The sequence below is a fragment of the Clarias gariepinus genome, chromosome 21 (genome assembly GCF_024256425.1).
Source record: "Clarias gariepinus isolate MV-2021 ecotype Netherlands chromosome 21, CGAR_prim_01v2, whole genome shotgun sequence".
In the NCBI taxonomy this organism is placed as follows: domain Eukaryota; kingdom Metazoa; phylum Chordata; class Actinopteri; order Siluriformes; family Clariidae; genus Clarias; species Clarias gariepinus.
Genome location: NC_071120.1, coordinates 12,512,702 through 12,584,790, shown reverse-complemented (window position 1 = coordinate 12,584,790; position 72,089 = coordinate 12,512,702).

The window sequence follows — 72,089 nt, the reverse complement described above, 5'->3', positions numbered from 1 at the left end:
GACAATTGAGAGGAGTGAGGCAAGGTAGAGGGAGAGGAGTTAGAATGCATTGTGACGCTCAAAGAAGGACCAGAGCTAGGGTAACTGATCAAATAAGAGCTACTATCATTGACCATGTCATAAACCATGGGCTAGAGAGTCTGGTGAACGAGTACAGCCAAATCTCAGCCGGGACACCGTGGCATCCATTGCCCGTATTTTAAGAAAAACCAACAGGTAGGATATTGCTTCTCCTACAGCAAAATCTAAATAATTTTACCATTTACTGTATTAGAGTGACTGTATGCCTTTAATATGTAACTGCATTTTGTCCTTCTAAGGATTTAACGCCTACCTCCCTCTTGGGGCAGAGGAAAGCTTTTGAATGAAGAACAGGAACTTGCTGTTGTCAACATGGTGATTGCTGGCAATGAAATAAAATAGAAGGACATTCACTCCAGAGTTGTAGAGGACAACCTTCTCTTTGGGAACATTGCAGCAATTAGCATAACATCCATTTCTCGGACTCTAGCTAAACACAGAGTCAAGATGAAACAACTATACAAAGTTCTCAAAGAACTCTGCCACCAATATGTCCAGGTAAGGTTATGCCATACAGTCATTACTGTACTATACACAGTGTGTTTTGCAGTAAACTACTCTATAAACCTGGAGTGCATTAGTACTTACAGTAGATATATAGTACAGCACAGCATTTACATACATTGTGTGTAATTACTTTCAGAGAGTCATGGAGTTGGAGTCTAATCAAGTCCCACATGAAATTATCTATGTTGACAAGGCTGGCTTCAACTTGGCAAAAAGGCGTCACCGTGGGAGAAACATAATATGCCAAAGGGCCACAGGGTGCACTCCTGCATAAATGTCAGATTGGCCCTTACAACACCGACCGTCTTCTCCTGTTTTTAGAAGACCTGCACGAAAGACGCTAGAGGTAGAAAAAGGACAGGTGAGAGACCACCTGCCACGATATGTTATCACGTGGGACAATGTGGCATTCCACCATTCCTGTGCAGTCACAGCCTGGTTTGACATCCAGCCAAAGAATGATGTTCCATTTCCTTGCCCCTTACTCACCTTTTCTCAACCCTTTTGAGGAGTTTTTCTCAGCCTGGAGATGGAAGGTTTTTGACCATGGTTCACATGACCAAATGTCCCTCCTGGATGCAATGGATGCTGCAGGCCAAGACATCACAGATGAACACTGCCAGTGGTGGATAAGGCATGCCAAAAAATTCTTCCCACGATGCCTCACCAGAGAAGATATCAGGTGTGATGTGGATGAGAACATGTGGCCAAATGCAGAAGACCAGGCAAAATAAAAAATTACTTTTTTTTTATTTATTATAATTCCAGTGCTTTTTCTGTTTGTATATCTTGCAGTAATGTCTTTTTGTACTGTACATTTTATAAATATATATTTATGAAGCTACTTTGAGATGGTCATTCGCTTTTTTGTATTGAATTTCTGCAGCAAAAGAAACAAAATGCATGCATTTTACTAAACCCAACAAAACAAAATGTAAAAGGGATCAAATATAAGGGCAGACCTGACATAAAATAATGCAGTTTCTGTAATTTTAGCTGATGATAGTGTTTTGTGTTATGATTGACTACAGTTTTTCTCATTTGCTAAGACACGCTCAGTGAAACTGGGAATCACTTGATCTTCATCATCACATTCTTAGCACAGGAGAAGTTTTCTTTTTCAAATGCCTTAACACTTTTTCATTTGTTTCACACATTTTTTACAAAAGGAAAACATCTATTAACAGCTGATAGAAAGTACTTGCATAATTATGAATATCCAATGCACCTGTGTGAAACTTGTTTGCACAACTTTTCAATCAGCAATCAATCCTCACCCCTCTACAAAAGATGTCACCTCTGTATTGCTATTTGCAAGCATGGATCAAAGAGGCCATGAGCACGAAAGGAGAGTAAGAGGCCATGGAATGAGAACAGGTAATTCATACTGCAATGTATACCACTGTGTAATTCAGCTTTACTGCATTGCCCTGTTAGCAGAACAAACTGTGTCTACAGTAATGCAGATGTTTTATCAATCCTATTTATGTGACTGTCATACAGTAATGTCAATTTTGACATGCTTTTTGCTTTTACTTTATAGAATCCACACATTACCACACACTGGTGGCAGAGGAAAGATATTTGGTATTCAACAGGAGTCTGCCATTGTAGATATGGTAGTGGCAAACAATGCAATCAGACTGCGTGGAATCCAGGCAGCAGTAATTCCAGATCAGAAAGTATTTAGAAAGATAAACCGTGTGAGTTTAGCAACTATAGATCAAGTCCTTAAACGAAACCATGTCAGAATGAAGCAGCTGTACAGAATTTCATTTCAAAGAAACTCTGACATCGTAAAGGAGGCACGATTCCAGTATGTGCAGGTACAGATTTTTTATTGTAATACCTTGTTTACCATAGTTACATGCAACTAGAATAATTTGCTTCGTGAATTTGCTCTTTTTCTTAGAGAATAATGGAGTTTGAAGCAGAAGGGGCACATCACAAATTCATTTTTGTGGATGAATCCAGCTTCAACCTCTGTAAAGTGAGAAGGAACATCATTGGGCAGAGGGCCACTGTCACAGTGCCAGGTCAGAGGGGTGCCAATATCAATATGTGTGCTGCCATCTCCAATGATGAGGTCCTTTGCCACATACCAACTATTGGCCCATACAATACAGAACGCCTCATCAAGCCTGGCATGACTCTGTATGTCATAATTTGGGACAATGTGGCTTTCCACCACTCTCGCCTTGTGAATGAATGGTTTGCAGCACAGCCTCGTATTATGATGCAATTCCTCCCTGCATACTCACCTTTTCTGAACTCAATCGAGGAGTTCTTCTCTGCTTGGAGGAAGGAAGGTGTATGATCACCGACCATATGAGCAGATGCCCCTCCTGGAGGCAATGAAGGCTGGTTGCCTGGCAATAGGTGCAGAGGACTGCCAGGGATGGATACGCCATGCAAGGAGGTATTTCCCTTGGTGCATTGCAAGGGAAAACATTCAATGCGATGTTGATGAGAACCTGTGGCATAATCGACAAGAACGAATGGACTTAATGTGAAAGATAAAATATATATATAATTTTTTTTTTTTTTTTTTTTTTAAAGGTATTTTCCCCATAAGTTTCCTTTGGTATTTTTTTTTCAGTATGCATTTGAGTTTATATAGTATTATCTTGCATATTGATGGCTGTATTTTGTTATCCATCGTGTAATAATTGATTGAAAGAATAAATTAATTTGACCACAAGTTGTGGTGTTTGATGGAAATATTTGCTTATGTTGCATGCTTTTAATGTTTTGTGAGTGTTAGAGCATTTTGCTAACAAAATTAGTCATTTTGGCCATTTACCTTTAGTTTTATCCTGTGTGTTAACTGTTTTGAAAATGAGTGGGCAAATGTGTTTAAGCAATTGAGAAAAACTGTAAATGTTCCTGTTGGAAGAGAACATGTGTTACTGTTTTAAATAATTATTTGATTTTAAAACATGTTTGTAGTATTTTGCTAGATATAGTGTACTGTGGTAGTTTATTATTGTATTTTAAAAATTAGTTTTAGGGTTTAGTTTACAATGTGTGATTTTGAGCATATAATTAACCGTTTTGTTATGGTGCGTTAAGAGTTTAGAAAACTTGGTAAATGTTTTTAAAAAACTGTCATAGCGATTGTAAAAAACTGAAAGACACAACAAGGACTCATTTTAGTTGCGTACCACCGGTCACAATCTGGTGGATGAAGATAAACTCCAAATATCATGATGGGGCTTCCACATGCACGGTCAGGCGAGGAACCGGTCCTTGTGGGTCACAGGCCGGCACATACTATACCACGGTCTGTTAGTCCATCAAGAAGCTCTTGCAGAAGATGAAAGGCAAGATGTTGGCCCTGCAGCTTTAAAAATAAGAAAAGAAATATAGTTGCAAGTAACGATAAGCGGGCCCAAGCACCAGTGCCATCGGCACCAGGCGCACTGCACAACCAGTGTGCCTTTTGAACATGCTAAGACCCCTAAAACAGTGGTTCTCAAACTGGGGGTCACGACCCTTCTCTGGGTCGAGGAATAATTTCAAAGGGTCATGAGAGGGATTAAAAAATTATGTCATTTTGTGTGATTATTATACACACTTTTCAGTATTACAAGTAAATGCTATAAATAAATATTTTCTGATTTGTAAAGATATTACTGATTGAGTGTGAGTGTTTAAATTGAGTGTTTAAAAATAAATAAATTGATATGACATCACTGTGCGGTGACTGGCTCACTAGTTATTGCTACAGCGCACGTAAAACCGCAACTGCTGAGATGAATAAATTTGTTATTTGTTAAATGTTGAGGAAATTGTGGACAGTTTGCCTGAGTCATGGGAACCATGTACATCGACCAAGCATAAGAGCAAGACCCAGTCAGACCAAAATAGGAAACGTCGAAAATATCAAAAAGAAATTCATAAAGTGCAGTATCGGTATTCACTAAGTTTTGGATCTACATATTTGTGTGAGCAGTCTTTTTCCACTGCTACATATATAAAAAATAAATACCGATCACGTGAAAGTTTGAGAACCACTACCCTAAAACACCCCGGAAAATGATGTCACAATATATGGCACAAGTTTAAGGCATCTTCATTGTTGGACATGTCTTTCCTTGCATCATTGCAAGTCATCATTTTTGTAGGAGGCGTAGGGTGTGTGTAGGATGTGTACTGTGTGTGTGTCTGTATGTGTGTGTGTGTAGGATGTGTACTTTTTGTGTGGAATAAGTAGTTTCTTTGTCTGTTTCAAGATGGTGGTGGTGAGGTCGGCTGCCGTCACAACTGCTCTGACCCCTTTTTCTTTGTTTTTGATTTTACAGTTAGTTTTCAGTGATCTAAAACCGGCAAAACCATTGAGTTTATTAGGTATGATAGAGACACTCTTGTTCCTATCACCGCATGGACAGGACATGGAATTCGGGGTAGTCAAGGGGAGGCGGCATATAATAGTTTAATAGTAAACAACAGCTGGTGCAACACCGCTAGCATTGTGCCTCTCACACGCTCCTGCACACCCAACCTGGAACTACTGTCCATCATGTGTCGTTCTTTTTACCTTCTCTGGGAGTTATAAACAGTGCCGTTTATATCCCGCCTCAAGCGGACACGGACACTGCCTTAGGCACTCACACAGCACCAGACACAACACTCAGTTTAACAGTACCATCCTTAAACACGCATCAGCAAACTTTCATCAACACATCACCTGCCCCACCAGGGGCAAAAGGACACTGGATCATTGCTATACTACAATCAAGGAGAGCTACAGGGCAAAATCTCGCCCTCCGTTTGAAAAATCTGACCACGCCGCCATCTTCATGCCAAAATGCAAACAAAGACTCAAACAGGAAGTACTGGTCCAAAGGGAGGTCGCGCGCGCGACGTACTAATCGGTGGCCAAACTAGCGGATGATACCGTCGAAAAAAACAAACATTAAAACGTTTCCCAATCAGAAGCCATGGGTGAATAAAACTATCCGCGACGCTGTGAGATCTCGCAGCGCTCCCTACAACGCAAGTCTTGCGTCGGGGAACATAGACCCGTACAAGGCAGCATCAGACAACGTCTGGAAGGTGGTGAAGGAGGCAAAGCAACGGTACGGGAGAAAACTCGAGTCACAACTCTAACAGAGTGACTCTAGGAGCCTGTGGCAGGGATAAAGAACAATAACGAACTACAAAGCACCAACGAACGCGGATGACAAACGCAGATGTGACCCTGGCAGACGAGCTGAACACATTCTATGCTCGCTTCGAAGCTGCAGCTAAAAATGCTAGCGATGCTAATGCTAGTGGCGCTAACGGCTGCAGACAGGAAGACACTGCCGGTACTGGAAATGCGTTCATCATCGCCGAGCATGACTTCCGAGCCTTTAGGGGAGTGGACACCAGGGAAGCAGCAGGACCAGATGGCATGTTAGGTCAGAGCCTGCGCAGACCAGCTAGCACCTGTATTCACAGAGATATTTAATCTCTCCTTATCTCAGTCGGTGATCCCCACATGCTTCGAAGAGTCCGTCATTGTTACTGTTCTGAAGAAACCCCATCCTGCTTCCCTCAATGACTATCGCCCTGTAGCCCTGACCTCAGTAGTGATGAAGTGCTTTGAACGGCTGGTCAGAGACATTTCTTCACTACTTGACACACTGGATTCAATCCAGTTTGCATACCACCCGAAACGCATCTCCTCCATACATCTCTCAATCACCTGGACACTCGAAGGGGGAATTATGTTAAAATGCTCTTCATCGACTAGAGCTCATGATTTAATAACATAATCCCTCCACACTCACCACTAAGCTGGAGCGCCGGGGACTTTGCTCATCTATTTGTCAGTGTATCTCCATTTTCCTAACTGGCAGAGCACAGGCAGTAAGGATGGGCGGACATGTCTCAGCCTCCCTCAGTCTCAGCACTGGAGCCCCCCAGGTTTGTGTGAGACAATGAGACAGTCTACCTAGTGGAGATTGGAAATCTGGAGAAATGGTGCCAGAGGAAAAATTTCCTCCTGAATGTCAGCAAGAAAAAAGTGTTGATAGTGGACTTTAGTACAAAGCAGAAAAGAAACTACCAGACCCCCGTCATCAACAGGAGCCCAGTGGCGCCTGTTGCCACTCATCTGGAGCCCAGACAAGCTCTACAGAGTGTGGTGCGACCAGCTGAGCGCATTATCCGCAACAAGCTCCCTGACCTGCACTCAATCTACAGCAAGCGGTGCTGGACCAAGGCCAGGAAGATCGTGAAGGTCCTCAGCCGCCCCAGAAATGGAATGTTCTGTCTGTTGTAGAGATGGCACGAGAAACCCAAGCATTTTATGTGCACGCAGAGTTTGTGTGTGCGTCTCATAGGTGTGCACACGCACTTCATATGTAGTTGTTTGAGCAGTTAGTAATATAAATGTAAGTATGTGTGACAGTTTCATATATGTGTATGCTAGTGTTTCATGTGTGTGCATGAATGAAGTTTGATTTAAGCCGTATATGGCTCCTTGAAATTGTAATTCATGCGTTAATTTCTTCTCGTCTAGATTACTGTAACTCTCTGTATGTTGGCCTACCTCAATCTACACTCTCTCGGTTACAGATGGTTCAAAATGCGGCAGCCAGATTCTTAACAGGTACTAAGAAAAGGGATCACATCACCCCAATTCTTGCTTCATTGCACTGGCTTCCTGTAAAATTCAGAGTTGATTTTAAGATTTTTGCATATAAGGCATTGCATAATTCTGCTCCAGACTATATCTGCAATCTTATCACACCCTATGTAGCTTCTAGGTCTTTAATATCAAATGATCAGCTACTATTATCTGTCCCCTGTTCACGTTGTAAAATGAAGGGTGATCGGGCCTTTTTAGTAGTTGCCCCAAAAATCTGGAAAACAGTTTACCACTACATATCAGAGCTTCTACATCATTGGACGTTTTTAAATCAAGCTTAAAGACACATTTTTACTCATTAGCGTTTGGGTGATGTTGTGCATGTATTTTGCATAATAAATTTGTGTTTTGTGAATTTTCTTTTTAATTCCTTTTATATTTGTTTTATTTTTTTGCTGTTTATTTCTATTGTAAAGCACTTTGGATCAACTACGGTTGTGTTAAACCTGTGCTCTATAAATAAATTAGACTTGACTTGAGCTGTACGAGCTCAAGAAAGCATTCTTCTCACACAACTACGTGTCTTTATATAGTTATGTAAGACATACAAAAAAGATTTATAGGCATTTTTAAGCATGACTAATGTGAAAAAGAATATGCCAAAATGTATAAATAATTGTATGAATAAAATGTATGCCAAAATGCATGCATAATTTGGAAATAATCATTTATTTGTTTGGGTATGCTAAGATTAAAGCATTTGCTGCTTTCTTATCACTGTACAAGCTCAGGAAAGGGGTTTTCTCACACAACTAACGCATAGTTTTGGGCCAGGGGTTGCTTAGTGGTTAAGGCATTGGACTACAGTTCCGAAGATCCCAGGTTTAAACCCCACAACCACCAAGTTACCACTGTTGGGCCCTTGAGCAGGGCCCTTAACCCTCAACTGCTCAGATGTATAATGGATAAAAGCGTCTGCGAAAGCCTAAATGTAAATAGTTATGTAAGACATACAAAATGAGTTTCTATGGTCAAAGTTTTAAAAACAATAACGAAAAAGTTGTTTCTCAACATGTACGCCAAAATGCATGAATGATTTGGAAATAATAATTAATTTGTTTAGGTATGCTGAGATTAAAGCGTTTGCTGCGTTCGTACAAGCTCATGAAAGCGGTTCTCTCATACAACTAATGCATAGTCATTGAAAAGCAACAAAACGAGTTTATATACAGTTTTTATGGTCATGGTGTATAAAAAAGCTTAACAAAAAGTTGTATATAAACATGTATGCCAAAATGCATGAACGATTTGGAAATTATAATTTATTTGATTCTTTGCTTAGGTACTGTATGCTGAGAAAAAGCGTTTGCTGCGTTCTTAGCGTTGTACGCGCTAAGAAAAGTGGTTTTCTCACACAACTAATGCATGGTCATTAAAAAGCATACAAAACGAGTTTACTGTATATAGGCCTACAGTTTTTATGGTCAAGATGTATAAAAAAAGCATAATAAGTCATTAAAGTCATGGTCATTGAAAAGCAACAAAACGAGTTTATATAAAGTGCTTATGGTCAGAGTCTTAAAAACAATAACGAAAAAGTTGTTTTTTAACATGTATGCCAAAATGCATGAATGATTGAAAATGATCATTTATTTGATTCTTTGCTTAAGGATGTTGAGAAATGCGTTTCCTGCGTACTTAGCGTTGTACGCGCTAAGGAAAGTGGTTTTCTCACACAACTAATGCATGGTCATTGAAAAGCATACAAAACGAGTTTATATACAGTTTTTATGGTCAAGATGTATAAAAAAGCATAACTAAAAAGTTGTATTACATGTATGCCAAAATGCATGAATGATTGGAAATGATAATTTATTTGATTCTTTGCTTAGGTATGCTGAGAAAAAGCGTTTGCTGCGTTCTTAGCGTTGTACGCGCTAAGAAAAGTGGTTTTCTCACAACTAATGCATGGTCATTAAAAAGCATACAAAACGAGTTTACTGTATATAGGCCTACAGTTTTTATGGTCAAGATGTATAAAAAAGCATAATAAGTCATTGAAGTCTTGGTCATTGTAAAGCAACAAAACGAGTTTATATAAAGTTTTTATGGTCAGAGTCTTAAAAACAATAACGAAAAAGTTGTTTTTTAACATGTATGCCAAAATGCATGAATGATTGGAAATGATCATTTATTTGATTCTTTGCTTAAGGATGTTGAGAAATGCGTTTGCTACGTACATAGCGTTGTACGCGCTAAGGAAAGTGGTTTTCTCACACAACTAATGCATGGTCATTGAAAAGCATACAAAACAAGTTCATATACAGTTTTTATGGTCAAGATGTATAAAAAATCATAACTAAAAAGTTGTATTACAACATGTATGCCAAAATGCATGAATAATTTGGAAATGATCATTTATTTGATTCTTTGCTTAAGTATGTTGAGAAAAAGCGTTTGCTGCATTCTTAGCGCTGTACGCGCTGAGGAAAGCGGTTTTCTTACACAACTACTGTAATGCATGGTCATGTAAAACATAGAAAAACAGTTTATATTCATTTTTTAGCAACGAAATGTGAAAAAGTTCAACAGTTGTTATTTATAATATAATAATATTAAAGGGTTTTTAAAATGTTTGCCAAAATGCATGAATGTATTGGAAATGATCATTCCTTTGACCTTTAGCTTGCTGAGGCTAACATAAAGCGTATGCATTGCTTTTGTCATTTTAATGTTTTTCAACATTTATGCTAGATTTCATTATTTTGATTTTTTGGCTGCTGATGCTGAAATTATACTTGATGTTGAAACAATGCCAATAATGAATGACGAATTGTCTGAAAGACATTTTTAACATACATTAAATTAACATTTTTGTGATTTTGTGAACATGGATTAAGGAATTCTTTCTATTGACACATCATGTTGTAGTAATTTAAACACGTTCATGACATTTTTATTATTGTTTAATGTGCCATCAAATTTGTTGTGACAAATTGTCAACAAAGTAAAAAAAGAATGTTTAAAAATGTACATTCTTTTAATTTAAAGTATAATAAATTAGAATGAAAGAATTTTTATTTATAATAATTATTATAATTGAATATTATTGGTAAACAGACGCTCAAACCATTCTACACATTGTTGAAGCTCAGAATCCTAGAGATCTTGCAACACTTGTACATCGTTAAGTAAAATAAAGTTCTGAAAAATATTGTTTGACACACTAATAATGAATTAGAATTACACACCTCAATTGTTTACAAAACAATCAGTAAACCACCTCGGTCAGATAATCCAAAAGTTTCCATTACATAGGGGACTATGTGAGAGACACATCGAACTGCACCCCAGCATCCCAGGAATAGGGCGTGCCACAATTTCTAGGTGTAGGCTTTCACATGCGGGTCAAAACAAATCATGGATCTTTAGCTTGTTATTTGCATTATGTGTGGTACCAAGTTTAAGTGGGATTTTCTTTTCATTTTAACCATATACAGTTTAGTACAGTGAAACGAAGCCACTTTCCTCCAGGACCAAGGTCCTACATCCAACATAAATTAACAACATAAACGAACAAAAACTAACTAGCTTACTAAGCATTCTTAGTTAGCTAACTAGTGGAGACAAGACAGGTTAACATTTTTAAGTTAGCAGAATACTAAATTCTATACTATAAAAAAGAGACAACATAAAGATTGACAAAGTCACAACGCAACAACGTAACACATTTCAATACCTTTGGATGATGACATAATGAGGTAATGAGTTGAGGTAGTGGGAGGAGCAACAGTAAACAGAACACATTCCTTTGAAGTAGCAGCAAAGATCAAGTAGGCTTGTGCAAATAAGTAATGGATATGCAAAGCGCAATTACAGATTGGTGTGAAAACTTTTTAGATGTTGATCAGTGTGTTTGCACATATGTCATTTATCAGTCCAGACTCAATGTTTTGAGGTACTTGAGTTATCTGAGTTATTGTGTGTGTCACACACCCGCACCCACACTCACACACACACACACACACACACACAATAACTTACACACAATAACACAATAATTTGTGTTTGTTCATCAGTCCAGTTCCTTTTTGTTGAGGAGACAAATGGCTTGGTAGACGGAGCTGTTGCAAAGTCTGGATGTGAGTGCTTAAATGTTTCTGGTAGGTCGTGAGATGATGTTCTTGTCACGGAACGCCAGGTAATGCCCGCTTCTCGGGACAAGTCCTGATCTCCCGCAACTCCCTTCCACACTCCATTCCGCGGCTTCTATTTTGCCACCTGAGTTACTCATGCTCGCGCACACCTGCGCCTCATCACCACTACTCTATATAACTCTCCCTCAAGCAGCAAACCCTTGCCGAAATATTGCGTGATAATTCTCTATTGTCTCGTGCCTTTTTGTCAAGTATATCTGCCTGTTTTTCACGTTGTTGATTCTCTTTTCTGCTCCCCAGGATTACGCTCTTGCCTCTCGGATTAAACTCGTTTGCTACGCTGACTGCTCTACCGGCTTTGATTCTCTGCTTTCACTTTCGACTACGGCTTGTCTCGATCCCCCTGGATCATTCTAGTTTGGACTACAGGTGTGTGCTGTCCTTATTCAGTTGTTGGTCAGTGCCTCTGCTCTCTACCCTGACTCCTTTTGGCTGCTCTTATTCAGTGAGTCTAAGACTGCAAGCGCTTTGCTTTTTGATCTTTCACTGTTGCTCTCTCGCCCGTGTTGTATGGGCTCTGGATCTCACATCTTTTAGACCTCTGCCTTCAGCCACTTCTAACCTACCCTGCTGCCCATTCCTAGTGGCATTTTGAGTAAACCGCATATGTTGCCTAACTTTCCTCTGTATCTACTTCCAGCATAATCTCATCTGCTATAGCTCTGCCCACAGCCACTTCCAACCTGCCCTGCTGCCTACTCCTGACCGCCTCTAAACTAAATATATATTAAATATAAAAGAACAAAACTATACATATCTATATATGTATACATACTATATATATATATATACTGCCTAATTTTCCCTTTATCTGCTTCCAGCATATTTTCCAATTAAATACTTTTTTCCATTAGATCTGTCTGCTTGTGGGTCCTTTTAGCCTGCTGACGCAGGTCGGCGTGTGACAGAATAATTCGGCCAAGCATGGACCCAGCAGAGTTAGGACAACTTAGGACCGCCGTAGAGGCACAGGGCTCCCTCCTCGGTACACACCAAGGGGAGATTCAGCAGGTTAATCAGAATCTAAGTTCTATGGCGGACACCCTCAGTGCACTTACCTCTCATATCGAAAGAACTGCAGACTCCATCTCCCTTAGTTCCAGATCCACTCCCTCTTTCCCGGGAACCTCGCCTGCCCCCTCCTCAGTCATACAATGGAGAACCTGGCACCTGCCGATCTTTTCTCTCGCAATGTTCCCTTTCTCTAGAGTTACAGGCTTCAACATTTCCCACAGAACGCTCTAAAATAGCTTATATTATTACCCTCCTCTCGGGAAAAGCACGTGAGTGGGGAACAGCGCTGTGGGACGCTGATGACCCATGCTGCACCAACTACAATGCGTTCACCAATGAAATGAGGAGGGTCTTTGACCATTCCCTTTCAGGCCGGGAGGCAGCTGGGCAGATGCTAAGACTCCGTCAGGGAACACGATCAGCCTATGATTATGCCATTGAGTTTCGCACCCTGGCGGCCTCCTGTGGATGGAATTAGTGTGCCATGTTTGATGTTTTTTTTCATGGACTAAGCGAAACCGTCAAGGATGAGCTGGTCTCTCAAGAGCTCCCCTCTGGCCTAAATAAGCTCATGGATTTAGCGGGGCGCGTCGATGCACGTCTTCGGCTCAGGCGCAGAGAACGCACACCACCCCTGGTGAGGACCAGACCATTGTCCCCCCCACAAACTGCTGATTCACCTGACTAGCCTATGCAGGTCGACCAAGCCCGAATTTCTCCCGAGGAACGCCAACGTCGGCGGGATAGACAGGCCTGCTTCTACTGTGGACAAACAGGCCATTTTCGCCTCCAATGCCCGGTAAAAGGAGGGGGCCCACATTGAAACTGGGAGCCTTGGAGGGCCCTTCTCACACAAATCTCCCAAGCCAACGCCCCTTACTACCGGTTATGATCATCTGGAGTAACAAGGTTCAACCACTAAAAGCCCTCATTGACTCTGGATCAGACCAGGACTTGATCTGTGCTGCAACAGTCAGGAAATTGAACATCCCTTCTTTACCCCTAGATAACCCCCTATCTGTCCATGCCCTCGACGGAAGTTTCCTTCCATCAATCACTCACCGTACACCTCCAGTCACTCTTAGAATCTCTGGCAATCACGTTGAAACCATCTCCTTCCTTATTATGGAGGATTCTCATGCCCCTGTCGTTCTTGGCACCCCATGGCTAATTAGACATAACCCCAACATTGACTGGGCCAAGAGCACTATCCTTGATTGGAGTCCTGCCTGTCTCTCCTCGTGCCTTCATGCTGCTAGAACCCACTCGTTGCTCTCTGCCACTGAGGAGGTTATTGAGCTCTCTGACCTTTCCAATGTCCCACCTGAATACAGTGACCTCCAACAGGTGTTCAGTAAGGCACGTGCTCTTTCTCTACCACCGCACAGACCCTACGATTGCTCCATTGATCTCCTTCCAGGATGGATCTACCCCCCCCCCCCCCCCCCCAAGGGACGTCTGTACTCCCTAACGGCTCCAGAAAGGGGAGCCATGAACAAATACATCACCGAATCACTGGCGGCAGGAATTATCCGACCTTCCTCCTCGCCCGCAGGAGCCGGCTTTTTTTTTGTGGATAAGAAGGACAAGTCCCTTTGCCCCTGCATTGACTATCTTGGGCTTAATGCCATTACCATCAAGAACCGTTATCCCCTTCCTTTTGTGTTTTCACAAAGTTGGACTTACGAAATGCATATCATCTGGTGAGGATAAGGGAGGGGGACGAGTGGAAGACCGCCTTTAAGACACCAACGGGTCACTACGAATACCTAGTAGTTCCTTTCGGACTAACTAATGCCCCTGCCGTTTTTCAGGCCCTCGTTAATGATGTCCTGAGAGACTTTTTGAACATCTCTGTCTTTGTTACTCTAGACGATATCCTGGTATTCTCTCGTTCCTTGGAAGAGCATAAGCGGCACGTCCGACAGGTCCTGCAAAGACTCCTGGAGAACAAACTGTGCGTAAAAGCAGAGAAATGTGAATTTCACCGCAGCTCTGTGGCCTTTCATGGGTTCATTATTGCTCCCTCTAGCCTACAGATGGAGCCATCCAAGCTAACGGCCGTCACAAACTGGCCGACTCCCAATTCAAGGTGAGACCTCCAAAGATTCCTAGGGTTTGCCAACTTCTACAGGCATTTCATCAGGAATTATAGTTCAGTGGCAGCTCCCCTCACCGCACTAACCTCCACAAGAGTCCCCTTCCGCTGGAACAAACAGGCCGAGAATGCATTCTCTGACCTCAAGCACCGATTCACTTCTGCGCCCATTCTAACAATCCCAGAGCCTTCCCTTCAGTTTGTGGTGGAGGTAGATGCCTCCGAGTCCGGAGTTGGGGCTATCTTATCACAACGATCACCCAAGGACGAAAAGCTACAACCCTGCTTGTACTTCTCCCGCCATCTCACCTCAGCAGAGAGAAATTATGACATAGGAGATCGAGAACTGTTGGCAGTAAAGCTTGCTGGAAGGTACTGCTACCCCATTTTTAGTCTGGACTGACCACAAAAACTTAGAGTACCTCAAATCAGCCAAGAGGCTCAACGCCCGCCAGGCAAGGTGGAGCTTATTCTTTTCACGTTTTAATTTCATGCTCTCGTACCACCCTGGCTCCAAGAATGCCAAACCTGACGCCCTGTCTCGACAGTTCTCCACACCTCAACAACCAACGACGAGTAAGTCAATCCTGCCCTCCCGCTGCCTAGTAGCAGCCGCACTCCTGAATGTCGAGAGGCAGGTTAAGAAGGCACTCAATCAGGAACCAGGCCCTAGCAACGTTCCCCCCGATTGTCTCTTCGTCCCGGCCTCTGTGCGAACTCAAGTGTTGAAATGGGGACATAGCTCTCGATTTGCCTGCCACCCGGGGGGGCCCGCACCCTATACCTACTCCAGCAACGATTCTGGTGGCCCTCTATGAAGGATGATGTCCTGAGATTTGTGGCAGCCTGTGACACCTGTGCTAGGAGTAAGTCAATCAATAAACCCCCTACCGGACTCTTGAGACCCTTCCCTGTTCCACGTCGGCCATGGTCACATATCGCCCTGGACTTTGTTACTGGTCTCCCCAACTCTGATGGCAACACTTGCATCCTGACTGTGGTGGATCGCTTCTCCAAGTCTGCTCATTTTATCCCCTTGCCCAAGCTCCCGTCAGCCAAGAAAACGGCGGAACTGATGATTCTCCACATTTTCCGTCTGCATGGCCTCCCAACTGACATTGTCTCTGACCGTGGGCCCCAATTCTCAGCTGAGTTCTGGAGGGACTTCTGCAAATCAATTGAAGCGACACCCAGCCTATCTTCTGGCTATCACCCCCAGTCAAACGGGCAGACAGAGAGACTCAACCAGGAATTGGAGAAAGCCCTGTGATGCATGGTGTATCGTGATCCAACTACATGGAGCAAGGCGCTTCCCTGGATAGAGTATGCACACAATTCATTACCGACCTCCTCCAGAGGTCTCTCCCCCTTCCAGTGCTGCTTTGGCTATCAGCCCCCCCTGTTCCCAGCACAAGAAAGAAAGATGATGGTACCCTCAACCAGTTCTTTTGTACGCCGCTGCAGGAGGATTTGGTCCCAGGCCAGAACTCGTCTCCTACACACCGTTAGCACCTTCAAGAGGCAAGCGGACCGAGGCCGCGCAACAGCCCCCAGATACCGAGTAGGTCAGAGAATGATGCTATCCACCCGAAATATCCCAATTAAGACAACCTCCAGCAAACTGTCACCCAGATTCATCGGACCATTCACAATCACCTATGTAATCAATCCTGTCCCCGTCAGGCTTTCCCTACCACTCACTATGCGCCGCATCAACCCGACCTTTCATGGCTCACAACTCAGACGACTAGTACACAGTTTGTTAACCCCTCTACCGGCTTTGATTCTCTGCTTTCACTTTCGACTACGGCTTGTCTCGATCCCCCTGGATCATTCTAGTTTGGACTACAGGTGTGTGCTGTCCTTATTCAGTTGTTGGTCAGTGCCTCTGCTCTCTACCCTGACTCCTTTTGGCTGCTCTTATTCAGTGAGTCTAAGACTGCAAGCGCTCTGCTTTTTGATCTTTCACTGTTGCTCTCTCGCCCGTGTTGTATGGGCTCTGGATCTCACATCTTCTAGACCTCTGCCTTCAGCCACTTCTAACCTACCCTGCTGCCCATTCCTAGTGGCATTTTGAGTGAACCGCATATTTTGCCTAACTTTCCTCTGTATCTACTTTCAGCATAATCTCATCTGCTATAGCTCTGCCCACAGCCACTTCCAACCTGCCCTGCTGCCTACTCCTGACCGCCTCTAGAGTAAACTAAATATATATTAAATATAAAAGAACTAAACTATACATATCTATCTATCTATCTATCTATCTATATCCATCTATCTATCTATATATATATATATATATATATATATATATATATATATATATATATACTGCCTAATTTTCCCTTTATCTGCTTCCACAATATATTTTCCAATTAAATACTTTTTTCCATTTGATCTGTTGTGTCTGCTTGTGGGTCCTTTTAGCCTGCTGACGCAGGTCGGCGTGTGACAGTTCTTGGAGACAGTGAACTCCTCTAACTCAGTGAAGGCGCCGTAAGTTGCAGCCTTCTTAAACAGAGTTCTCAAAACTGTCCTGAAGAGCAGAAATGGCTTCTATCGGCCGGGTTTTCACCTGCTTCAGAACCAGGTGTTCCTGAATCATTGACTGTTAACACTGGGCAGTTGATCAAGAGCAAGAACCTGTAAATAAGCCTTTCACATCTAGGCAAACATGATAGATATCATAGATTTATCATGGTAGCCTACAGTATGTAATTCCTGAAACTCTGAGTCTGGCTGGCTCAGCTTACCAGTCTTGTCTGCTACAACCTTTGCTAGGAGCCGCAAAGAATGAAAATCAGCCAGGATTGTTAAGCACACGGAAAAGGCTGAAGGGCAGTATGATGTGCTAGGTGGTGAGGGTTTCGTAGAAGGCCGCAGAACGCTTGTTGAAATGCGTGGGTTATCTTGTCAAGCAGATAGAGTCATAGGGTCTGAGCTATCTGAACCGCCCACAACCACCTTTCCCAGTGTTTTACAAACAGGTGAACTTATCGGAGGTATTCTCAAAGAGGTAGGGCTAAACTGCCACCTCCACAAAGAACCTAGGATTGCATGATTAATCTGCTCCCTGCAGCCAATTTGGCCACCATCTACCCATGTTCCCAGCACAAGAGCCCAAGGCCCAGAGCCTCACCCAGGACAATGGGTCTAGAAGTTCCCCAAGAACCTCCTGCCGAAGGTGGAAGCCATGAAGATGGTTAATGAAGATAAACCGCACCTCAAGCTTGCTTAAGGCAGTCCTGTGCAGCACTCTGGAGGGTACATTGCCACCAATATCATGATGGGGCTTCCACATGCACGGTCAGGTAAGAAACACTCATAGGTCTCAGGCCGGCTCATACTATACCACGGTCTGGTAGTCCTTAAAGAAGCTCTTGAGGAAGATGAAAGATGAGAAGTTGGCCCTGCAGCTTTGAAAATAAGAAAAGAAATATAGTTGCAAGTAACGATGAGCGGGCCCAAGCACCAGTGCCATCGGCACCAGGCGCACCGCACAACCAGTGTGCCTTTTGAACATGCTAAGACCCCTAAATCAGTGGTTCTCAAACTGGGGGTCACAACTCTTTTCAGGGTCGAGGAATAATTTCAAAGGGTCACGAGAGGGATTAAAAAATTGTCATTTTTTGTGATTATAATACACACTTTTCAGTATTACAAGTAAATGCTATGAATAAATATTTTCTTTTTTTTTTTCCCGGCCTGTCAGTAACACAGATAACACATGACAATGCGTATGTGTAGCCATGCTATCATCATCACATACTTGACAGACAAGACCAGGGGAAAACAGGAGAGAAGAAGAAGAATAAAAAATATATATATATAATATATATATACACACACACATATACACATACATACATACATACACATACATACATACATACATACACATACATACACACAATAATAATAAAGAAAGATAGATAGAACTAACAAAACAGAAAAAAAAACTGAATTTGCTTCCATATCTGCTGACAAAAAGAGAAAACAACAGAGGACACAACATCAGAGAAACTGCAGCAACAACCAACATTTGTATGAATCACGGTAAATACTTAATGTTAAATGTTATTAAGCAACACACAACTAATATTACAAAATAAGTTTTGAAGCAACAGCAGATCAAGACAGTGTGTGTCTGTCCACCCCTGTTTTTACACCAATGTGAATGCTTGTGTGCACACCTGTGTGCACACCTGTGTATGAGCGCGCTTATGTTCATAAGGTTCCTCCATGTAAATGTTTGATAGTGTGTGTGGGGAACAACCGCTCCATCCCGCAAGGCATGAAGCAGACATGGAAAAGACCCGGGCCCCAAACATCCTGGGGCCCCCCAGGGCACCAGAACCCTTAGGAGAATCACCGAAGGGACAACCGCGGCCCCCACCCAGAAAGGTGCAGAGGAGAGCCCGAAGGTGGGTCATCCGACAGCCACAATGTAGATGCCCCAGGGTGCCGTGGCGGCAAGCCCACAGGCTCCGCCGGCAGCCGACCACACCAGGGCAGACCGGCCCTTGTGCCCGGAGATCCAAGGGCCCCCCAACCCAGCAAAGCCAGGAGGGCCAAGCTCCGGCAAGCGATCACTGAGAGTGGGCCGGCGCTCACCCGAGCATCCCGCCCCGGCAAGAGAAACCACCAACGCACCGGTTGCCGGGGGCATCCTCCACCAGCAGGGCATGGTGGTGAGGTGGGGGGCGATAAGATGATGAGTGAGGCAGAGTCTCAAGCACACATATACACAAGCATACGTTCCCACCCTCATGCACGCAAACAAATATTCACATCCTCGCCCCACATGTAGACACACAAAGATGGACATGGTAACCACACTCACACTCCCCATATGCACTCTATACTTCTAGATCCAGGCACCACTACCCCCAGAGGGGCAATCAGTGCCCAATCCCGGAGCTGAACACCCTTCGCTCTGGTGTGGGAACAGAAAGACCGCCCCGGTCTCCACAGCAGCAGAGAAGACCACCAGTCCCGACCCCGATCGGGCGGCCAGCTCATCCTCTCAGCCCCCAGCCCGTGACAGAAAACAGAGAACAGGGGCATAAGAAATAAAAAAATAATAATAAAAAAAAAAGAGAGACCCCACTCGCATAAAAATAGTGTTGTTTTGTGTTGTTTTAACGTGCTTTAAAACAGGGGTGCTTTAAAAAAGGGGAGGGGCACCCTCCACAAGCTTGTGTCAGGTCCCCTCCCCAGAGCCCTAAATGTCTATGTGCAGCTTAAAATTGTGAAGTGGGCACTGGCACCAGAGGGAAGGGTGAATGAACAGACCGCCTCTTGGATGCCATTCGATGTGCCCACCCCCAAGGCCCTATATGTATGTGTCATGTGACAGTAAGTAATGAGAGTGTCTAAGTTGTAATGTGTGATTGAGATGCAGGTGGACATGAGGAGACAGAGGAGTACCACCTCCCCCGCATCCCAGCGACGCACCCGCACCTCAAAACCCTACCTGTGTGTTGGTGTGATGAAGCGGGAGAAGTGAAGCCTTAGGGATGGCTTCACTTCACCCCCCCCCCAAAGCATAAATTCATCGAAGACACCCCCTACCACGGCAGGGTCCAAGCGCATGCAGCAACCCATGCACCCGGCGGCACACCAACCTGGACCCAAGCCCCCCAGGCCCAGCCGTAACCCCAACCCGATGGCAGAGCGCCCAAAGAACCCCAAGCCCCCCACCCCCCGGACCTACCCCGGAACAGTACGGCCGCCAGTCCAGCAACCTACGTCTGCCGGCACAGACATCCCCAGCAGCACCACAGCTGCCAGAAAAACAGCACCCAAGAGTCACCAAAACCCCATCCAGGCCAGGATCGCAGCCCCAGCGCCGAACCCCCCCAAGAAGAAACCCACCCCCAAGGAACCCCCAGATGCCCCCAGCCCATATGGCCACCCCACGCCAACATTAAAAACCACAGCCAGACAGAATCGGGACCCCCACCCACACTAGGTGATGGAGGTGATCAAAGGAGCCCAGAGAGATTGATCTAATGTGGCAGCAGAAGCTGTGTCAAGACACAATTAATGCATGGTCATTGTAAAGGATACTTAACAAGTTTGTAAGCATTTTTAAGCATCAAAATGTGAAAAAGGTTAACGACAAGTTGTTTTTTAATATTTATGCAAAAATGTATGCATGTTTTGGAAATGATCATTTAATTAATTTTCTGCCTTATTAAGCTTAAATAAAGCGTTTGCTGCGTTCTTAGGGCTGTACGACCTCAGGAAAGCGGTTTTCTCACACAACCCAATGGATGTTTATGGACAACATACAAAATGTTTGTAAGGATTTTTAAGCATCAAAATGTGAAAAAGATTAAACAAAAGTTGTTATTCATAATATAATATTGAATGTTTTTCAATATGTTTTTCAAAATGCATGAATGTGACTTTTCATTTGACCTTTAGGCTGCTGATGCTGAAATAATGCGTATGCATTGTTCTTGATCAAAATGTGTCATGTTTTGCTAGGTGTTGGGCTGTGGGCATGGTGTGGCAGGCATAGACGCAGAGAGGGATGATGTTGAACAAAAGTCTAATCATAAACAAACCAATCAAACAAAACATGAACAAAGGAAGTTGGCTTTACTTGGGAGCATATGAACAAAACCAATAATCAACTAATACATGGACAAGGGAATACACACACACACTAATATACAGTACAGACAGGGGATACAAACCAGACAAGACAAGACGGACTAAACAGACTAGAGGACTAAACACAAGGGATAATACATGTTAGGGGCTAAACACACACAAGACAGACTTGGCTAGGTCTACTAGCTGTTATGCACATTAGGAGCTAAGCTAGCTAGTAGCTAAACAGACTAACTGCTAAACAGGCTAGTAGCCAGAGACCCAAGGGATGAACAGACTAGGTACACAGCAGACTAGGGATGCAACAGACTAAGAACTCTAAAGGTTAGTAGCTAAACAGGTTAGTTCCTAAACAGACTATAAACTAAACAGACGAGGAGACTAGACAGACTCGAAGACTAGACAGGCTATGATCTAAGCAGGTTAGTAGTGCAATGATTAGTACTTATACAGACTAAGAGCTAAACATGCAAAGGGAGTTACTCACACATGAGGGTAGACACAAAAGGTTAATTCTCCTAGAGGCTAATCCTGCTAGGAGACACAGAGACAAACTAAATAATGACAAATATAAACTTAACTTAAAGCTCCATAAACCAAATGCCAACTAAACAAACTAAAACATAACTAGAGAAACCAAGAACCCACTTAACAGAACAGAAATTAACATTAATGCTCGACCCAGTTTCCCAGAACAAACAGGTATTTATAACAAGGCTAATGAGCTTCCTTGGTTCAGGTGCGCACCCACGTCACCTGACCAAGGTGCCTTCTGGGAAACTGAGTCTACAAACTAAAAAACTACAAACTAAGAACAGTGCCCTCTGGTGGGCAACCCCTTATAAAATGTGAAAAATAATAACAAAGAAAATATTTTTCAACATTTATTCTGGATTTCATCATTCTCGTCATCATCATGTTCTAGTAGTTTAAACACGTTTATGACATTTTTATTATTGTTTAATGTGCCATCAAATTTGTTGTGACAAATAAATTGATAATAAATTAGAGTGAAATAACTTATCACTTAAAGCACTAATATCGATTATTTAATATAATTATTATAATTGATTATTATTGGTAAGCGGACGCACAAAGCATGCAAGTTCTACACATTGTTCAAGCTCAGAATCCCAGAGATCTTGCAACACTTGTACATCGTTAAGTAAAATAAAGTTCTGAAAAGTATTGTTTGACACACTAATATTGAATTAGAATTACCCACGCCATTGTTTTCAAAACAATCAGTAGACCACCTCGGTCAGGTAATCCAAAAGTTTCCATTACATGAAGTTTTCTACATGTTCATAATAAGTCATTATGAGAAATCTGATTTTCATTTTATGTGAAAGCAGATTTACATGCTTATGTGTTTAAATACAGTTAAAAAGGAAGCAATATGAATGACGGAATTTAGGTGTTAATGTTAATTTAGGTGAATTTTGGTTTCAAATGAAATTTACATTTAATTTGTCACATAGACAGCCATATTCAATATGATATTCAGAGAAATGCTTTTACAACCTCCCATGACATTAAAAAAAGAAATAGTATTCAAACTAAGAATATGACTATAATAATCTTAAAAAAATGCAGTATGAATAAGAAAACGTTTAAATAAATATGAAAGAAAAATATAATAATTTTATAAATATAGAAAACAACTTTACATTGTTTATAGTTTATAGAAGAAAATAATGAGGACTCCTTCAGTAAGCGGTGAGCAGGGACAGAAGAGAGGAACCATGGGGAAATGGTGGCTTACAGGCCTTGAGTACTTCTGATGGAGCGTCAGCCTGGGGACGGTGTGAGCTATACCGTTTCTGTAGGGGAGAGACACATCGAACTGGACCCCAGCATCCCAGGAATGGGGCGTGCCCCAGTTTCTAGGTGTAGGCTTTCACATGCCGGTCAAAACAAATCATGGGTCTTTAGCTTGTTGTTTGCTTTATGTGTGGTACCGAGTTCAAGTAGGATTTTCTTTTCCTTTCACCCATATACAGTTTAGTACACAGTGAAACGAAACCACCTTGCTGCAGGACAGAGGTCCTACATCCAACATAAACATAAATGAACAAAAACTAACTAGCTTACTAAGCATCCTAATTAGCTAACAGGCTGAGACAATACATGTTGACATTTTTAAGTTAACAGAAAAAAGTTATATACTAAAAAAAAGAGAACATAAAGTGCTCATGCAAATAGTGACAAAGAGTGACAAAGTCACTCAACCCAACAATGAGGTAATGAGTTGAGGTAGTGGGAGGAGAGACAGTAAACAGGACACATTTCTTTAAAGTAGCAGCAAAGATCAAATAGGCTTGTGCAAATAACAAGTAATGGATATTATGCAAAAGCGCAACTACAGATTGATGTGAAAACGTTTTAGATGGTTGTTGATCAGTGTGTTTGCACATGTGTCGTTTATCAGTTTAGTTTCAATGTTTTGAGGTAGTTGAGTTATCTGAGTTATTGTGTGTGTGTGTGTAAACTCATGGGTTGTGTAAACACACACACAATAACTTACACACAATAACACAATAATTTGTGTTTTTTTATCAGTACAGTCCCTTTTTGTTGAGGAGACAGATGGTTTGTGAAAGAAGCTGTTGCACAGTCAGGATGTGAGTGCTTGAATGTTTCTGGTTGGTTGTGAGATGATGTTCTTGGAGATAGTGAACTCCTCCAACTCAGTGAAGGCATTGCAAGTTGCAGCCTTCTTAAACAGAGTTCTCAAAACTGTCCTGAAGAGCAGAGATGGCTTCAATTGGCCAGGGGATTCACCTGCTTCAGAACCAGGTGTCCCTCGATCATCGACTGTTAACACTGGTCAGTTGATCAAGAGCAAGAACCTGTAAATAAGCCTTTCACAACTAGGCAGACATGAAAGATATCATAGATTTATCATGCTAGGCTACAGTATGTAATTCATGGAACTTCGAGTCTGGCTGGCTCAGCTCACCGTTCTTGTCTGCTACTAGGAGCCGCAAAGAATGAAAAGCAGCCAGGAATGTAAAGCACATGGAAAAGCCTAAAGGGCAGTATGATGTGCTAGGTGGTGAGTGTTCGGTAGAAGCTCGCAGAACGTTTATTGAAATGCATGGGTTATTTGACATCTTGTCAAGCAGATAGAGTCATAGGGTCTGAGCTATCTGAACCTGCCACAAACACCTTTCCCACTGTTTCACAAACAGGTGAACTTAGTGGAGGTATTCTCAAAGAGGTAGGGCAAAACTGCCACCTCCACAACGAACCAAAGATTGCATGATTAATCTGCTCCCTGCAGCCGATTTGGCCACTGTCTACCCATGCTCTGAAGGCCCAGAGCCTCACCCAGGAAAATGGGTCTGAAAGTTTCCCAAGAACCTCCTGGCAAAGGTGGAAGCCAAGAAGTACATCTGGCCATTTAAGATACAACAACGATTAATTTTGGTTGCGTACCATAGGTCACGCACTGGTTAATGAAGGTAAACCCCACCTCAAGCTTGCTCGAGGCAGTCCTGTGCAGCACTCTGGAGTGTACATTGCCACCAATATCATGATGGGGCTTCCGCATGCATTCATGGGTCTTAGGCCGGCACATACTTTACCACGGTCTGGTAGTCCATCAATAAGCTCTCTCAGAAGATAAAAGCCAAGATGTTGGCCCTGCAGCTTCGAAAATAAGAAAATAAATATAGTTGCAAGTAACGATGAGCAGGCCCAAGCACGAGTGCCATCGGCACCAGGCGCACCAGTGTGCCTTTTGAACATGGTAAGACCCCTAAAACGCCCCAGAAAATGATGCCACTAAATATGGCACAAGTTTAAGGCATCGTCATAGTTGGACATTGTCTTTGCTTGCATCACTGCTAGTGATTGCTTGATGTCGACTGTAATGGTGGAGGTGCTTGGGCCTGTCATCATTTTTGTAAGAGGTGTAGGGTGTGCTTGTTTTTGGTTTTCTTTACATCGTTTTCAGTGATCCAAAACCGGCAAATTCATCACCTTTGAGTTTATTAGGTATAATAGAGACACTCTTGATTCTATTGGTATACAAATCTCACAATTTATATTTTTTAACTCTGGATCCAAGCTGGCCAAGTGAGATCCCGAGGGAGAACAAAGGACGTGAAGCGAAGCAGCGGCATCAAGGGAAACAAGCAGGCATAAAGTTCCAAAGAGACATTCGAGACTGCAATCTCCTCTGCTTCACCGAGACATGGCTGAACCCAGCGGTGCCGGACCACGCCATCCAGCCGGCCGAGTTCTTCTCGGTTCCCCGCATGCCAGGACACGGGATTCAGGGAAGTCAAGGGGAGGCGGAGTGTGTTTAATGGTGAACAACAGCTGGTGCAACACCGCGAGCATTGTGCCTCTCACATGCTCCTGCACACCCAACCTTGAACTACTGTCCTTTTTACCTTCCTCGGGAGTTTACATCGGTCATAATCAGCACAGTTTATATTCCGCCTCAAGCGGACACAGACACTGCTTTAGGGACTCACACAGCATCAAGGTATACCATAAAAATCACCCAATCACTGTGGTAAATATGTTACTACATGATAACATAATTATGTTTTGATGTATTTTATTTTATTTTATAGTTAAACCAATGCTAAAATCATTAATCTAATAGGTTACCAAATGATTGTCACAGATAGGAGCTACAACAGACCAAGTGTGTAAATTCTTATACTAAAAAAAGTTTTAAACACTGTCCATACTGCCTTTATTGTTTTGTAATTACAAAAATATGGACATGCAGAAGTTGTTGTGACGGTTAAAAAGAAATACAATTAGCTAAAAACATCAGAAAAATACATTTTAAATGAGATAATTAAATATAAATGTAAAAAATTAATTAAAATAATATAAATGACAATTATTTTGGTAAAAACCTTAAAAATTGTGTTTGGGCTAGACTAGATTGACTGTTGGGATAATTAATAATAATCTTATTGCTAAAATGTTACATTTTCACTGAATAAAACTAGGTTTTCCTCGTCGTCACGTCGTTCTACATGTCGAACTGAGAGTAGAAGCTATTTAGCGCATCTGGAAGAGACACTTCACTGACACAGGCAGGTGATGATGGCTTGTAGTTGGTAACGTGTTGAATGCTCTGCCACATGTGCCGTATGTCACCGCTGTCCCTGAAGTGGTTAAGGATTTTCTTGGGCGTGTGTGCGCTTCGCCTCTCTGATTGCCCAGGAAAGTTTGCCCCTTGCTGTTCTTAGGGCCACTTTGCCCCCTGCTCTGATAGCGGAGTCTTGGGTCTTTAGAAGTTCACACACCTCCGCAGTAATCCACAGTCTCTGGCTGGTCGTGAGATGATGTTCTTGGAGACACTGATGTCATCGGTGAACTTGATTTTAGCTGGTCGTTGATGTCGTGTACTTCCCAGAAATGAAAAGCACATGGACAAGGCCGAAGGGCTGTATGATGTGCTAGGTGGTGGGTGTTTCATAGAAAATTTGTTGAAATGCATGGGTTACTTGTGACATCTTGTCAAATGAATAGGTTGACAAACAAGTGGACTTATCAGAGGTATTTTCAAAGAGGTAGGGTCAAAAACTGTCACTCTCATTTCCACAAAAAAGCTGTGTGATCAATCTGCTTCGTGCAGCCAATTTGGCCACAGTCTATCCATTTTCCTGGAGTAAGAGACCAAGACGAAGCCCCTCCCCCAGGGACAGTGGGTCTGGAAGTTCCCAAGAACCTCCCTCTGAAGGTGGAAGCCAAGAAGTACATCGGGCCATTTAAGATCAACAACGGTCAATTTCGGTTGCGTACCACCGCTCACTCTCTGGTTGATGAAGATAAACCCTACCTCAAGCCCGTGCAGACCTGTGCAAATTCAAATTCAAATTCAAATTCAAATTCAAATTCAAATTCAAATTTTATTTCTCACATACACAATCATACAGAGTACAATATGCAGTGAAATGATTTTGTGCGACCACAGAGTCGCGACGGCAGCCGCCTAAACAGCGCCATCATAGAAGATAAGAAATAGATACATTAGGATACGAGGGTAAAAAATCCCCTCCCAGACTGTCCTTCGAAAAGGGCAGTGTGCGATCAGGGGTACAAAAATACCTCAGCAACAAGCACATAAAAACATGTAAACACAAGACATAAACATTGCAACGATGAGGGTACAGGGGATAGGAAAAGTCCAATGTAGGCAAACAGCTCCAGTCCCTGCAGCTAGAGAGCGCTGGTCCCGATTCCGCCTGCCCACACTGAAGGGAATAAGCACACGAAGGCGTTGGATATGGGGAAGGTAGAGTGTCTATCTGTAGCTGTTATGTGTGTGTGTGAGTGCGTGCGTATCAGTTTGTAAGCCTGTAACATCCCGTAATAGTCTGCGCCAGGTGTCCTTGAAGGGGGAGGGAGTAGGATTCCAGAGCGTCTCGTTATCTTGGTCTTCGGGGAGTTTGTTATGACTCCAGCCACAGCCTTGAATGCAGTAGCTGGAAGAAAAAAGGGGCAGCCGAAAAAGAAAATCATATTTTCCAGGTTTCGAACAATATCTGCCAATTTCACAGATATTTAATGTCCATCACTGGTCTGCAGGTCTGTCCAAATCACGTTGCATAGCTGCTAGTCTCTCCAAGATGTTATCCAATTTGCGGTCCAGAACCACAGTCTGATTACCGACAGCTCTCGTCACCACTATTTCCCAGCCAGCCAGTCTCTTGGGGTTGAGACTGACTGCTTTTAAGAGTGTGTGCAGCACTCTGTCACAAAATATTGTATAAGTTTAAGGCTCCACATAAGTTTAAGGCAGGTGTCATTCTATGCATCATTGCTACTGATTGCTTGGTGGCGTCTGTAATGGCGCAGGTGCTTGGGACGGTCATGGTTTGTGTAAGCTGTGTATTGTGTGTGAGTGTGTGTTTGTGTGTGTGTGTAAGATTTTTACTGTATGTTTGGCATAAATGGTTGGGTGTGCCTTTGTTTCTGTGCAGTATGTGTTTGTGTATGTAGTGTGTGTCTGAAGGATGTGTGTGTACTGAATATGATGTGTAGTGTTTGTGTGCCTAATATGTGTGTATGTAGTAAATGTGTGTGTATGAGTAGTATGTTTGTATTTGTGTATGTCTGTGTGCAATGCTTGTGTACAATATATGTGTGTGTGTGTGTACGTTTATAAAATGTAATGTCGGTAGTGTGTGTGTGTGTGTGTGTGCGTGTGCGTGTGTGTGTGTGTGTGTGTGTGTGAGTGTACAAAAATTTAAATCACATGGAGATGGCCGAAGGGCTGCAGGATGTGGTAGGAGGTGAGAGATTCATAGTAGGCTGCAGTACGTTTGTGGAAATTCATGAGATACTTGTGCCATTTTGTCGAGCAGATAGTGTCTTATAGTCTGAGCTATCTCAACCACTCACAAGCACATTCCCCTGTGCACTGTGAGTTTCACAAACAGGTGGACTTATTGGAGGTATTCTTAAGGAGTTAGGGCCTCGCTTCCTTCCCCCACAAACATCCTAGAATCTTTTCCTACAATCAATCTGGGGTGCGTTTCCCAAAAGCATCATTAGCCAACTATGGTCGCAAGTTTCGTCGGTACCAACATAGTTCAACAATTCGGTGTTTCTCGAAATCATAGTTCAAACGAACATTCGCGAACAGCTTTCGACCTGTGGTTAGAAGCATAGTTCCTTGCTGCGGCTGGGTGTGTTCTATTCACAGTTCACGACCTTACGCCCTATTAGTTTCTAAAAATTTTCCCAACCACTTTGAGCGATTTAGAAAACTTAATGCTTTGGTGCTCAGATATTAGGCTATTTATTTTTCGGATATTTTGATTACAAATTCACCTTGAAATGATATAACAGCGATACCATCGCAATTATTCTCTCTTCGAAGTGCCCTACGAAAGCATTATTTATGCCGGTTGGAACACAGCCTTGGTTTCATTTGTGCGAAGAAAAGGTGAGTTTTTAGGTGAGTATCTTTGTTGTGCTCTCAGAAGTAGAAGTAGAATATGGACTATTCATAGGTTAAAAAAAAAAATTTCTTGACTGCAATGTTGTGGACAATTGCAGTAACTACACTTACATAGCAGCTTTTGGAGGGGTTCAGTTTCAGGCCACCACTGGACTTGCTTGTTTGGTCACACTTGCAAAGTCCCTCCACTTGTTTCTGACTTCCTCTGGGCTTCTCTCATACCCATTTCCAGAAGCATAAATTTTTTGTGCAATTTCATTCCATGTTTTTTTTTTTTTTTGTCAGGACTTGTAACTGTGTTTTTTAATTTGGAGAAAAGCAAGATTTGATTGTTTCCCACCTCCTCCAAAAGAACTGCAAGCTCTTTTGTAGTAAATTGTGGTTTCCGTGTCATTTTTTCACATCAACTCTCATTAAAACATGGCTTCATGTAAAGGGACTTATATAGGAAATGATCTTGAGCAAAATAGGTAACAGGTGTTCACAACACAATCCCAGCATTTTCAAAACCCATGATTTCTTTTTATTTTAATTGTACTTATGTATCAATAGTTATAGACTTTGTTAATCGAAAAGAGCACATTTGTGTATGCCTATATATGTTTTATTGTACAAATAATGAATGTTGCGTTCGTGACATTATTACACCACTCCTACGTAACGTCATTGCGCAAGCGCATTGAATGCGAGACCCGAAGAGAGAGATAGTGCCTATGGCACTACTCCGCCATTGTATCGAAGAAGAAGAACGACAAATTAAACCAACATAGTTTTAACGATTGAAGTGCGACACAGGTACTATGGTGTTGGGAAACAGTCGTGACTAGTTAGTTATTTTCTTCAACGTTGCATCGTACAATGGTGGTTAAGCAAAGAGCTACATCGTTGTACGGGAAACGCACGCCTGCACTCAATTTTGTTACCATCTACCCATGTTCCCAGAGCAAGCACCTAAGGAATGTAAAAAAGAAGTGTGCCATGAAGATTTTTTTTAAGGGGTCATACAGGCCTACATGCACTTTTTTAAGCTGTTTGGACTGAACTGTGCATTAGGAGAGTGCGTACACAACCACTCTACGATGATAAAGATCCGCCCAGTGATTTTCTTTTAATTTATTAAAATAACATGCCCCTTCTGAAATCAGGCTAATCTTAAATGCCTTGCATTGTGACGCCACACCAAAAAAGGCCGCTCAAACACAAAAAAAACACCAGTTAAAACACAAAAGACCCGCCCCGAGTGAGAAGTAGCTGTCGGCCATTGTTTTTTTCGCAAAATGTCGCCTAAGCGAGTGTGGTGTACAGTTATTTGGCGTAATAGCGAACACAGCAGTCGTCATTCACTACCGACATCTGAGCCGCTAAGGACGCAGTGGCTGAATTTTGTTTTTAAAGCTAACGTCTCGCCGATCTACCTAAATGCGTTCATGTTTGCACTAATCATTTTTCACTAGACTGCTTTATAAACGCGGGTCAATATAAATACGAAGCTGCTCCTGAAAAATGGATCTGTACTAACTTCGTGTTCCTGCTTCATCTTCACCAGGTTTGGTGAGTGTAATTTCTTTTTCTATGAATCTTTGCAGATTGCCTTTTTTAATAATCACGATGAATGCAGAGTCTAAGTTAACTTATACTCTCATAGAACATGGTTATGGCTTCTTCTCTATGTACATCCGTCTCTATATAATTCTTAATTGCCCGTTCAGCAGAGATTATAAGCATTTAAAGGAGCATGTACTGAAACAGGTTGCTGAGAACAGAGCTAGTTTTTACCAGGTAAAAGTAGTCTTTTTTTTTACACAACCATTGAGAATTTTTAATTAAATATATTACAAACTTTTCATTAGGACCCTAAAGATCATATTAACATTTAATGAAAAATTACATTTCTTCACTCCCTTATCCGTTTCTAAATGCTAAACTAAATCTTTAGGATACAATAACTTTGTACTCTACCCCACGGTTACATACTTTTTTCATTTATAATGGCTACAAGGAGTGTTAAGGCCGGGAAAAAAGACGGCCGGGAAAACTTTGTTTGCGACCGCTCTAACAGTCGAGACTATCTCAGCGCTGTTAGACAAACACACTGTGAAGCGTTAGCGGCTGAATTTAAATCTTCGTTTAGTTTACTGGAAAGTAAGCTAGACCAAATTCAGGCCCAAGTAGAGGACCATGGACAGCGTCGTAGACCTAGAAGGCCGTAGCAGGAGACAAAACCGGCGTGTCCTGGGTCTTCCGGAGGGTACTGAGAGTGGACTCCCTACCAAGTTCTTCTCGAAATTTTTGTGTGAGGTGTTTGGGAGTGAAACGCTTCCATCCCCGCCTGAGATTGACAGAGCCCACCGCATACCTACATCCAAACCCGCTTCAGGTCAGAGACCTCGGCCGGTCATTCTCCGTTTGCACCGGTACCAGGTTAAAGACCTTCTGGTTCGGGAGGCTCGGCGGAGAGGGAGGCTGGAATACCGCGGTCAGCAGGTTCGTATCGTGGAAGATTACGCTCCCCAAGTTTTAAGCCAGCGAGCCGAGTATAGAGAAGGTATGACTGAGTTATACAACCGTGGACTCCGGCCTTCTCTCACAGGAGAAAGATCCAGCACGGCTCCGGATAACTCTCTCTACCGGACAGAAGAAGAGGCGCAGAAACACATAGACAGTCTGCCGAAAACTACGTAGTGCACTGTATTATTATTATTATTATTTTTTTTTAATAGGCAACAACAGTTATCAGGAAAGTATTATTTCTAACTAAAAATCTAGCCACGTTTACTGTGTTAAACGTGTGAAGAGGTTATTATTATTTTTCTATTATTACTTTCTCAATTTCTAATCATGAGTGACTACTTGTGTTTGCATGTTCAGAGTTACAATGTGACGTGGGGGGAGGGGTGGTGTGTTTTTCTCCTATTGAATGATTTTAGCATTGGAGTGTTGAAATACTCTATTTATATATTTAATTCTTAGTTTTTGTAAACCGTGTCGGAGCAGAAGATGGTGTGGTTAGCGGCAGGAAGATTGGTTAGGTGGAAAATGGAAGAATGGAAGAGCTTGCTGCTTTGTTTGTTAGCAGCTATCTTTGTTTGTTTGGGGGCAGTGGGGTGTGTGGGGGAGGGGTGTGGGATCTCCAAAGCCAGTATTATGTTAGTTCTTTGTACACGGTGCATCTTTAACATGTTGCTCTGTGTTTTACACTCGTGTTTAAAGGCTGACGCTAGGCATCTCAGTGTTATTCATGTTTATCTACCTGCATCTCCTCTCAGGGAAGTTTCTTTAAACTTTGTGAGCTGGAATGTTAAGGGTTTAAACCATACGGTCAAGAGAAGGAAGGTGCTCTCACACCTTAAACAACTTAACACTGCAATCGCATTTTTACAAGAAACTCACATTCGCAGTTCTGATAATCCTCGCCTTATGTAGCGTTGGGGAGGGCAGCACTACCACTCAACCTTTCAGGCCAAAGCTAGTCAATTCTCATTAGTCTAAACATCGCTTTTGAGCATCAAATTGTTATTACGGATGTACATGGTCGTTATGTCATTGTTTCAGGGAAATTATTTAATACTAATGTAGTGTTGGCTAATTTATATGCCCCTAATTATGATGATGTTTCCTTCAAAGAACATTTCTTTTCTGCTCTACCAGATCTGAGCTCATACTCTCTCGTATTAGGGGGAGACTTCAACTGTTGTTTGGATCCATCACTTGACAGGTCATCTCCCAATCCTATACCTCTAAGTAAATCCGCCACGCTACTTAAGTCCTATCTTTGCAGCTTTGGTATCTCTGACATATGGCGCTTCCTTAATCCAAAAAAGAGAGAATACTCCTTTTTCTCACATCTTCATCATACTTTCTCCAGAATTTATTATTTCTTTATAGATAATCAACTGATCCCAATGGTTAACACCTGCGCTTATCAGAGCATTGTGATATCGGATCATGCGCAAGTTGTTATGTCTATAAAGCTCCCCAATCTTCCTCAAATTAATAAACATTGGCGCTTTAATTCATCATTATTGATAGAGAATGACTTTAAAAAATGTATGGAAGACCAGACAGTTTTTTTCTTAAACACAAATGAAACGCCTGAAGTGTCATGTTTAACTGTTTGGGATGCTCTAAAAAGCCTACCTCAGGGGACAGATAATTTCATATACTGCAAATATGAAAAGGAAGGCATATAAAGAACGAAAAGATTTGATCAACCAAATTAAAGAAATTGATCAGGAGTATGCTCTATTTAAAAACCCTGATTTGTATAAAAAACGCATAGAATTGCAAACTAATTTTGAACTCATCTCGACGCATGTAATTGAATGTCAATTATTAAAGAGTAGGAGCCAATTTTACATTCATGGTGACAAATCTGGGAAACTTTTAGCTAACCAGTTAAGAGGTTTTAGAGCACAGCAACGCATTACAAAAATTCGGATGGAGGATGTACCATCACTACCGACCATTCTAAATGAATGATGCATTCAGGAATTTTTATTCTCGATTTTATACTTCTGAGTTTCCAAAGGACTGTTATTCACTTAAGAATTTCTTGAATCAATTAGATATCCCAACACTGTCTCCTGATTCTAGATTAAGATTAGAAGAGCCCATATCACAAGAGGAGATCAGTTTAGCTATCTCATCATTGCAATCTGGTAAGTCCCCGGGTCCTGATGGGTTCCCTGCAGAGTTTTTAAATCATTCTCCTCATTCCTTGCACCACAACTAGCTTTGGTTTTATCTGAATCTTTTAAGCAAGGTAAGCTGCCTGCGTCATTTAATGAGGCTCGCATCACCCTTATAGCAAAGAGAGATAAAGAGAGTGCTCTTCATATAGACCAATCTCTCTTCTCAACGTGGATGTTAAAATCCTTGCTAAAGTCTTGGCTCGTAGATTAGAGAATGTTTTACCCTCTATTATATCTAAGGACCAGACCGGTTTTGTCAAAAATCGCTTTTCTTACTTTAACATTCGACGTCTTATGGATGTCCTGTACACACCATCAGAGGGGATCCCTGAGTGTGTCCTTTCTTTGGACGCTGAAAAGGCTTTTGATCGTGTGAAATGGGAGTATTTATCACCTGGGTTAAATTATTATATTCAAGCCCTACTGCCTCAGTTCTGACAAATGCTCAGCAGTCTCAACCATTCAGCCTTCAGCGGGGAACTCGTCAGGGGTGTCCTCTTAGCCCACTGCTCTTTAACCTTGCCATTGAGCCACTAGCAATTGCATTCCGCAGTTGTAGGGATATATCTGGGATTTGGAGGCAGGGAGAAGAACATAAAGTTTCCCTTTATGCAAATGATCTTCTACTTTTTATATCAAATCCAATCACCTCCCTTCCACCTGTACTGTCATTGCTTAGTGAATTTAGCTACTTTTCAGGATATAAATTGAATTTGCGCAAAAGTGAACTTTTTCTGCTTAACAACACAGCAGTAACAACTGGTATGCACAATTTTTCATTCAACATAGTGAAAAATCAGTATGTAATTGTTCCTTGTAATTGGTATTACAATTACAAGGAAACATAAAAACCTTTTTAATTAAAATTTTACTAGGTTGTTGAACCAAACTAAAAAGGACTTGGAAAAATGGTCACCACTGTCCATGTCCCTGGTGGGCCGCATTAATGCCATTAAAATGAGTATTCTTCCTAAATTTTTATATCTCTTTCAGTCTGTACCTGTTTTCATTCCCAAATCTTACTTTGGTGCTTTAGACTCAATTATATCCTCTTACCTTTGGAAAGGTAAACATCCACGATTAAATAAGTCCCTACTTCAAAGATCTCTGTCTCTGCACTCCTTGGATCCGCACTCCCCATCCCCTCAGTAAAATTGATCAATAACTCAGTTGTTAGGCATACCTTGAGAGTATGGGCTCAGTTCAGAAAGCACTGCGGTCTTCTGGGCTTTTCTCTTTCCAGTCCTATCGTCTCTAACTATCTCTTCCAACCTTCTTTACATGATTCAGTGTTTCAGGAATGTTACGATAAGGGTATCAAGCTTTGCAAAGATCTGTTTGTTGACCATAAGTTTGCATCGTTTGAGCAGCTTTCTGAAAGGTTTAACCTACCCAATTCAAACTTTTTCAGATATCTGCAAGTAAGACACTTCATTCTCTCTTTAATACTGAATTTCCCTTAGGCCCCTGCTGCAAATATTATAGATAATCTCCTATGTTTGTCCCCGCTGCGTAAAGGCCTAATATCCACTATTTATGGTCGATTGATGGGTTTATGTCACACCCCTTTAAGTAAAATTAAAACTGCTTGGGAGAAAGATTTAAATCTCTCACTGTCAGATGATACTTGGAATTCAAGTCTTAAACTTGTCAACTCAACTTCCTTATGTGCCCGCCACTCTTTATTACAGTTTAAGGTTGTACACAGGGCTCATTTCTCCAAACTTAAACTTTCCCGTTTTTACCCAGACATTGATCCTTGCTGTGATAAATGTAAAAGTGGAGAGGCGTCTCTTATTCATATGTACTGGACATGCCAGAATTTAGAAAAATTCTGGAGGGATGTTTTTAAAACCTTGTCGTATATATTGAAATGCAATCTTGAACCAGATCCTCTGATTGCTCTTTTTGGTATCACTGGAGAGGAAGACAAGCGTCTAACTCCAGCTAAACAGCGTTTGTTATCTTTTGCGACACTCCTGGCCAGGCGTTCTCTTTTATACAAATGGAAGGATGCCACGTCACCCACTCACGCCCAGTGGCTCAGAGATATTATGTCTTGTCTGTCCCTGGAGAAGATCCACTACTCAATCCGTTATTCAGACTTAAAATTCCAACAGGTTTGGGGGCCCTTCCTTCGCTTTTTTCATATACATTTATAGTTTGATTCCCTTTTTTATTTAATCGTTTGTTTGTTTGTTTTCTTTTCCCTTTTTATTGTTGTTGTATGCAAAACTAAAAAACTTCCAGCTCCAGGTTCTTTTTTCTTTTTTAGTTTCTCTCCTTTTTTGTTATGCCTGGCGCCTAGCCTTTCCTTATACTTGTAAAGCTGGCTTGGAGCTAGGGAGGGGAGGGGTGGGTGCTATAGGGATTTATAAGGAGGTTTTAAAATTCTGTATTGAAACATTACATGTCTACCCTGTAATATCCCTGTTTTAAAATCAATAAAAATATTGTTGAAAGTAAAATAAGACCTCTTAAACAAATATGACACAAGTTTAGGTCATCCTCATGTTTGGACGTGTCTTTCTGATCCGTCATTGCTAGCTGTCACTCAATGTAGACGGGGTTTGGTGGTGACTATATTGGCTCAGGTACTTGAGTAGGTCATCATTTGTGTATGATGCGTAGGATATGTGATGTGTGTGAGAGGTGTGTGAGTGTGTGTGCGCGTGTGTGTGCGTTCTTTACGCTATGTATGTCTGTCCGTAGGATTTGTTGTGTGTATTTATGGTTATTGTGTGTGTGTGTTATGTGTCTTTGTAATGACCGTGTGTGTTTATATGTGTGTACTATGCCTATGTAATGTTTGTGCGTGTGTGTGTGTGTGTGCGCGCAGTATGTGTGAATGTAGGATGTATAGTATTTGTGTCTGTGGTAAGTATGTGTGGTAAGTGTGTGTGTGTGTGTGTGTGTGTGTGTGTGTGTTCAGGATGTGAGCTCAGTTTATCGCTGCTGTCTGCCACAACCATTCCTAGGACAAATCCTTGTGGCACAGAAATAAAAAGCCGTGAACGACGCTGAAGCACTGTATGTTATACTATCTGAACCGATCACATGCCAGTGTTTTACAAACAGGTGGACTTATAGGGGATATTCTCAAGGGGTTAGCGCCAAAAACCAGGCCCAATACCCACCACAAAGATGTAAGGATCTGGTCTGTGCAGACATTTTGGCTAAAAAAAAGAAGAAAAATTGTTACAAGCAACAATGAGTGGCTCCAAGCACCTGAGCCATCGCTTCTTGGGTGTACCTCACAACCTGTGTACTTTTCCAGCACACTAAGACCTCTTAAACATATATGACATAAGTTTAAGCCATCATCATGGATGGACGTGTCTTTATAATTTTTATTGTGACTGTAATGATGGCACAGGGCCTTGAGCAGGATATCGTTTGTGTAGTATGCGTATAAAGTCTGATGAGTGTGTTTTTTTTGTCTGTCCGCGTGTGTGTGTGTGTGCGTGTGTTTGTGTGTATGTGTGTGTCTGTGTGTGTGTATTTTATTATGCGTGTGCAGTGTGGGTCTGTGTGGGATGTGTACCCAGACACTACTGTGTGTAGTGCGCGTGATCTTGTTTGTGTGTTTGAATTTGACCTCCTGTTGAGTTAGGCGATTGTGAAACGTGTTTTCAGTTCGATGAGATCTTAAAGATCCAGATGTTTTAAGGAAAGATAAATGAATAAAAAAATAATAATTCTTTTGCCTTGTTTATGTAAGAAAAAGCTTTTCCTGCGTTCTTAGCGCTTTGCGATCTCAGAAAAGCGGTTTTCTCACACAACTAAGGTATAGTTATGTGAAACATACAAACAAAGTTTAAGAGCATTTTTAAGGATTAAATAATGAAAAAGAATAACGAAAAAGTTGTTTTTCAAGATGTATGCCAAAATGCATGAAAGTTGTGAAAATGATCATTCATTAGAGATTTTGGCTTGTTTAGTTGAGAGAAAGCGTTTGCTGCGTTCTTAGCGCTGTACGAGCTCAGGAAAGCGGTTTTCTCACACAGCTAATGTATAACTCATGTAAAACATGTAACTAACTTATGTAAAACATTAAAAACGAGTTTATAAACATTTTAAAGTATCGATTAATGAAAAAGAATAACGAAAAAGTTGTTTTTCAAGATGTATGCCAAAATGCAGGAATGTTGTGGAAATGATCGTTCATTAGAGATTTTGGCTTGTTTAGGTGAGAGAAAGCGTTTGCTGCGTTCTTAGCGCTGTCCGAGCTCAGGAAAGCGGTTTTCTCACACAACTAATGTATAGTTATGTAAAACATAAAAAACGGGTTCTAAAACATTTTTAAGTATCGAATAATGAAAAAGAATAACGAAAAAGTTGTTTTTCAAGATGTATGCTAAAATGCATGAATGTTGTGAAAATGATCATTCATTAGAGATTTTGGCTTGTTTTGGGTGGGAGAAAGCGTTTGCAGCGTTCTTAGCGCTGTACGAGCTCAGGAAAGCGGTTTTCTCACACAACTAATGTATAGTTATGTAAAGACATAGAAAATTAGTCTATAAGCATTTTTAAGAATTAAATAGGGAAAAAGAATAATGAAAAAGGTGTTTTTCAAGATGTATGCCAAAATGCATGAATGTTGTAAAAATGATCATTTATTAGAGATTTTGGCTTGTTTAGGTTAGAGAAAGCGTTTGCAGCGTTCTTAGCGCTGTACGAGCTCAGGAAAGCGGTTTTCTCACACAACTAATGTATAGTTATGAAAAACATTAAAAACGAGTTTATAAACATTTTTAAGTATCAAATACTGAAAAAGAATAACGAAAAGGTTGTTTTTCAAGATGTATGCCAAAATGCATGAATGTTGTGAAAATGATCATTCATTAGAAATTTTGGCTTGTTTAGGTGAGAGAAAGCGTTTGCTGCGTTCTTAGCGCTGTACGAGCTCAGGAAAGCGGTTTTCTCACACAGCTAATGTATAGTTATGTAAAACATAAAAAACGGGTTCTAAAACATTTTTAAGTATCAAATAATGACAAAGAATAACGAAAAAGTTGTTTTTTAACATGTATGCCAAAATGCATGAAAGTTGTGGAAATGATCATTTATTAGAGATTTTGCATTGTTTAGGCGAGAGAAAGCGTTTGCAGCGTTCTTAGCGCTGTACGAGCTCAGGAAAGCGGTTTTCTCACACAACTAATGTATAGTTATGTAAAGACAGAAAATTAGTCTATAAGCATTTTTAAGAATTAAATAAGGAAAAAGAATAATGAAAAAGGTGTTTTTCAAGATGTATGCCAAAATGCATGAATGTTGTGAAAATGATCATTTATTAGAGATTTTGGCTTGTTTAGGTGAGAGAAAGCGTTTGCAGCGTTCTTTGCGCTGTACGAGCTCAGGAAAGCGGTTTTCTCACACAACTAATGTATAGTTATGAAAAACATTAAAAACGAGTTTATAAACATTTTTAAGTATCAAATACTGAAAAAGAATAACGAAAAAGTTGTTCTTCAAGATGTATGCCAAAATGCATGAAAGTTGTGGAAATGATCATTTATTAGAGATTTTGCATTGTTTAGGCGAGAGAAAGCGTTTGCAGCGTTTTTAGCGCTGTAAGAGCTCAGGAAAGCGGTTTTCTCACACAACTAATGTATAGTTATGTAAAACATAAAAAACGGGTTCTAAAACATTTTTAAGTATCGAATAATGAAAAAGAATAACGAAAAAGTTGTTTTTCAAGATGTATGCTAAAATGCATGAATGTTGTGAAAATGATCATTCATTAGAGATTTTGGCTTGTTTTGGGTGGGAGAAAGCGTTTGCAGCGTTCTTAGCGCTGTACGAGCTCAGGAAAGCGGTTTTCTCACACAACTAATGTATAGTTATGTAAAGACATAGAAAATTAGTCTATAAGCATTTTTAAGAATTAAATAGGGAAAAAGAATAATGAAAAAGGTGTTTTTCAAGATGTATGCCAAAATGCATGAATGTTGTAAAAATGATCATTTATTAGAGATTTTGGCTTGTTTAGGTTAGAGAAAGCGTTTGCAGCGTTCTTAGCGCTGTACGAGCTCAGGAAAGCGGTTTTCTCACACAACTAATGTATAGTTATGAAAAACATTAAAAACGAGTTTATAAACATTTTTAAGTATCAAATACTGAAAAAGAATAACGAAAAGGTTGTTTTTCAAGATGTATGCCAAAATGCATGAATGTTGTGAAAATGATCATTCATTAGAAATTTTGGCTTGTTTAGGTGAGAGAAAGCGTTTGCTGCGTTCTTAGCGCTGTACGAGCTCAGGAAAGCGGTTTTCTCACACAGCTAATGTATAGTTATGTAAAACATAAAAAACGGGTTCTAAAACATTTTTAAGTATCAAATAATGACAAAGAATAACGAAAAAGTTGTTTTTTAACATGTATGCCAAAATGCATGAAAGTTGTGGAAATGATCATTTATTAGAGATTTTGCATTGTTTAGGCGAGAGAAAGCGTTTGCAGCGTTCTTAGCGCTGTACGAGCTCAGGAAAGCGGTTTTCTCACACAACTAATGTATAGTTATGTAAAGACAGAAAATTAGTCTATAAGCATTTTTAAGAATTAAATAAGGAAAAAGAATAATGAAAAAGGTGTTTTTCAAGATGTATGCCAAAATGCATGAATGTTGTGAAAATGATCATTTATTAGAGATTTTGGCTTGTTTAGGTGAGAGAAAGCGTTTGCAGCGTTCTTTGCGCTGTACGAGCTCAGGAAAGCGGTTTTCTCACACAACTAATGTATAGTTATGAAAAACATTAAAAACGAGTTTATAAACATTTTTAAGTATCAAATACTGAAAAAGAATAACGAAAAAGTTGTTCTTCAAGATGTATGCCAAAATGCATGAAAGTTGTGGAAATGATCATTTATTAGAGATTTTGCATTGTTTAGGCGAGAGAAAGCGTTTGCAGCGTTTTTAGCGCTGTAAGAGCTCAGGAAAGCGGTTTTCTCACACAACTAATGTATAGTTATGTAAAACATAAAAAACGGGTTCTAAAACATTTTTAAGTATCGAATAATGAAAAAGAATAACGAAAAAGTTGTTTTTCAAGATGTATGCTAAAATGCATGAATGTTGTGAAAATGATCATTCATTAGAGATTTTGGCTTGTTTTGGGTGGGAGAAAGCGTTTGCAGCGTTCTTAGCGCTGTACGAGCTCAGGAAAGCGGTTTTCTCACACAACTAATGTATAGTTATGTAAAGACATAGAAAATTAGTCTATAAGCATTTTTAAGAATTAAATAGGGAAAAAGAATAATGAAAAAGGTGTTTTTCAAGATGTATGCCAAAATGCATGAATGTTGTAAAAATGATCATTTATTAGAGATTTTGGCTTGTTTAGGTTAGAGAAAGCGTTTGCAGCGTTCTTAGCGCTGTACGAGCTCAGGAAAACGGTGATCTCACACAACTAATGCATGGTCATTGTAAAACATTAAAACGAGTTTAGAAGCATTTTTAAGTATAGAATAATGAAAAAGAATAACGAAAAAGTTGTTTTTCAAGATGTATGCCAAAATGCATGAATGTTGTGAAAATGATCATTCATTAGAGATTTTGGCTTGTTTAGGTGAGAGAAAGCGTTTGCAGCGTTCTTAGCGCTGTACGAGCTCAGGAAAGCGGTTTTCTCACACAGCTAATGTATAGTTATGAAAAACATAAAAAACGGGTTCTAAAACCTTTTTAAGTATCAAATAATGACAAAGAATAACGAAAAAGTTGTTTTTTAACATGTATGCCAAAATGCATGAATGTTGAGGAAATGATCATTCATTAGAGATTCTGGCTTGTTTAGGTGAGAAAAAGCGTTTGCTGCGTTCTTAGCGCTGTACGAGCTCAGGAAAGCGGTTTTCTCACACAACTAATGTATAGTTATGAAAAACATTAAAAACGAGTTTATAAACATTTTTAAGTATCAAATACTGAAAAAGAATAACGAAAAAGTTGTTTTTCAAGATGTATGCCAAAATGCATGAATGTTGTGAAAATGATCATTCATTAGAGATTTTGGCTTGTTTAGGTGAGAGAAAGCGTTTGCTGCGTTCTTAGCGCTGTACGAGCTCAGGAAAGCGGTTTTCTCACACAACTAATGTATAGTTATGAAAAACATTAAAAACGAGTTTATAAACATTTTTAAGTATCAAATACTGAAAAAGAATAACGAAAAAGTTGTTTTTCAAGATGTATGCCAAAATGCATGAATGTTGTGAAAATGATCATTTATTAGAGATTTTGGCTTGTTTAGGTGAGAGAAAGCGTTTGCAGCGTTCTTAGCGCTGTACGAGCTCAGGAAAGCGGTTTTCTCACACAACTAATGTATAGTTATGAAAAACATTAAAAACGAGTTTATAAACATTTTTAAGTATCAAATACTGAAAAAGAATAACGAAAAAGTTGTTTTTCAAGATGTATGCTAAAATGCATGAATGTTGTGAAAATAATCATTCCTTAGAGATTTTGGTTTGTTTTGGGTGGGAGAAAGCGTTTGCTGCGTTCTTAGCGCTGTACGAGCTCAGGAAAGCGGTTTTCTCACACAACTAATGTATAGTTATGAAAAAACATTAAAAACGAGTTTATAAACATTTTTAAGTATCAAATACTGAAAAAGAATAACAAAAAGTTGTTTTTCAAGATGTATGCCAAAATGCAGGAATGTTGTGGAAATGATCGTTCATTAGAGATTTTGGCTTGTTTAGGTGAGAGAAAGCGTTTGCTGCGTTCTTAGCGCTGTCCGAGCTCAGGAAAGCGGTTTTCTCACACAGCTAATGTATAGTTATGTAAAACATAAAAAACGGGTTCTAAAACATTTTTAAGTATCAAATAATGACAAAGAATAACGAAAAAGTTGTTTTTTAACATGTATGCCAAAATGCATGAATGTTGAGGAAATGATCATTCATTAGAGATTCTGGCTTGTTTAGGTGAGAAAAAGCGTTTGCTGCGTTCTTAGCGCTGTACGAGCTCAGGAAAGCGGTTTTCTCACACAACTAATGTATAGTTATGTAAAGACATAGAAAATTAGTCTATAAGCATTTTTAAGAATTAAGTAGGGAAAAAGAATAATGAAAAAGGTGTTTTTCAAGATGTATGCCAAAATGCATGAATGTTGTGAAAATGATCATTTATTAGAGATTTTGGCTTGTTTAGGTGAGAGAAAGCGTTTGCTGCGTTCTTAGCGCTGTACGAGCTCAGGAAAGCGGTTTTCTCACACAACTAATGTATAGTTATGAAAAACATTAAAAACGAGTTTATAAACATTTTTAAGTATCATATACTGAAAAAGAATAACGAAAAAGTTGTTCTTCAAGATGTATGCCAAAATGCATGAATGTTGTGAAAATGATCATTCATTAGATATTTTGGCTTGTTTTGGGTGGGAGAAAGCGTTTGCTGCGTTCTTAGCGCTGTACGAGCTCAGGAAAGCGGTTTTCTCACACAACTAATGTATAACTCATGTAAAACATGTAACTAACTTATGTAAAACATTAAAAACGAGTTTATAAACATTTTAAAGTATCGATTAATGAAAAAGAATAACGAAAAAGTTGTTTTTCAAGATGTATGCCAAAATGCATGAATGTTGTGAAAATGATCATTCATTAGAGATTTTGGCTTGTTTTGGGTGGGAGAAAGCGTTTGCTGCGTTCTTAGCGCTGTACGAGCTCAGGAAAGCGGTTTTCTCACACAACTAATGTATAGTTATGTGAAACATAAAAAACGGGTTCTAAAACATTTTTAAGTATCGAATAATGAAAAAGAATAACGAAAAAGTTGTTTTTCAAGATGTATGCTAAAATGCATGAATGTTGTTAAAATGATCATTCATTAGAGATTTTGGCTTGTTTTGGGTGGGAGAAAGCGTTTGCAGCGTTCTTAGCGCTGTACGAGCTCAGGAAAGCGGTTTTCTCACACAGCTAATGTATAGTTATGTAAAACATAAAAAACGTGTTCTAAAACATTTTTAAGTATCAAATAATGACAAAGAATAACGAAAAAGTTGTTTTTTAACATGTATGCCAAAATGCATGAAAGTTGTGGAAATGATCATTTATTAGAGATTTTGCATTGTTTAGGTGAGAAAAAGCGTTTGCTGCGTTCTTAGCGCTGTACGAGCTCAGGAAAGCGGTTTTCTCACACAACTAATGTATAGTTATGTAAAGACAGAAAATTAGTCTATAAGCATTTTTAAGAATTAAATAAGGAAAAAGAATAATGAAAAAGGTGTTTTTCAAGATGTATGCCAAAATGCATGAATGTTGTGAAAATGATCATTTATTAGAGATTTTGGCTTGTTTAGGTGAGAGAAAGCGTTTGCAGCGTTCTTTGCGCTGTACGAGCTCAGGAAAGCGGTTTTCTCACACAACTAATGTATAGTTATGAAAAACATTAAAAACGAGTTTATAAACATTTTTAAGTATCAAATACTGAAAAAGAATAACGAAAAAGTTGTTCTTCAAGATGTATGCCAAAATGCATGAAAGTTGTGGAAATGATCATTTATTAGAGATTTTGCATTGTTTAGGCGAGAGAAAGCGTTTGCAGCGTTTTTAGCGCTGTAAGAGCTCAGGAAAACGGTGATCTCACACAACTAATGCATGGTCATTGTAAAACATTAAAAACGAGTTTATAAACATTTTTAAGTATCAAATAATGAAAAAGAATAACGAAAACGAATTTGTTTTTAACATGTATACCAGAATGCATGAAGTTTTTGCCCTTTTTAGCTGTTAGAAAACTGTGCGAGCTCAGGAAAGCGGTTTTCTCACACAATTAATGCATGGTCCTTGTAAAGGATACTAAATAAGTTGCAAAAAATGCATCCATGTTTTGGAAATGATCATTTAATCAATTTTCTGCCTTGTTAAGCTTAAATAAAGCGTTTGCTGCGTTCTTAGCGCTGTACGACCTCAGGAAATCGGTTTTCTCACACAACCCAATGGATGTTTATGGACAACATACAAAATGTTTGTAAGGATTTTTAAGCATCAAAATGTGAAAAAGATAAACAGTTGTTATTCGTAATATAATAGTATTTAATGTTTTTCAAAATGCATGAATGTGACCTTTCATTTGACCTTTAGGCTGCTGATGCTGAAATAATGCGTATGCATCAAAATGTGAAAAATAATAACAAAGAAAATATTTTTCAACATTTATTCTGGATTTCATCATTCTTTTGACTTTTTGGCTGCTGATGCTGAAATTGTACTGCTGATGCTGAAACTATGCATATAATGAATGACGAATTGTCTGAAAGACATTTTTAATGTACATTAAATTAAATTTTTTGTTTTTTTTTTGGAATTCTTTCAATTGACATACATCATGTTCTAATATTTTAAACACGTTTATGACATTTTTATTACTGTTTAATGTACCATCAAATTTGTTGTGGCAAATACATTGGAATTAAATTAGAGTGAAAGAACTTATCACTTAAAGCACTAATATTGATTATTTAATATAATTATTATAATAGATTATTATTGGTAAGCGGACGCACAAAGCATGCGAGTTCTACACCTTGCTCAGAATCCCAGAGATCTTGCAACACTTGTACATCGTTAAGTAAAATATAGTTCTGAAAAGTATTGTTTGACACACTAATATTGAATTAGAATTACCCACGTCATTGTTTTCAAAACAATCAGTAGACCACCTCGGTCAGGTAATCCAAAAGTTTCCAGTACATGAAGTTTTCTACATGTTCATAATAAGTCATTATGAGAAATCTGATTTTCATTTTATGTGAAAGCAGATTTACATGCTTATGTGTTTAAATACAGTTAAAAAGGAAGCAATATGAATGACGGAATTTAGGTGTTAATGTTAATTTAGGTGAATTATTGTTTCAAATAAAATTTACATTTAATTTGTCACATAGACAGCCATATTCAATATGATATTAAGAGAAATGCTTTTACAACCTCCCATGACCTAAACATTAAAAAAAGAAATAGTATTAAAACTAAGAATATGACTATAATAATCTTTAAAAAATGCAGTATGAATAAGAAAACGTTTAAATAAATATGAAATAAAAATATAATAATTTTATAAATATAGAAAACAACTTTACATTGTTTATAGTTTATAGAAGAAAATAATGAGGACTCCTTCAGTAAGCGGTGAGCAGGGACAGAAGAGAGGAACCATGGGGAAATGGTGGCTTACAGACATCCGCCTGCAATGCAGACTGGAGGCCTTGAGTACTTCTGATGGAGCGTCAGCCTGGGGACGGTGTGAGCTATACCGTTTCTGTAGGGGAGAGACACATCGAACTGGACCCCAGCATCCCAGGAATGGGGCGTGCCCCAGTTTCTAGGTGTAGGCTTTCACATGCCGGTCAAAACAAATCATGGGTCTTTAGCTTGTTGTTTGCTTTATGTGTGGTACCGAGTTCAAGTAGGATTTTCTTTTCTTTCCAACCATATACAGTTTAGTATACAGTGAAACGAAACCACCTTGCTGCAGGACAGAGGTCCTACATCCAACATAAATTAACAACATAAATGAACAAAAACTAACTAGCTTACTAAGCATCCTAATTAGCTAACAGGCTGAGACAATACATGTTGACATTTTTAAGTTAACAGAAAAAAGTTATATACTAAAAAAAAGAGAACATACAGTGCTCATGCAAATAGTGACAAAGAGTGACAAAGTCACTCAACCCAACAATGAGGTAATGAGTTGAGGTAGTGGGAGGAGAGACAGTAAACAGGACACATTTCTTTAAAGTAGCAGCAAAGATCAAATAGGCTTGTGCAAATAACAAGTAATGGATATTATGCAAAAGCGCAACTACAGATTGATTTGAAAACGTTTTAGATGGTTGTTGATCAGTGTGTTTGCACATGTGTCGTTTATCAGTTTAGTTTCAATGTTTTGAGGTAGTTGAGTTATCTGAGTTATTGTGTGTGTGTGTAAACTCATGGGTTGTGTAAACACACACAATAACTTACACACAATAACACAATAATTTGTGTTTTTTTATCAGTACAGTCCCTTTTTGTTGAGCAGACAGATGGCTTCTGAAAGAAGCTGTTGCACAGTCAGGATGTGAGTGCTTGAATGTTTCTGGTTGGTTGTGAGATGATGTTTTTGGAGATAGTGAACTCCTCCAACTCAGTGAAGGCATCACAAGTTGCAGCCTTCTTAAACAGAGTTCTCAAAACTGTCCTGAAGAGCAGAGATGGCTTCAATTGGCCAGGGGATTCACCTGCTTCAGAACCAGGTGTCCCTCGATCATCGACTGTTAACACTGGTCAGTTGATCAAGAGCAAGAACCTGTAAATAAGCCTTTCACAACTAGGCAGACATGAAAGATATCATAGATTTATCATGCTAGGCTACAGTATGTAATTCATGGAACTTCGAGTCTGGCTGGCTCAGCTTACCGTTCTTGTCTGCTACTAGGAGCCGCAAAGAATGAAAAGCAGCCAGGAATGTAAAGCACATGGAAAAGCCTAAAGGGCAGTATGATGTGCTAGGTGGTGAGTGTTCGGTAGAAGCTCGCAGAACGTTTATTGAAATGCATGGGTTATTTGACATCTTGTCAAGCAGATGGAGTCATAGGGTCTGAGCTATCTGAACCTGCCACAAACACCTTTCCCACTGTTTCACAAACAGGTGAACTTAGTGGAGGTATTCTCAAAGAGGTAGGGCAAAACTGCCACCTCCACAACGAACCAAAGATGGCATGATTAATCTGCTCCCTGCAGCCGATTTGGCCACTGTCTACCCATGCTCTCAAGGCCCAGAGCCTCACCCAGGAAAATGGGTCTGAAAGTTTCCCAAGAACCTCCTGGCAAAGGTGGAAGCCAAGAAGTACATCTGGCCATTTAAGATACAACAATGATTAATTTTGGTTGCGTACCATAGGTCACGCACTGGTTAATGAAGGTAAACCCCACCTCATGCTTGCTCGAGGCAGTCCTGTGCAGCACTCTGGAGTGTACATTGCCACCAATATCATGATGGGGCTTCCACATGCATGGTCAAGCGAGGAACACTCATGGGTCTTAGGCCGGCACATACTTTACCACGGTCTGGTAGTCCATCAATAAGCTCTCTCAGAAGATAAAAGCCAAGATGTTGGCCCTGCGGCTTCGAAAATAAGAAAATAAATATAGTTGCAAGTAACGATGAGCAGGCCTAAGCACGAGTGCCATCGGCACCAGGCGCACCAGTGTGCCTTTTGAACATGGTAAGACCCCTAAAACGCCCCAGAAAATGATGCCACTAAATATGGCACAAGTTTAAGGCATCGTCATAGTTGGACATTGTCTTTGCTTGCATCACTGCTAGTGATTGCTTGATGTCGACTGTAATGGTGGAGGTGCTTGGGCCTGTCATCATTTTTGTAAGAGGTGTAGGGTGTGCGAAGGATGTGTACTGTGTGTGTGTGTGAGTAGGATGTGTACTTTTTTTGTAGGATAAGTAGTTTCTGTGTGTCTGTTTCAAGATGGCTGTTGGTGAGGTCGGCTGCCGTCACAACTGCTTGTTTTTGGTTTTCTTTACATCGTTTTCAGTGATCCAAAACCGGCAAATTCATCACCTTTGAGTTTATTAGGTATGATAGAGACACTCTTGATTCTATTGGTATACAAATCTCACAATTTATATTTTTTAACTCTGGATCCAAGCTGGCCAAGTGAGATCCCGAGGGAGAACAAAGGACGTGAAGCGAAGCGGCGGCATCAAGGGAAACAAGCAGGCGTAAAGTTCCAAAGAGACATTCGAGACTGCAATCTCCTCTGCTTCACCGAGACATGGCTGAACCCAGCGGTGCCGGACCACGCCATCCAGCCGGCCGAGTTCTTCTCGGTTCCCCGCATGCCAGGACACGGGATTCAGGGAAGTCAAGGGGAGGCGGAGTGTGTTTAATGGTGAACAACAGCTGGTGCAACACCGCGAGCATTGTGCCTCTCACATGCTCCTGCACACCCAACCTTGAACTACTGTCCTTTTTACCTTCCTCGGGAGTTTACATCGGTCATAATCAGCACAGTTTATATTCCGCCTCAAGCGGACACAGACACTGCTTTAGGGACTCACACAGCATCAAGGTATACCATAAAAATCACCCAATTTTGCAGCGTCTCTGTGGTAAATATGTTACTACATGATAACATAATTATGTTTTGATGTATTTTATTTTATTTTATAGTTAAACCAATGCTAAAATCATTAATCTAATAGGTTACCAAATGATTGTCACAGATAGGAGCTACAACAGACCAAGTGTGTAAATTCTTATACTAAAAAAAGTTTTAAACACTGTCCATACTGCCTTTATTGTTTTGTAGTTACAAAAATATGGACATGCAGAAGTTGTTGTGACGGTTAAAAAGAAATACAATTAGCTAAAAACATCAGAAAAATACATTTTAAATGAGATAATTAAATATAAATGTAAAAAACTAATTAAAATAATATAAATGACAATTATTTTGGTAAAAACCTTAAAAATTGTGTTTGGGCTAGACTAGATTGACTGTTGGGATAATTAATAATAATCTTATTGCTAAAATGTTACATTTTCACTGAATAAAACTAGGTTTTCCTCGTCGTCACGTCGTTCTACATGTCGAACTGAGAGTAGAAGCTATTTAGCGCATCTGGAAGAGACACTTCACTGACACAGGCAGGTGATGATGGCTTGTAGTTGGTAACGTGTTGTATGCTCTGCCACATGTGCCGTATGTCACCGCTGTCCCTGAAGTGGTTAAGGATTTTCTTGGGCGTGTGTGCGCTTCGCCTCTCTGATTGCCCAGGAAAGTTTGCCCCTTGCTGTTCTTAGGGCCACTTTGCCCCCTGCTCTGATAGGAGTCTTGGGTCTTTAGAAGTTCACACACCTCCGCAGTAATCCACAGTCTCTGGCTGGTCGTGAGATGATGTTCTTGGAGACACTGATGTCATCGGTGAACTTGATTTTAGCTCGTCGTTGATGTCGTGTACTTCCCAGAAATGAAAAGCACATGGACAAGGCCGAAGGGCTGTATGATGTGCTAGGTGGTGGGTGTTTCATAGAAAATTTGTAGAAATGCATGGGTTACTCGTGACATCTTGTCAAATGAATAGGTTGACAAACAAGTGGACTTATCAGAGGTATTTTCAAAGAGGTAGGGTCAAAAACTGTCACTCTCATTTCCACAAAAAAGCTGTGTGATCAATCTGCTCCGTGCAGCCAATTTGGCTACAGTCTATCCATTTTCCTGGAGTAAGAGACCAAGACGAAGCCCCTCCCCCAGGGACAGTGGGTCTGGAAGTTCCCAAGAACCTCCCTCTGAAGGTGGAAGCCAAGAAGTACATCGGGCCATTTAAGATCAACAACGGTCAATTTCGGTTGCGTACCACCGCTCACTCCCTGGTTGATGAAGATAAACCCTACCTCAAGCCCGTGCAGACCTGTGCAGCACTCTGTCACAAAATATTGTATAAGTTTAAGGCTCCACATAAGTTTAAGGCAGGTGTCATTCTATCCATCATTGCTACTGATTGCTTGGTGGCGTCTGTAATGGCGCAGGTGCTTGGGACGGTCATGGTTTGTGTAAGCTGTGTATTGTGTGTGTGTGTGTGTGTGTGTGTGTGTGTAGGATTTTTACTGTATGTTTGGCATAAATGGTTGGGTGTGCCTTTGTTTCTGTGCAGTATGTGTTTGTGTATGTAGTGTGTGTCTGAAGGATGTGTGTGTACTGAATATGATGTGTAGTGTTTGTGTGCCTAATATGTGTGTATGTAGTAAATGTGTGTGTATGAGTAGTATGTTTGTATTTGTGTATGTCTGTGTGCAATGCTTGTGTACAATATATGTGTGTGTGTGTGTACGTTTATAAAATGTAATGTCGGTAGTGTGTGTGTGTGTGTGTGCGTGTGCGTGTGTGTGTGTGTGTGTGTGTGTGTGTGTGTGTGTGTGTGTGAGTGTACAAAAATTAAAATCACATGGAGATGGCCGAAGGGCTGCAGGATGTGGTAGGAGGTGAGAGATTCATAGTAGGCTGCAGTACGTTTGTGGAAATTCATGAGATACTTGTGCCATTTTGTCGAGCAGATAGTGTCTTATAGTCTGAGCTATCTCAACCACTCACAAGCACATTCCCCTGTGCACTGTGAGTTTCACAAACAGGTGGACTTATAGGAGGTATTCTTAAGGAGTTAGGGCCTCGCTCCCTTCCCCCACAAACATCCTAGAATCTTTTCCTACAATCAATCTGGGGTGCGTTTCCCAAAAGCATCATTAGCCAACTATGGTCGCAAGTTTCGTCGGTACCAACATAGTTCAACAATTCGGTGTTTCTCGAAATCATAGTTCAAACGAACATTCGCGAACAGCTTTCGACCTGTGGTTAGAAGCATAGTTTCTTGCTGCGGCTGGGTGTGTTCTATTCACAGTTCACGACCTTACGCCCTATTAGTTTCTAAAAATTTTCCCAACCACTTTAAACGATTTAGAAAACTTAATGCTTTGGTGCTCAGATATTAGGCTATTCATTTTTCGGATATTTTGATTACAAATTCACCTTGAAATGATATAACAGCGATACCATCGCAATTATTCTCTCTTCGAAGTGCCCTACGAAAGCATTATTTATGCCCGTTGGAACACAGCCTTGGTTTCATTTGTGCGAAGAAAAGGTGAGTTTTTAAGTGAGTATCTTTGTTGTGCTCTCAGAAGTAGAAGTAGAATATGGACTATTCATAGGTTAAAAAAAAAAATTTCTTGACTGCAATGTTGTGGACAATTGCAGTAACTACACTTACATAGCAGCTTTTGGAGGGGTTCAGTTTCAGGCCACCACTGGACTTGCTTGTTTGGTCACACTTGCAAAGTCCCTCCACTTGTTTCTGACTTCCTCTGGGCTTCTCTCATACCCATTTCCAGAAGCATTAATTTTTTGTGCAATTTCATTCCATGTTTTTTTTTTTTTTTGTCAGGACTTGTAACTGTGTTTTTTAATTTGGAGAAAAGCAAGATTTGATTGTTTCCCACCTCCTCCAAAAGAACTGCAAGCTCTTTTGTAGTAAATTGTGGTTTCCGTGTCATTTTTTCACATCAACTCTCATTAAAACATGGCTTCATGTAAAGGGACTTATATAGGAAATGATCTTGAGCAAAATAGGTAACAGGTGTTCACAACACAATCCCAGCATTTTCAAAACCCATGATTTCTTTTTATTTTAATTGTACTTATGTATCAATAGTTATAGACTTTGTTAATCGAAAAGAGCACATTTGTGTATGCCTATATATGTTTTATTGTACAAATAATGAATGTTGCGTTCGTGACATTATTACACCACTCCTACGTAACGTCATTGCGCAAGCGCATTGAATGCGAGACCCGAAGAGAGAGATAGTGCCTATGGCACTACTCCGCCATTGTATCGAAGAAGAAGAACGACAAATTAAACCAACATAGTTTTAACGATTGAAGTGCGACACAGGTACTATGGTGTTGGGAAACAGTCGTGACTAGTTAGTTATTTTCTTCAACGTTGCATCGTACAATGGTGGTTAAGCAAAGAGCTACATCGTTGTACGGGAAACGCACGCCTGCACTCAATTTTGTTACCATCTACCCATGTTCCCAGAGCAAGCACCTAAGGAATGTAAAAAAGAAGTGTGCCATGAAGATTTTTTTTAAGGGGTCATACAGGCCTACATGCACTTTTTTAAGCTGTTTGGACTGAACTGTGCATTAGGAGAGTGCGTACACAACCACTCTACGATGATAAAGATCCGCCCAGTGATTTTCTTTTAATTTATTAAAATAACATGCCCCTTCTGAAATCAGGCTAATCTTAAATGCCTTGCATTGTGACGCCACACCAAAAAAGGCCGCTCAAACACAAAAAAAACACCAGTTAAAACACAAAAGACCCGCCCCGAGTGAGAAGTAGCTGTCGGCCATTGTTTTTTTCGCAAAATGTCGCCTAAGCGAGTGTGGTGTACAGTTATTTGGCGTAATAGCGAACACAGCAGTCGTCATTCACTACCGACATCTGAGCCGCTAAGGACGCAGTGGCTGAATTTTGTTTTTAAAGCTAACGTCTCGCCGATCTACCTAAATGCGTTCATGTTTGCACTAATCATTTTTCACTAGACTGCTTTATAAACGCGGGTCAATATAAATACGAAGCTGCTCCTGAAAAATGGATCTGTACTAACTTCGTGTTCCTGCTTCATCTTCACCAGGTTTGGTGAGTGTAATTTCTTTTTCTATGAATCTTTGCAGATTGCCTTTTTTAATAATCACGATGAATGCAGAGTCTAAGTTAACTTATACTCTCATAGAACATGGTTATGGCTTCTTCTCTATGTACATCCGTCTCTATATAATTCTTAATTGCCCGTTCAGCAGAGATTATAAGCATTTAAAGGAGCATGTACTGAAACAGGTTGCTGAGAACAGAGCTAGTTTTTACCAGGTAAAAGTAGTCTTTTTTTTTACACAACCATTGAGAATTTTTAATTAAATATATTACAAACTTTTCATTAGGACCCTAAAGATCATATTAACATTTAATGAAAAATTACATTTCTTCACTCCCTTATCCGTTTCTAAATGCTAAACTAAATCTTTAGGATACAATAACTTTGTACTCTACCCCACGGTTACATACTTTTTTCATTTATAATGGCTACAAGGAGTGTTAAGGCCGGGAAAAAAGACGGCCGGGAAAACTTTGTTTGCGACCGCTCTAACAGTCGAGACTATCTCAGCGCTGTTAGACAAACACACTGTGAAGCGTTAGCGGCTGAATTTAAATCTTCGTTTAGTTTACTGGAAAGTAAGCTAGACCAAATTCAGGCCCAAGTAGAGGACCATGGACAGCGTCGTAGACCTAGAAGGCCGTAGCAGGAGACAAAACCGGCGTGTCCTGGGTCTTCCGGAGGGTACTGAGAGTGGACTCCCTACCAAGTTCTTCTCGAAATTTTTGTGTGAGGTGTTTGGGAGTGAAACGCTTCCATCCCCGCCTGAGATTGACAGAGCCCACCGCATACCTACATCCAAACCCGCTTCAGGTCAGAGACCTCGGCCGGTCATTCTCCGTTTGCACCGGTACCAGGTTAAAGACCTTCTGGTTCGGGAGGCTCGGCGGAGAGGGAGGCTGGAATACCGCGGTCAGCAGGTTCGTATCGTGGAAGATTACGCTCCCCAAGTTTTAAGCCAGCGAGCCGAGTATAGAGAAGGTATGACTGAGTTATACAACCGTGGACTCCGGCCTTCTCTCACAGGAGAAAGATCCAGCACGGCTCCGGATAACTCTCTCTACCGGACAGAAGAAGAGGCGCAGAAACACATAGACAGTCTGCCGAAAACTACGTAGTGCACTGTATTATTATTATTATTATTTTTTTTTAATAGGCAACAACAGTTATCAGGAAAGTATTATTTCTAACTAAAAATCTAGCCACGTTTACTGTGTTAAACGTGTGAAGAGGTTATTATTATTTTTCTATTATTACTTTCTCAATTTCTAATCATGAGTGACTACTTGTGTTTGCATGTTCAGAGTTACAATGTGACGTGGGGGGAGGGGTGGTGTGTTTTTCTCCTATTGAATGATTTTAGCATTGGAGTGTTGAAATACTCTATTTATATATTTAATTCTTAGTTTTTGTAAACCGTGTCGGAGCAGAAGATGGTGTGGTTAGCGGCAGGAAGATTGGTTAGGTGGAAAATGGAAGAATGGAAGAGCTTGCTGCTTTGTTTGTTAGCAGCTATCTTTGTTTGTTTGGGGGCAGTGGGGTGTGTGGGGGAGGGGTGTGGGATCTCCAAAGCCAGTATTATGTTAGTTCTTTGTACACGGTGCATCTTTAACATGTTGCTCTGTGTTTTACACTCGTGTTTAAAGGCTGACGCTAGGCATCTCAGTGTTATTCATGTTTATCTACCTGCATCTCCTCTCAGGGAAGTTTCTTTAAACTTTGTGAGCTGGAATGTTAAGGGTTTAAACCATACGGTCAAGAGAAGGAAGGTGCTCTCACACCTTAAACAACTTAACACTGCAATCGCATTTTTACAAGAAACTCACATTCGCAGTTCTGATAATCCTCGCCTTATGTAGCGTTGGGGAGGGCAGCACTACCACTCAACCTTTCAGGCCAAAGCTAGTCAATTCTCATTAGTCTAAACATCGCTTTTGAGCATCAAATTGTTATTACGGATGTACATGGTCGTTATATCATTGTTTCAGGGAAATTATTTAATACTAATGTAGTGTTGGCTAATTTATATGCCCCTAATTATGATGATGTTTCCTTCAAAGAACATTTCTTTTCTGCTCTACCAGATCTGAGCTCATACTCTCTCGTATTAGGGGGAGACTTCAACTGTTGTTTGGATCCATCACTTGACAGGTCATCTCCCAATCCTATACCTCTAAGTAAATCCGCCACGCTACTTAAGTCCTATCTTTGCAGCTTTGGTATCTCTGACATATGGCGCTTCCTTAATCCAAAAAAGAGAGAATACTCCTTTTTCTCACATCTTCATCATACTTTCTCCAGAATTTATTATTTCTTTATAGATAATCAACTGATCCCAATGGTTAACACCTGCGCTTATCAGAGCATTGTGATATCGGATCATGCGCAAGTTGTTATGTCTATAAAGCTCCCCAATCTTCCTCAAATTAATAAACATTGGCGCTTTAATTCATCATTATTGATAGAGAATGACTTTAAAAAATGTATGGAAGACCAGACAGTTTTTTTCTTAAACACAAATGAAACGCCTGAAGTGTCATGTTTAACTGTTTGGGATGCTCTAAAAAGCCTACCTCAGGGGACAGATAATTTCATATACTGCAAATATGAAAAGGAAGGCATATAAAGAACGAAAAGATTTGATCAACCAAATTAAAGAAATTGATCAGGAGTATGCTCTATTTAAAAACCCTGATTTGTATAAAAAACGCATAGAATTGCAAACTAATTTTGAACTCATCTCGACGCATGTAATTGAATGTCAATTATTAAAGAGTAGGAGCCAATTTTACATTCATGGTGACAATCTGGGAAAGTTTTAGCTAACCAGATAAGAGGTTTTAGAGCACAGCAACGCATTACAAAAATTCGGATGGAGGATGTACCATCACTACCGACCATTCTAAATGAATGATGCATTCAGGAATTTTTATTCTCGATTTTATACTTCTGAGTTTCCAAAGGACTGTTATTCACTTAAGAATTTCTTGAATCAATTAGATATCCCAACACTGTCTCCTGATTCTAGATTAAGATTAGAAGAGCCCATATCACAAGAGGAGATCAGTTTAGCTATCTCATCATTGCAATCTGGTAAGTCCCCGGGTCCTGATGGGTTCCCTGCAGAGTTTTTAAATCATTCTCCTCATTCCTCGCACCACAACTAGCTTTGGTTTTATCTGAATCTTTTAAGCAAGGTAAGCTGCCTGCGTCATTTAATGAGGCTCGCATCACCCTTATAGCAAAGAGAGATAAAGAGAGTGCTCTTCATATAGACCAATCTCTCTTCTCAACGTGGATGTTAAAATCCTTGCTAAAGTCTTGGCTCGTAGATTAGAGAATGTTTTACCCTCTATTATATCTAAGGACCAGACCGGTTTTGTCAAAAATCGCTTTTCTTACTTTAACATTCGACGTCTTATGGATGTCCTGTACACACCATCAGAGGGGATCCCTGAGTGTGTCCTTTCTTTGGACGCTGAAAAGGCTTTTGATCGTGTGAAATGGGAGTATTTATCACCTGGGTTAAATTATTATATTCAAGCCCTACTGCCTCAGTTCTGACAAATGCTCAGCAGTCTCAACCATTCAGCCTTCAGCGGGGAACTCGTCAGGGGTGTCCTCTTAGCCCACTGCTCTTTAACCTTGCCATTGAGCCACTAGCAATTGCATTCCGCAGTTGTAGGGATATATCTGGGATTTGGAGGCAGGGAGAAGAACATAAAGTTTCCCTTTATGCAAATGATCTTCTACTTTTTATATCAAATCCAATCACCTCCCTTCCACCTGTACTGTCATTGCTTAGTGAATTTAGCTACTTTTCAGGATATAAATTGAATTTGCGCAAAAGTGAACTTTTTCTGCTTAACAACACAGCAGTAACAACTGGTATGCACAATTTTTCATTCAACATAGTGAAAAATCAGTATGTAATTGTTCCTTGTAATTGGTATTACAATTACAAGGAAACATAAAAACCTTTTTAATTAAAATTTTACTAGGTTGTTGAACCAAACTAAAAAGGACTTGGAAAAATGGTCACCACTGTCCATGTCCCTGGTGGGCCGCATTAATGCCATTAAAATGAGTATTCTTCCTAAATTTTTATATCTCTTTCAGTCTGTACCTGTTTTCATTCCCAAATCTTACTTTGGTGCTTTAGACTCAATTATATCCTCTTACCTTTGGAAAGGTAAACATCCACGATTAAATAAGTCCCTACTTCAAAGATCTCTGTCTCTGCACTCCTTGGATCCGCACTTCCCATCCCCTCAGTAAAATTGATCAATAACTCAGTTGTTAGGCATACCTTGAGAGTATGGGCTCAGTTCAGAAAGCACTGCGGTCTTCTGGGCTTTTCTCTTTCCAGTCCTATCGTCTCTAACTATCTCTTCCAACCTTCTTTACATGATTCAGTGTTTCAGGAATGTTACAATAAGGGTATCAAGCTTTGCAAAGATCTGTTTGTTGACCATAAGTTTGCATCGTTTGAGCAGCTTTCTGAAAGGTTTAACCTACCCAATTCAAACTTTTTCAGATATCTGCAAGTAAGACACTTCATTCTCTCTTTAATACTGAATTTCCCTTAGGCCCCTGCTGCAAATATTATAGATAATCTCCTATGTTTGTCCCCGCTGCGTAAAGGCCTAATATCCACTATTTATGGTCGATTGATGGGTTTATGTCACACCCCTTTAAGTAAAATTAAAACTGCTTGGGAGAAAGATTTAAATCTCTCACTGTCAGATGATACTTGGAATTCAATTCTTAAACTTGTCAACTCAACTTCCTTATGTGCCCGCCACTCTTTATTACAGTTTAAGGTTGTACACAGGGCTCATTTCTCCAAACTTAAACTTTCCCGTTTTTACCCAGACATTGATCCTTGCTGTGATAAATGTAAAAGTGGAGAGGCGTCTCTTATTCATATGTACTGGACATGCCAGAATTTAGAAAAATTCTGGAGGGATGTTTTTAAAACCTTGTCGTATATATTGAAATGCAATCTTGAACCAGATCCTCTGATTGCTCTTTTTGGTATCACTGGAGAGGAAGACAAGCGTCTAACTCCAGCTAAACAGCGTTTGTTATCTTTTGCGACACTCCTGGCCAGGCGTTCTCTTTTATACAAATGGAAGGATGCCACGTCACCCACTCACGCCCAGTGGCTCAGAGATATTATGTCTTGTCTGTCCCTGGAGAAGATCCACTACTCAATCCGTTATTCAGACTTAAAATTCCAACAGGTTTGGGGGCCCTTCCTTCGCTTTTTTCATATACATTTATAGTTTGATTCCCTTTTTTATTTAATCGTTTGTTTGTTTGTTTTCTTTTCCCTTTTTATTGTTGTTGTATGCAAAACTAAAAAACTTCCAGCTCCAGGTTCTTTTTTCTTTTTTAGTTTCTCTCCTTTTTTGTTATGCCTGGCGCCTAGCCTTTCCTTATACTTGTAAAGCTGGCTTGGAGCTAGGGAGGGGAGGGGTGGGTGCTATAGGGATTTATAAGGAGGTTTTAAAATTCTGTATTGAAACATTACATGTCTACCCTGTAATATCCCTGTTTTAAAATCAATAAAAATATTGTTGAAAGTAAAATAAGACCTCTTAAACAAATATGACACAAGTTTAGGTCATCCTCATGTTTGGACGTGTCTTTCTGATCCGTCATTGCTAGCTGTCACTCAATGTAGACGGGGTTTGGTGGTGACTATATTGGCTCAGGTACTTGAGTAGGTCATCATTTGTGTATGATGCGTAGGATATGTGATGTGTGTGAGAGGTGTGTGAGTGTGTGTGCGCGTGTGTGTGCGTTCTTTACGCTATGTATGTCTGTCCGTAGGATTTGTTGTGTGTATTTATGGTTATTGTGTGTGTGTGTTATGTGTCTTTGTAATGACCGTGTGTGTTTATATGTGTGTACTATGCCTATGTAATGTTTGTGCGTGTGTGTGTGTGTGTGCGCGCAGTATGTGTGAATGTAGGATGTATAGTATTTGTGTCTGTGGTAAGTATGTGTGGTAAGTGTGTGTGTGTGTGTGTGTGTGTGTGTGTTCAGGATGTGAGCTCAGTTTATCGCTGCTGTCTGCCACAACCTTTCCTAGGACAAATCCTTGTGGCACAGAAATAAAAAGCCGTGAACGACGCTGAAGCACTGTATGTTATACTATCTGAACCGATCACATGCCAGTGTTTTACAAACAGGTGGACTTATAGGGGATATTCTCAAGGGGTTAGCGCCAAAAACCAGGCCCAATACCCACCACAAAGATGTAAGGATCTGGTCTGTGCAGACATTTTGGCTAAAAAAAAGAAGAAAAATTGTTACAAGCAACAATGAGTGGCTCCAAGCACCTGAGCCATCGCTTCTTGGGTGTACCTCACAACCTGTGTACTTTTCCAGCACACTAAGACCTCTTAAACATATATGACATAAGTTTAAGCCATCATCATGGATGGACGTGTCTTTATAATTTTTATTGTGACTGTAATGATGGCACAGGGCCTTGAGCAGGATATCGTTTGTGTAGTATGCGTATAAAGTCTGATGAGTGTGTTTTTTTTGTCTGTCCGCGTGTGTGTGTGTGTGCGTGTGTTTGTGTGTATGTGTGTGTCTGTGTGTGTGTATTTTATTATGCGTGTGCAGTGTGGGTCTGTGTGGGATGTGTACCCAGACACTACTGTGTGTAGTGCGCGTGATCTTGTTTGTGTGTTTGAATTTGACCTCCTGTTGAGTTAGGCGATTGTGAAACGTGTTTTCAGTTCGATGAGATCTTAAAGATCCAGATGTTTTAAGGAAAGATAAATGAATAAAAAAATAATAATTCTTTTGCCTTGTTTATGTAAGAAAAAGCTTTTCCTGCGTTCTTAGCGCTTTGCGATCTCAGAAAAGCGGTTTTCTCACACAACTAAGGTATAGTTATGTGAAACATACAAACAAAGTTTAAGAGCATTTTTAAGGATTAAATAATGAAAAAGAATAACGAAAAAGTTGTTTTTCAAGATGTATGCCAAAATGCATGAAAGTTGTGAAAATGATCATTCATTAGAGATTTTGGCTTGTTTAGTTGAGAGAAAGCGTTTGCTGCGTTCTTAGCGCTGTACGAGCTCAGGAAAGCGGTTTTCTCACACAGCTAATGTATAACTCATGTAAAACATGTAACTAACTTATGTAAAACATTAAAAACGAGTTTATAAACATTTTAAAGTATCGATTAATGAAAAAGAATAACGAAAAAGTTGTTTTTCAAGATGTATGCCAAAATGCAGGAATGTTGTGGAAATGATCGTTCATTAGAGATTTTGGCTTGTTTAGGTGAGAGAAAGCGTTTGCTGCGTTCTTAGCGCTGTCCGAGCTCAGGAAAGCGGTTTTCTCACACAACTAATGTATAGTTATGTAAAACATAAAAAACGGGTTCTAAAACATTTTTAAGTATCGAATAATGAAAAAGAATAACGAAAAAGTTGTTTTTCAAGATGTATGCTAAAATGCATGAATGTTGTGAAAATGATCATTCATTAGAGATTTTGGCTTGTTTTGGGTGGGAGAAAGCGTTTGCAGCGTTCTTAGCGCTGTACGAGCTCAGGAAAGCGGTTTTCTCACACAACTAATGTATAGTTATGTAAAGACATAGAAAATTAGTCTATAAGCATTTTTAAGAATTAAATAGGGAAAAAGAATAATGAAAAAGGTGTTTTTCAAGATGTATGCCAAAATGCATGAATGTTGTAAAAATGATCATTTATTAGAGATTTTGGCTTGTTTAGGTTAGAGAAAGCGTTTGCAGCGTTCTTAGCGCTGTACGAGCTCAGGAAAGCGGTTTTCTCACACAACTAATGTATAGTTATGAAAAACATTAAAAACGAGTTTATAAACATTTTTAAGTATCAAATACTGAAAAAGAATAACGAAAAGGTTGTTTTTCAAGATGTATGCCAAAATGCATGAATGTTGTGAAAATGATCATTCATTAGAAATTTTGGCTTGTTTAGGTGAGAGAAAGCGTTTGCTGCGTTCTTAGCGCTGTACGAGCTCAGGAAAGCGGTTTTCTCACACAGCTAATGTATAGTTATGTAAAACATAAAAAACGGGTTCTAAAACATTTTTAAGTATCAAATAATGACAAAGAATAACGAAAAAGTTGTTTTTTAACATGTATGCCAAAATGCATGAAAGTTGTGGAAATGATCATTTATTAGAGATTTTGCATTGTTTAGGCGAGAGAAAGCGTTTGCAGCGTTCTTAGCGCTGTACGAGCTCAGGAAAGCGGTTTTCTCACACAACTAATGTATAGTTATGTAAAGACAGAAAATTAGTCTATAAGCATTTTTAAGAATTAAATAAGGAAAAAGAATAATGAAAAAGGTGTTTTTCAAGATGTATGCCAAAATGCATGAATGTTGTGAAAATGATCATTTATTAGAGATTTTGGCTTGTTTAGGTGAGAGAAAGCGTTTGCAGCGTTCTTAGCGCTGTACGAGCTCAGGAAAGCGGTTTTCTCACACAACTAATGTATAGTTATGAAAAACATTAAAAACGAGTTTATAAACATTTTTAAGTATCAAATACTGAAAAAGAATAACGAAAAGGTTGTTTTTCAAGATGTATGCCAAAATGCATGAATGTTGTGAAAATGATCATTCATTAGAAATTTTGGCTTGTTTAGGTGAGAGAAAGCGTTTGCTGCGTTCTTAGCGCTGTACGAGCTCAGGAAAGCGGTTTTCTCACACAGCTAATGTATAGTTATGTAAAACATAAAAAACGGGTTCTAAAACATTTTTAAGTATCAAATAATGACAAAGAATAACGAAAAAATTGTTGTTTTTTAACATGTATGCCAAAATGCATGAAAGTTGTGGAAATGATCATTTATTAGAGATTTTGCATTGTTTAGGCGAGAGAAAGCGTTTGCAGCGTTCTTAGCGCTGTACGAGCTCAGGAAAGCGGTTTTCTCACACAACTAATGTATAGTTATGTAAAGACAGAAAATTAGTCTATAAGCATTTTTAAGAATTAAATAAGGAAAAAGAATAATGAAAAAGGTGTTTTTCAAGATGTATGCCAAAATGCATGAATGTTGTGAAAATGATCATTTATTAGAGATTTTGGCTTGTTTAGGTGAGAGAAAGCGTTTGCAGCGTTCTTTGCGCTGTACGAGCTCAGGAAAGCGGTTTTCTCACACAACTAATGTATAGTTATGAAAAACATTAAAAACGAGTTTATAAACATTTTTAAGTATCAAATACTGAAAAAGAATAACGAAAAAGTTGTTCTTCAAGATGTATGCCAAAATGCATGAAAGTTGTGGAAATGATCATTTATTAGAGATTTTGCATTGTTTAGGCGAGAGAAAGCGTTTGCAGCGTCCTTTGCGCTGTACGAGCTCAGGAAAGCGGTTTTCTCACACAACTAATGTATAGTTATGTAAAACATAAAAAACGGGTTCTAAAACATTTTTAAGTATCGAATAATGAAAAAGAATAACGAAAAAGTTGTTTTTCAAGATGTATGCTAAAATGCATGAATGTTGTGAAAATGATCATTCATTAGAGATTTTGGCTTGTTTTGGGTGGGAGAAAGCGTTTGCAGCGTTCTTAGCGCTGTACGAGCTCAGGAAAGCGGTTTTCTCACACAACTAATGTATAGTTATGTAAAGACATAGAAAATTAGTCTATAAGCATTTTTAAGAATTAAATAGGGAAAAAGAATAATGAAAAAGGTGTTTTTCAAGATGTATGCCAAAATGCATGAATGTTGTAAAAATGATCATTCATTAGAGATTTTGGCTTGTTTAGGTTAGAGAAAGCGTTTGCAGCGTTCTTAGCGCTGTACGAGCTCAGGAAAGCGGTTTTCTCACACAACTAATGTATAGTTATGTGAAACATTAAAAACGAGTTTATAAACATTTTTAAGTATCAAATACTGAAAAAGAATAACGAAAAAGTTGTTTTTCAAGATGTATGCCAAAATGCATGAATGTTGTGAAAATGATCATTCATTAGAAATTTTGGCTTGTTTAGGTGAGAGAAAGCGTTTGCTGCGTTCTTAGCGCTGTACGAGCTCAGGAAAGCGGTTTTCTCACACAGCTAATGTATAGTTATGTAAAACATAAAAAACGGGTTCTAAAACATTTTTAAGTATCAAATAATGACAAAGAATAACGAAAAAGTTGTTTTTTAACATGTATGCCAAAATGCATGAAAGTTGTGGAAATGATCATTTATTAGAGATTTTGCATTGTTTAGGCGAGAGAAAGCGTTTGCAGCGTTCTTAGCGCTGTACGAGCTCAGGAAAGCGGTTTTCTCACACAACTAATGTATAGTTATGTAAAGACAGAAAATTAGTCTATAAGCATTTTTAGGAATTAAATAAGGAAAAAGAATAATGAAAAAGGTGTTTTTCAAGATGTATGCCAAAATGCATGAATGTTGTGAAAATGATCATTTATTAGAGATTTTGGCTTGTTTAGGTGAGAGAAAGCGTTTGCAGCGTTCTTTGCGCTGTACGAGCTCAGGAAAGCGGTTTTCTCACACAACTAATGTATAGTTATGAAAAACATTAAAAACGAGTTTATAAACATTTTTAAGTATCAAATACTGAAAAAGAATAACGAAAAAGTTGTTCTTCAAGATGTATGCCAAAATGCATGAAAGTTGTGGAAATGATCATTTATTAGAGATTTTGCATTGTTTAGGCGAGAGAAAGCGTTTGCAGCGTTCTTAGCGCTGTACGAGCTCAGGAAAGCGGTTTTCTCACACAACTAATGTATAGTTATGTAAAGACAGAAAATTAGTCTATAAGCATTTTTAGGAATTAAATAAGGAAAAAGAATAATGAAAAAGGTGTTTTTCAAGATGTATGCCAAAATGCATGAATGTTGTGAAAATGATCATTCATTAGAGATTTTGGCTTGTTTAGGTGAGAGAAAGCGTTTGCAGCGTTCTTAGCGCTGTACGAGCTCAGGAAAGCGGTTTTCTCACACAGCTAATGTATAGTTATGAAAAACATAAAAAACGGGTTCTAAAACCTTTTTAAGTATCAAATAATGACAAAGAATAACGAAAAAGTTGTTTTTTAACATGTATGCCAAAATGCATGAATGTTGAGGAAATGATCATTCATTAGAGATTCTGGCTTGTTTAGGTGAGAAAAAGCGTTTGCTGCGTTCTTAGCGCTGTACGAGCTCAGGAAAGCGGTTTTCTCACACAACTAATGTATAGTTATGAAAAACATTAAAAACGAGTTTATAAACATTTTTAAGTATCAAATAATGAAAAAGAATAACGAAAAAGTTGTTTTTCAAGATGTATGCCAAAATGCATGAATGTTGTGAAAATGATCATTCATTAGAGATTTTGGCTTGTTTAGGTGAGAGAAAGCGTTTGCTGCGTTCTTAGCGCTGTACGAGCTCAGGAAAGCGGTTTTCTCACACAACTAATGTATAGTTATGTAAAACATTAAAAACGAGTTTATAAACACTTTTAAGTATCAAATAATGAAAAAGAATAACGAAAAGGTTGTTTTTCAAGATGTATGCCAAAATGCATGAATGTTGTGAAAATGATCATTCATTAGAAATTTTGGCTTGTTTAGGTGAGAGAAAGCGTTTGCTGCGTTCTTAGCGCTGTACGAGCTCAGGAAAGCGGTTTTCTCACACAGCTAATGTATAGTTATGTAAAACATAAAAAACGGGTTCTAAAACATTTTTAAGTATCAAATAATGACAAAGAATAACGAAAAAGTTGTTTTTTAACATGTATGCCAAAATGCATGAAAGTTGTGGAAATGATCATTTATTAGAGATTTTGCATTGTTTAGGCGAGAGAAAGCGTTTGCAGCGTTCTTAGCGCTGTACGAGCTCAGGAAAGCGGTTTTCTCACACAACTAATGTATAGTTATGTAAAGACAGAAAATTAGTCTATAAGCATTTTTAAGAATTAAATAAGGAAAAAGAATAATGAAAAAGGTGTTTTTCAAGATGTATGCCAAAATGCATGAATGTTGTGAAAATGATCATTTATTAGAGATTTTGGCTTGTTTAGGTGAGAGAAAGCGTTTGCAGCGTTCTTAGCGCTGTACGAGCTCAGGAAAGCGGTTTTCTCACACAACTAATGTATAGTTATGAAAAACATTAAAAACGAGTTTATAAACATTTTTAAGTATCAAATACTGAAAAAGAATAACGAAAAGGTTGTTTTTCAAGATGTATGCCAAAATGCATGAATGTTGTGAAAATGATCATTCATTAGAAATTTTGGCTTGTTTAGGTGAGAGAAAGCGTTTGCTGCGTTCTTAGCGCTGTACGAGCTCAGGAAAGCGGTTTTCTCACACAGCTAATGTATAGTTATGTAAAACATAAAAAACGGGTTCTAAAACATTTTTAAGTATCAAATAATGACAAAGAATAACGAAAAAATTGTTGTTTTTTAACATGTATGCCAAAATGCATGAAAGTTGTGGAAATGATCATTTATTAGAGATTTTGCATTGTTTAGGCGAGAGAAAGCGTTTGCAGCGTTCTTAGCGCTGTACGAGCTCAGGAAAGCGGTTTTCTCACACAACTAATGTATAGTTATGTAAAGACAGAAAATTAGTCTATAAGCATTTTTAAGAATTAAATAAGGAAAAAGAATAATGAAAAAGGTGTTTTTCAAGATGTATGCCAAAATGCATGAATGTTGTGAAAATGATCATTTATTAGAGATTTTGGCTTGTTTAGGTGAGAGAAAGCGTTTGCAGCGTTCTTTGCGCTGTACGAGCTCAGGAAAGCGGTTTTCTCACACAACTAATGTATAGTTATGAAAAACATTAAAAACGAGTTTATAAACATTTTTAAGTATCAAATACTGAAAAAGAATAACGAAAAAGTTGTTCTTCAAGATGTATGCCAAAATGCATGAAAGTTGTGGAAATGATCATTTATTAGAGATTTTGCATTGTTTAGGCGAGAGAAAGCGTTTGCAGCGTTCTTTGCGCTGTACGAGCTCAGGAAAGCGGTTTTCTCACACAACTAATGTATAGTTATGTAAAACATAAAAAACGGGTTCTAAAACATTTTTAAGTATCGAATAATGAAAAAGAATAACGAAAAAGTTGTTTTTCAAGATGTATGCTAAAATGCATGAATGTTGTGAAAATGATCATTCATTAGAGATTTTGGCTTGTTTTGGGTGGGAGAAAGCGTTTGCAGCGTTCTTAGCGCTGTACGAGCTCAGGAAAGCGGTTTTCTCACACAACTAATGTATAGTTATGTAAAGACATAGAAAATTAGTCTATAAGCATTTTTAAGAATTAAATAGGGAAAAAGAATAACGAAAAAGTTGTTTTTCAAGATGTATGCCAAAATGCATGAATGTTGTGAAAATGATCATTCATTAGAGATTTTGGCTTGTTTAGGTAAGAGAAAGCGTTTGCAGCGTTCTTAGCGCTGTACGAGCTCAGGAAAGCGGTTTTCTCACACACCTAATGTATAGGTATGTGAAACATTAAAACGAGTTTATAAACATTTTTAAGTATCGAATAATGAAAAAGAATAACGAAAAAGTTGTTTTTCAAGATGTATGCCAAAATGCATGAATGTTGTGAAAATGATCATTCATTAGAAATTTTGGCTTGTTTAGGTGAGAGAAAGCGTTTGCTGCGTTCTTAGCGCTGTACGAGCTCAGGAAAGCGGTTTTCTCACACAGCTAATGTATAGTTATGTAAAACATAAAAAACGGGTTCTAAAACATTTTTAAGTATCAAATAATGACAAAGAATAACGAAAAAGTTGTTTTTTAACATGTATGCCAAAATGCATGAAAGTTGTGGAAATGATCATTTATTAGAGATTTTGCATTGTTTAGGCGAGAGAAAGCGTTTGCAGCGTTCTTAGCGCTGTACGAGCTCAGGAAAGCGGTTTTCTCACACAACTAATGTATAGTTATGTAAAGACAGAAAATTAGTCTATAAGCATTTTTAGGAATTAAATAAGGAAAAAGAATAATGAAAAAGGTGTTTTTCAAGATGTATGCCAAAATGCATGAATGTTGTGAAAATGATCATTTATTAGAGATTTTGGCTTGTTTAGGTGAGAGAAAGCGTTTGCAGCGTTCTTTGCGCTGTACGAGCTCAGGAAAGCGGTTTTCTCACACAACTAATGTATAGTTATGAAAAACATTAAAAACGAGTTTATAAACATTTTTAAGTATCAAATACTGAAAAAGAATAACGAAAAAGTTGTTCTTCAAGATGTATGCCAAAATGCATGAAAGTTGTGGAAATGATCATTTATTAGAGATTTTGCATTGTTTAGGCGAGAGAAAGCGTTTGCAGCGTTTTTAGCGCTGTAAGAGCTCAGGAAAACGGTGATCTCACACAACTAATGCATGGTCATTGTAAAACATTAAAACGAGTTTAGAAGCATTTTTAAGTATAGAATAATGAAAAAGAATAAGGAAAAAGTTGTTTTTCAAGATGTATGCCAAAATGCATGAATGTTGTGAAAATGATCATTCATTAGAGATTTTGGCTTGTTTAGGTGAGAGAAAGCGTTTGCAGCGTTCTTAGCGCTGTACGAGCTCAGGAAAGCGGTTTTCTCACACAGCTAATGTATAGTTATGAAAAACATAAAAAACGGGTTCTAAAACCTTTTTAAGTATCAAATAATGACAAAGAATAACGAAAAAGTTGTTTTTTAACATGTATGCCAAAATGCATGAATGTTGAGGAAATGATCATTCATTAGAGATTCTGGCTTGTTTAGGTGAGAAAAAGCGTTTGCTGCGTTCTTAGCGCTGTACGAGCTCAGGAAAGCGGTTTTCTCACACAACTAATGTATAGTTATGAAAAACATTAAAAACGAGTTTATAAACATTTTTAAGTATCAAATACTGAAAAAGAATAACGAAAAAGTTGTTTTTCAAGATGTATGCCAAAATGCATGAATGTTGTGAAAATGATCATTCATTAGAGATTTTGGCTTGTTTAGGTGAGAGAAAGCGTTTGCTGCGTTCTTAGCGCTGTACGAGCTCAGGAAAGCGGTTTTCTCACACAACTAATGTATAGTTATGAAAAACATTAAAAACGAGTTTATAAACATTTTTAAGTATCAAATACTGAAAAAGAATAACGAAAAAGTTGTTTTTCAAGATGTATGCCAAAATGCATGAATGTTGTGAAAATGATCATTTATTAGAGATTTTGGCTTGTTTAGGTGAGAGAAAGCGTTTGCAGCGTTCTTAGCGCTGTACGAGATCAGGAAAGCGGTTTTCTCACACAACTAATGTATAGTTATGAAAAACATTAAAAACGAGTTTATAAACATTTTTAAGTATCAAATACTGAAAAAGAATAACGAAAAAGTTGTTTTTCAAGATGTATGCTAAAATGCATGAATGTTGTGAAAATAATCATTCCTTAGAGATTTTGGTTTGTTTTGGGTGGGAGAAAGCGTTTGCTGCGTTCTTAGCGCTGTACGAGCTCAGGAAAGCGGTTTTCTCACACAACTAATGTATAGTTATGAAAAAACATTAAAAACGAGTTTATAAACATTTTTAAGTATCAAATACTGAAAAAGAATAACAAAAAGTTGTTTTTCAAGATGTATGCCAAAATGCAGGAATGTTGTGGAAATGATCGTTCATTAGAGATTTTGGCTTGTTTAGGTGAGAGAAAGCGTTTGCTGCGTTCTTAGCGCTGTCCGAGCTCAGGAAAGCGGTTTTCTCACACAGCTAATGTATAGTTATGTAAAACATAAAAAACGGGTTCTAAAACATTTTTAAGTATCAAATAATGACAAAGAATAACGAAAAAGTTGTTTTTTAACATGTATGCCAAAATGCATGAATGTTGAGGAAATGATCATTCATTAGAGATTCTGGCTTGTTTAGGTGAGAAAAAGCGTTTGCTGCGTTCTTAGCGCTGTACGAGCTCAGGAAAGCGGTTTTCTCACACAACTAATGTATAGTTATGTAAAGACATAGAAAATTAGTCTATAAGCATTTTTAAGAATTAAGTAGGGAAAAAGAATAATGAAAAAGGTGTTTTTCAAGATGTATGCCAAAATGCATGAATGTTGTGAAAATGATCATTTATTAGAGATTTTGGCTTGTTTAGGTGAGAGAAAGCGTTTGCTGCGTTCTTAGCGCTGTACGAGCTCAGGAAAGCGGTTTTCTCACACAACTAATGTATAGTTATGAAAAACATTAAAAACGAGTTTATAAACATTTTTAAGTATCATATACTGAAAAAGAATAACGAAAAAGTTGTTCTTCAAGATGTATGCCAAAATGCATGAATGTTGTGAAAATGATCATTCATTAGATATTTTGGCTTGTTTTGGGTGGGAGAAAGCGTTTGCTGCGTTCTTAGCGCTGTACGAGCTCAGGAAAGCGGTTTTCTCACACAACTAATGTATAACTCATGTAAAACATGTAACTAACTTATGTAAAACATTAAAAACGAGTTTATAAACATTTTAAAGTATCGATTAATGAAAAAGAATAACGAAAAAGTTGTTTTTCAAGATGTATGCCAAAATGCATGAATGTTGTGAAAATGATCATTCATTAGAGATTTTGGCTTGTTTTGGGTGGGAGAAAGCGTTTGCTGCGTTCTTAGCGCTGTACGAGCTCAGGAAAGCGGTTTTCTCACACAACTAATGTATAGTTATGTGAAACATAAAAAACGGGTTCTAAAACATTTTTAAGTATCGAATAATGAAAAAGAATAACGAAAAAGTTGTTTTTCAAGATGTATGCTAAAATGCATGAATGTTGTTAAAATGATCATTCATTAGAGATTTTGGCTTGTTTTGGGTGGGAGAAAGCGTTTGCAGCGTTCTTAGCGCTGTACGAGCTCAGGAAAGCGGTTTTCTCACACAGCTAATGTATAGTTATGTAAAACATAAAAAACGTGTTCTAAAACATTTTTAAGTATCAAATAATGACAAAGAATAACGAAAAAGTTGTTTTTTAACATGTATGCCAAAATGCATGAAAGTTGTGGAAATGATCATTTATTAGAGATTTTGCATTGTTTAGGTGAGAAAAAGCGTTTGCTGCGTTCTTAGCGCTGTACGAGCTCAGGAAAGCGGTTTTCTCACACAACTAATGTATAGTTATGTAAAGACAGAAAATTAGTCTATAAGCATTTTTAAGAATTAAATAAGGAAAAAGAATAATGAAAAAGGTGTTTTTCAAGATGTATGCCAAAATGCATGAATGTTGTGAAAATGATCATTTATTAGAGATTTTGGCTTGTTTAGGTGAGAGAAAGCGTTTGCAGCGTTCTTTGCGCTGTACGAGCTCAGGAAAGCGGTTTTCTCACACAACTAATGTATAGTTATGAAAAACATTAAAAACGAGTTTATAAACATTTTTAAGTATCAAATACTGAAAAAGAATAACGAAAAAGTTGTTCTTCAAGATGTATGCCAAAATGCATGAAAGTTGTGGAAATGATCATTTATTAGAGATTTTGCATTGTTTAGGCGAGAGAAAGCGTTTGCAGCGTTTTTAGCGCTGTAAGAGCTCAGGAAAACGGTGATCTCACACAACTAATGCATGGTCATTGTAAAACATTAAAAACGAGTTTATAAACATTTTTAAGTATCAAATAATGAAAAAGAATAACGAAAACGAATTTGTTTTTAACATGTATACCAGAATGCATGAAGTTTTTGCCCTTTTTAGCTGTTAGAAAACTGTGCGAGCTCAGGAAAGCGGTTTTCTCACACAATTAATGCATGGTCCTTGTAAAGGATACTAAATAAGTTGCAAAAAATGCATCCATGTTTTGGAAATGATCATTTAATCAATTTTCTGCCTTGTTAAGCTTAAATAAAGCGTTTGCTGCGTTCTTAGCGCTGTACGACCTCAGGAAATCGGTTTTCTCACACAACCCAATGGATGTTTATGGACAACATACAAAATGTTTGTAAGGATTTTTAAGCATCAAAATGTGAAAAAGATAAACAGTTGTTATTCGTAATATAATAGTATTTAATGTTTTTCAAAATGCATGAATGTGACCTTTCATTTGACCTTTAGGCTGCTGATGCTGAAATAATGCGTATGCATCAAAATGTGAAAAATAATAACAAAGAAAATATTTTTCAACATTTATTCTGGATTTCATCATTCTTTTGACTTTTTGGCTGCTGATGCTGAAATTGTACTGCTGATGCTGAAACTATGCATATAATGAATGACGAATTGTCTGAAAGACATTTTTAATGTACATTAAATTAAATTTTTTGTTTTTTTTTTGGAATTCTTTCAATTGACATACATCATGTTCTAATATTTTAAACACGTTTATGACATTTTTATTACTGTTTAATGTACCATCAAATTTGTTGTGGCAAATACATTGGAATTAAATTAGAGTGAAAGAACTTATCACTTAAAGCACTAATATTGATTATTTAATATAATTATTATAATAGATTATTATTGGTAAGCGGACGCACAAAGCATGCGAGTTCTACACCTTGCTCAGAATCCCAGAGATCTTGCAACACTTGTACATCGTTAAGTAAAATATAGTTCTGAAAAGTATTGTTTGACACACTAATATTGAATTAGAATTACCCACGTCATTGTTTTCAAAACAATCAGTAGACCACCTCGGTCAGGTAATCCAAAAGTTTCCAGTACATGAAGTTTTCTACATGTTCATAATAAGTCATTATGAGAAATCTGATTTTCATTTTATGTGAAAGCAGATTTACATGCTTATGTGTTTAAATACAGTTAAAAAGGAAGCAATATGAATGACGGAATTTAGGTGTTAATGTTAATTTAGGTGAATTATTGTTTCAAATAAAATTTACATTTAATTTGTCACATAGACAGCCATATTCAATATGATATTAAGAGAAATGCTTTTACAACCTCCCATGACCTAAACATTAAAAAAAGAAATAGTATTAAAACTAAGAATATGACTATAATAATCTTTAAAAAATGCAGTATGAATAAGAAAACGTTTAAATAAATATGAAATAAAAATATAATAATTTTATAAATATAGAAAACAACTTTACATTGTTTATAGTTTATAGAAGAAAATAATGAGGACTCCTTCAGTAAGGGGGGAGCAGGGACAGAAGAGAGGAACCATGGGGAAATGGTGGCTTA